Source organism: Thunnus maccoyii, chromosome 6 (genome assembly GCF_910596095.1).
Source record: "Thunnus maccoyii chromosome 6, fThuMac1.1, whole genome shotgun sequence".
Classification (NCBI taxonomy): domain Eukaryota; kingdom Metazoa; phylum Chordata; class Actinopteri; order Scombriformes; family Scombridae; genus Thunnus; species Thunnus maccoyii.
The window spans coordinates 32,826,624-32,898,712 of NC_056538.1; the positions used below are offsets into that span (position 1 = coordinate 32,826,624).

The following is a 72,089-nucleotide window of genomic DNA, read 5'->3' on the forward strand; positions in this document are numbered from 1 at the left end:
GCATGAAACTTTGTGTCAAACAGAGGCTTCTGACATCTAAACTATAAGTCTGACCACTTTCAAACCTATATATATAATATATAAATAATATATCAGTCAGAGGGACCAAACCACTACTTTTACTGCAATACTTTAACTACATTTTGCAGTAGTTTTACTAGAGTAAAGGTTCTGAGTACTTCTTCTACTTTGTATATTTACTTTGTATATGCTCCCACTTGGGTCCGTCATTCAACAATACAACATATCAGTCGTATGCTGACGACACACAGTTATACGTCTGTTTCTGCCAACCAGTTTAATCCAGTGAATGATCTCATCCAGTGCATTACCGAAGTTAAATATTGGATGGCCAAAAATTTCTTGCAGTTAAATGAAGACAAAACGGAGATTCTTTAAGCAGCTGCAAAAGGCTTTGAGGCACCAGATTAAGTCTTTGTTAACTCCCCTGTCAGTATGTCAAAAACTTGGATGCTGATCTTAACTTTCAGAAGCACATTTCCAGTATCTATGACTGCTTTTCATCATCTTAGAAATATATCCAAAGTCTGATCCTGAAAAATTGGTTCATTGGTTCCTTTCCAGTCGACTAGATTATTGTAATGGGCTCTTTGCTGGGAAAGGGAAGGATGCCATCAGGACTGTGAAGGACCGCGAGGGCTCGGCCCGGAACCCAGGGTTTCCTGCGAGATGAGAAAGCACAAAAAACTCCGGGGAAGAAGCAAAGTTAGCGACATGCATTGATGTTACATCAATGCATACAGATGGAGAGGAGGAGGAGGAGGAGGAGGAGGAGGAGGAGAGAGGAGCTCAGTGCATCATGGGAAGTCCCCCAGCAGTCTAGGCCTATAGCAGCATCACTAAGGGCTGATCCAAGCCGAGCTTAAACAATAAACAACTGAGAGGTTAACAGGTTAACTGTGGGCCAAAAGCCTGAGCAAACAGAGTTTGAGGGCTGATTTGAAAGAGTCCAGGGTAGTAGCGTTGCGCATTTCGGAAGGGTGAGAGTTCCAGAGGGTGGGGGGCTGTCACGCTGAAGGCTCTGTCTCCAAAAGTGCATCCGTAGGTGCAGGGGACGGAGAGCAGTCCTGAGTCTGAGGACCGAAGGCTTCGGGAAAGTGTGGGCCAGTGGAGAAGGTCAGAAAGGTACTGGGGGGTCCAGGGAGTGAAGGGATTTGTAGGTGAGGAGGAGGAGGAGGAGTTTGTAGGAGATGAGGTAACCCAAACCATGATCTTTCCCTAACCAAGTGGTCTTTGTGCCTAAACCTAACCAGACCTAAACCACAGCGTTGTCACACCATTTCACAGGGAGCCAGTGTAGGTGAATGAGAGTGGGGGTGATGTGCTGCCAGTGCCAATGTGCTATATAAATAAATTTAACTTGACTTCTACTTCTGGGATATTAAATTAATTATCATATATGACAAGAAAGACATCAAGTCTTCACATTTAAGAAGGTGTGACTAGAACTTTTTTTTTTTGGTATTTTTGCTTCAAAAATGAAAGTTGCTGATTGATTCTCGTTGCAGGCTACAGCTGCGGGTCGTAGCAGCAGTCACACTGTGAGAATCCTAAACTTCTGGTTCTGTCATTAAGCTGTGTACAGTCCCACAGCTGTTGTACAGTATTTTATAGCTTTCACTAATCCATATGAATGTTGTTGAAATATTTCCCTCTGGACTGATATCACGCTCCGCAAAGCCACGACAGCTATAAACACACACACACACACACGTAGATGAACGGGTTCACAGTTTATTGACATTTTACACTTTGTAGTTTTTTTTTTTTTAACCCTCCTGCACCCAGAAAACCAGAAAAGTACAGACAGAACATTCAGAAAGCACTAAAAACAGATTCAGACAACTAGTAAGAATACAGTAAACCTAATAAAACAAAAAGATAATAAAAAAAAAATAAAAAAATAAAACAACCGGAAGAGGGGACCAGCTGACACATGGAAATACTGATTTACAGAGAGAGGGAGAGAAAAGCAGCCTGGCAAGTTTTTCTGTCCAGTCACACTTCACCTCCGCTGCCGAAACCAGTAAATACAGATGAAATTCAGATGTCAAACCAAACATTTCCGCCGTGACATGTATTCAGCGGAAGACCTCTGGCGCTGCAGCTGGATCTAATTGGAGAGACTGTTTGGGGGGTTTGGGTGCCTCACAAAAGTAATAAAATCAAAAATGTTAACATCTCTGCCTATGTTCGGCCAACACTCTTCTTATTACAGTCCCCGGTGTGTATCCTGTGTTTCTTCCGCCTCACCGTGTGCGTTGCGTCTCTGTGTTTCTCTCTCTCTCTCTCTCTCTCCCTCCGCCTGTACGACTCAATGTTCGAGGCGTCCCAGGAACCTCAGGTTGAGGATCTTCAGCTGGTCGTCAAGCTCCATGCGCACGATGCCGTCGTCTCCGTCGATACTCAGCAGGATCCCCGTCGCCTCGCGGTCCTCTCCCAGAATCACCTTCACCTGCAGGGACGAGGACATTGAACGGTTAAAGCTTTAACAGGAAAATATCAGAAAATAGTGAAAAATACTGATTATTATATGTCCAAAAGTCAAAGGTCTTTAAATTTCTTGTTCTTTTGTTCAACTGAATCAACACATGAACCCTGAAACCAGCTCATTTGTTTCTGCATATTTAAAAGTTAAATTAATTTTCTGTCCATTGATGAATCGTTGCAGCTCCACTTTGTGATGATAGTTTACATTTTACTACAAAATAAAAAAAAAAAAACAGCCTCATCGGGTCAAACTAAGAGAGAAAGAGTCAGTTTTTAAATGTTTATTATCTAAATTTCTTCAAAGTTTTTATTTTTTAGAGTAGGGCTCATTATCGATTATTTTCTCGATTAATTGATTAGTCTTTTGGTCTGTAAAATGTTAAAAATTTATCACGTATCTGATGTCAATCCAACACAACAGTTCTGCTATAAATTCTACTTTTATGAAGCTTATACACATTCAGTTTTTGTTGACATTGTCAGAAAGGTGATAATTCTACTTGATGTTTATTATTGAGGTCGTAGTGTGAGGTGGGGTACTGGAGTGCATTATATTGAAAAGTGTTCCTAATATTTTGTCCACTCCATTGACATGAATGAGGGAAGAGAAATTATTAGGGACACTTAATAAGTGTCATAAAAGTAGAATTTATACTGTGATACATGTCATGTTAAAATATAATCTTTCTAACGTTGGGATGTTGATTTCAACGTTATTTTTCTTTGACTTCAATAACATCTCGACAGTAAGATTACAAACATCGTGGACGATGTAAAATATTGAAAACAGAATATAAAACGAAGGGTAATAAACATGTTTAATTATTGATGATAATGATGTCTGGTTGCAATTTGTCATTTCTGTTCATTTTAAAGCAGTTACCTTGTTGTTCTTGGTGGGAGTGACGGGCTCCAGATGATCACTGCTGATACTGACAACCTTCTCCGACTCCTGCATGAACACTGAACACATCCCTCCCTACACACACACACACACGCACGCACACACACGAGTGCACATACACACACGAGTGCACACACACACACACGCACACGCACACACACGCACGCATGCATGCACACACAGAATTCAGAGTCTTTAACTTATTGCAGTGATTCAAAAACATGAGAGACTGCACAGAAATCAAACATAGTATTAAATATTAGAGACTTAAACTATATATTAGCCAATAACAAATAAACAAACAAACGTTTTTCAAACAAAAGGTCACTTTAGTTTAGTTCTTAAAGAATTGTAGCAAAGATATTTTACAGTTGACAAATAAACTTGTCAAAAACATTAGAATAACAGCAAAAATAATATTAACTTTTAAACAGTCAAGTTCACTAGAAATGAAATAATAAACAGTTGAGGAAATGATATGCAACTGTAAATCTTTACATGTTAGAGACAGAAACTGATCAATTAGAGTAATGAACTCCAATTAAAAGCACAATATGTAATTTCAGCCGCTAGGGGTCTCAATCAAAACAATAACAAAAGACGGAGTGTGATGACGGTGTGAAGTAGCAAGGGATCATGGGAGTTGTTGTCTTCGTTGTTAAATAACCAGCTTCACCGGGATAGGATTACTCCAGTGTTCATCATTCAGGATGTTTTTACCGGCAGAGGTCTCCTCCTCTCCAGAACAAACAGACCCGAAGATTACAGGTAAAAACACTGAATAAAAAAAATCAGTGTTTCTCCGACGATGTACGGCGACCACCAGACGTCCGGTACGGGCTGTTAGCCGAGCTGCTGCTAACACTTGTTCGGTTTATTTCTCTTATAACTTTAGATCCAGATGTTCGGTCGGTTTCTCCCGGGAGCCGAATTACACGCAGAGGTCTCCTCCTCTCCAAAAACAAACGTACACACAGATTAAAATCGTTAAAATACTAATTAAAGCTGTTTCACCTAAAAAAATCAATGTTTCTCTGACGATGTTCGGTGACCACCGGACTTCCTGGAGGGGCTGTTAGCCGAGCTGCTGCTAACGTTTGTCCAGTTTATTTCTCTGATAACTTAAGATCCAGACGTCCAACGACTAAAATCCTTCTTCCGGCTAAAAGATCATCATGAAAATGTGGCTTAAAACTGAATAAAAGTCCATTTATAACAGTTTGTGTGGAACAACCACAACGCCGATGTATTATCTTGTATGTGTGTAAGTTACTCTTTGGTAGACGCCATTGTAGCGGACAAACACAGCGCCGCCGTATGCATCTTGTGCGTGTTTACTCTTTGGTAGAGGAGGTATGACGTCATCGACAGGCGACCAAATGAAACGATCCGTTACTTTGATTAAATTACAGATTTCTCTGAGTTTGAAAACTGTTGGAAACATTTGGGATAATGTAAGTACACAACTCAACAACATATATAACATAGGTCTAGTTGTTTTTAGACATTTTAATGTGGAATAATTACATATTATAGCTTTAACTATGTACTTATTGATCCAGACTGTGTCTTTTCATCGATACACAGCTGATCAGCTGAACGTGCAAACATGAATTTGTGTATTGAAGAATAAAGTCTCTAATAATAAAGAATCATTTCTTGGATTTAAATGGAGAAATTCATCAATCACAAGATCAACACAAACTACGCTTGAACAACATCTCAGAACTACACAGTTCTTCCCAGGAAGCTTTTACACTCGTTGACTAGTTCAGAAAAATGCAGCCTGAGAAATAACATAATATTAACTTTTAATGAAGTAGTGTTCAATTTGATTATTACAGCAGCCTGTAAACTAAAGACTTTGACTAATGCAAAGCTAAGTTATAACCTAACGTCCATCTGTCGACTCTGCCACAGAAAGAAAAGAAAGAAATACAAAAAGAAATCACTTCAGATTCAAAACATCTGGTTTTTTCACATTTTTCAGAAGCATTTTTCAGAGAAAAAGTCAGTTGTTCCATCATATAAAGTTCCTGAACTATTTTTAATCTATTCAAGGATTGTTTGTGACTGACTTCAGTCATTTTGTAAAGCCAAAAAGTATAAATATTAACTGGTTGTGGCTTCACAGATGTGACTATTTGTGACTGGTTTTCTTTGTCTTCTTTGATAGTAAACTAAATATCCGTTTTTCTACTAAACATACTTCACTGTGTTTGGTAACATGGTAACAGTGAAAGAAGTAATCATTCCTCCTGTTTATACTGGATATTAACAGTTTGTGTGGAACAACTACACAATCTTAACAGTTCCTTCAAATGTGCTTTCAATGTAAGTGATGGAGGCCAAAATCGTGTCCACACAGTCATTTATTCATTGTGTGAAGCTTATATGAGGCTGAGCGAGGCCTTCAGTTCAATCTGAACGTCTGGGACCAAAAACCACAAAAGGTGTTCCTTTTATTTCCATCTGAGTGGCTGCAGCTGCTGTTGACAATGTATTATTACTCTGAAGCAACCTTCTTGATGTCTGGTTTTCTTGGATTGAACCCTGATTATTGGTTCATCACACAGAACAGTTGACATCTGAATCTCAGATGAACTTTGAGTGGATGTAATACTTGTTTACAGTAGACACTCCCGTACAAAACCGCAGCAAAACCTGCATGTCAATCTATCTCAATGATTCTCAAGAGATCAATACGAGCCAAATATAATGTCTAACGCGGTGGAGCCAAATTCGGTTTCCTTGGAAAAACACTACTGGATTTTACTGAAAGAAGGATCAGTCCACCCACATATTGAGCCATTATCTTTTCTCCTCTAACGGTGTAATCCTTCTAGTTGGACAGCTTTGGTTTTATTTGACAATATTTCAAATGGAGATGATTTATATGTAATGAGATCTTAATAAAATAAAACCTCTACAGAGTCCAGGAGGGGTCACAAAGAAAGAAAAAAAAAAATCATTTGTGCTCTCGGTTGATCTGTTTTGTGGTAAATAAAGTGCTGTTAGATTACATTTAAGGGATTTCAGAGATAACTCTGTTGTGCTTACAAGCCAAAACCCAAAGACTATCCAGTAAATCCACATAACTTGTTCCCAGATCAAAATAACACCTTATTAAATCCAAGTGCTCCACGGTGAAGGTGAACGAAGGACGAGAGAGAATAGCTGAGGGTGAATTCTGTTCAAATTCAAGGTGCAAATTATCCAATTTGAAGCATCAATTATTATTATTATAAGATTACATTTTGGCTTTTTTGCCTTTATTAGATAGATTACGTTACCATTAAGATTCCTCTGTCTAAGTGACTTGGAGAGACTTCCAGTCGTGCAGTGAGAGAGGGAGGACTGCTGTAGACTGGAGCTCCACATGGCTAATAATTAATACTTATTCATTAATAATTCATTTGTTGTAAGTTTATATCTTATGTTACTCTTACCTTCTGTCCATAGCTCCTATTGCTCTCCATGCTCTCTTGTATATATATATATATATGCTGTTTGTTTATTTATTTGTCTGCTATGATTGTATAGTTTGTGTAAATATGCTTTAGCAATGTTGTATTGTATGCAGCCATGCCAATAAAGCCAACTGAACTGAATTGACAGAGAGAGAGAGCGAGAGACAGACAGAGAGAGAGAGAGAGAGGTACGGCATATAGCAAAGGTCCCAGCTGGACGTCCACCGCAGACGTTACCATTAAGCTACCGGGACGCTGCAAGAGCATGAATCAAGAAATTGAGAGCATGAATTATTTAATCTAAAGCACAAATTAGTTCTTTTACTCTCCATGGCCCCTCCTGGGCTCTGCTAGTATCAGTGTCCTGCTACTGTGGACAGAATAGAATAGAATAGAATAGAATAGAACTTTAATGTCCGCCAAGGTGGAAAATTGTCTTCGGCTCACCAAGACATGCAGACGCACTACACGTGATTCTTAGGAGAAAGAGATGTGAAGCAGTCATTCTAGCAAACACAGTGACACAGGACACATTACACGTTAAAAACTCGTGTCTGAGGCTTAAATCTCATCTGTCTCTTTGCAGAGTAAAGAACACTGACGGCACTCGGGATGAAGGACTTTTTAAATACATGTTTAGTTGCCAGAGGCACTCCATCGCACCTGGCTGACTAGAGGACGGGAGGATATCTGCATGGATACTCCTCGCTTTCTTCCTCATCCTCTCTGTAAAAGAGATGAATCAAGGATTTTTGGGGTTTGCTGACTATTCTGGGGGTAATTTTGCTGCCTCAACAAATACAGATACAAATACTGGGCTCTCTGCACATCCCTACTACAGAAGCTGCAAAACCCTTTATCCCACCAGCTGGTCTCAGACATGTAAAACCACCGTCAGCTGAATAATGTGTGTGTGTTTCTCACCGTGACGCTCCTGATGACGCCCGTCTGTCCCATCAGGTCCATGAAGGAGTCCTTGACCCGGACCAGGATGTCAGTGGTCACCCAGTCGCTGCTGCCCTGCTCTATGTTGGAGCCGGGGGTGTGGGGGTTGTAGCCTCCAGGAGAGGGCGCTCCGGGCGTCATGGGGCTGTAACCCACCGGACTGGGGCTAGGACTGGCCTGTGGCAACAACAAGAGTCACTCAGTTATATTTCTTTCCTTCATGCTTTTGTTTCTAGCAGACTGGATGACTGTAAAACTTGTCTCAGGCATCCCCGAGACATCTTTAAATAAACTACGGGTGACTGAAAATGCAGCAGTGTGTTTCCTCACCTACACATAACAACCTGGTTTTAAAGGCCCTTCGTTGGCTCTCCAGTCATATTAAGATTTTACTTTTAGTTTTTAAACCTCTTAATGGATCAGCACCAGACTTTATTGCTGAAACGCCCCTCCTGGACCCCTGAGATCCTCAAATTCCTGCATTCCCCAGACCAGAACTAGGACCTACCGTGATGCTGCATTCGTCTCTGGAACAGCCTCCCAGAGGAGGTCAGGGCATCAGTCACAGTAGACGGCTTAAAACTGAACCATAAAACCTATTTTTATAGCTTTCTTTTATGTAATTTAGTGGTCTAATACCATTTGTAACAACTTATGGGCTCTTTGTGTGTTACTACGTTTTATTTGACTGGGTTTGATTTCCTTTTTATTACCTTTGTTTTATCGTTTGGATTTCTCCGAAGCATCGTTTCCTGGGTAAGTCACTTCATCGTTAAGAACAAGAAGTCCTTCCAAGATGTCAGAGTTTGCCAAACGCTTTCAAAACTTTTCTTTGCTCGAGCCAGTCGCTATATTCGTGTGCTACCATTTTCGGGAAGATGCTGAGGTTGCAACACTGTTTCACCTGAACTCTTCTGGAGTGGAAGATGAGATTTTGACACTATAAACTGAGATTCAGCTGAAGTCCAGAGCTCATGGACAGTTCTGGAACTTGACTGCATTATTTGGCTCCACTTATTTATGTTTTTTAAGTCCAAGAACTAATTTTGGAAGTGTGCTTGAGGCCGTCTGTTCGCACCTACTGTCCAAAGTAGGTGCCAGAGGTTTCTTCCCGTTAAAGGGAGGTTTTTCCTTGCTGCTGTCACAAAGTGCTGCTCATGGAGTTTAATTACAGACAATAGTCAGACCTGTTCTATGTGAAAAGTGCCCTGAGATAACTTAGCTATATAAATAAAACTTGACTTGACTTTTTTATTTTTTTGTATTTCTTTGAGTTGCATTTGTCGTTTGAACTGTGCACTACAAATAAATATATTTATATTATTATATAGAGATGAATGACACACAGTCTGCTAAAGGAAAGTGTTAGGGGTGCTGTACGATTTATTCTAAAAAAGGTACAGTTGTGCTCATAAGTTTACATACCCTGGTAGAATTTGCGAAATATCGGCCATATTTTGGAAAAAACGACTTATCATGCTGTAAACTTTTGTTTTATTTAATGATAGTGGTCAGGTGAAATCACCAAAACGGCCCTGATCAACTGTTTACATACCTTTGAATGTTTGACCTGACAGTTTAAATGGATATGAAGGGTCAGTTTCCACATCTGTGACTTGTTTCATTGTAATTAGTGTCTTCGTATAAACAGTCAATAAGTTTCCCTGCACATTTCATCCGGGGCTGCTCTGACTTTACTGGATACTGAGCCACAAGGAAAGCAAAACAACTGTCAAAGGACCTACGAGAACCTACCAATTAGTAGTGTTCAAAGTCTGATGAAGAAGTGGAAAATGAAGGGTTTTGTTGATACCGAGCCACATGCAACTTCAGCTGAAAATTGGAAGTGGCTGTTTCAAGATGAGCAATAAGGAGGTACTTTGAACAAAAATGGGCTGCACGGTCAAGTTGCCAGAAATATTATTGCGCTAACGCCACAAATCTCAAAACTTCTGAAACAAAGTTATTTGGAGTGATCAAACCAAAACTGAATTTCATGGTTACGACTATATGAATGGTTCATATCTTATAGATTCTGCCAGGTTATGTAGAGCCACATCCGACTTTCAGCTGAAGTTGCAACTGTATTTGTCTGTGGTATCTGACGATTGTGGAAAATGTTGCATGTACATCAATAGATGAAGTAGCTTAATATGCCAGATATTTTATTTACTGGTTTAGTCCAAATCGAACATTCACATCTGGTTAATTTTAGGGCTCGGTATCAAACCTCAATATATATGTCCGGAGTGCTGAGTACTGAAAGTTGACATTCAATGTCTGCTCAGTAAGAAAACTGTACTGACATAACTGTATTTACTTTTTTCCCTTATTCTTTAATCACATACCTCATAAATTAACTGAATTAAGACATTTTTAGTCAGGCAGAGTTATTGTACAGCTGCTTTAGCTTCTTTTGTTAAATGAAAAAAAAAAAAAAGAGTATTGTATTGCATCTTTAGGTATGAAATGTGCTGTATAAATAAAGTTTTATTATTACTACTGAAACTGTTGTTCATTGCGTGCTGTTGACAGACACAATCACTGCCAAAACAAGACATTTAAGGTTGCGTCCTGAGCTTTGGGAAACAATGATCACCACTTTTGACTATTTTCTGATATTTTATAGACCAAACGACTAATCAAGAAAATAAATCAACAGATGAATCGAGGATGAAAATAATTTAGTTGCGTTAGTTGCAGCCTTATTAGCATTTATTTGTGATAAAGTAGCCTCTGTTGCATATGAGACAGCAGCCATCTAACTGATAACACACTCCTGAATGTATCACGGACAGTATAATGAACACTGTAACTTTGTAACTTTTGTTCAGCACAGTGTCATAAGTCATGTATTCAAGTTTGAAGCCGATACCATTAACGCCCTAGGAGGAGATAGCGTTTCTTGGGGTTCCAAAATTGGCGCAAAGTCGTACATTGATGGGCATTTTGCAGACTTCCTGTTGGATTTAGGTCAGAGGCGTCAGTGTATGATTTGTAGGTCTTGATGAGACGGATAATTGAGTTTTTAGTTCGATCTCTCTACGACATTCCTACGGGCTGTGGCGGCCATATTAGATACATAGGTGGCGCTATAGAGCACATTTTGGCACTTTGGGGGATAATTTTTACATTTTATCAAATTTTTTAACAAAGACCTGATGTGTGTGCCAAATTTGGTGAGTTTTTGAGCATGTTAAGGGGGTCAAATTTAGGTCTGAAGTGGCGTAATAATAAAGAAAGAAAGAAAGAAACAGAACAGATACAAGAGGGTCTTCGTCCCTTTGGGGCTCAGGCCCTAATAAATCTGCTGTGAACATTTTCTGTCAGATCATTCTCACAACCGTCATCTACCTGATAGGCCATCGGGGAGGGTGTCGGGTGGTAGCTGGCTGGAGAGTGTGTGTTCTGGTAGCCGACCGGCGAAGGCGCCACCTGGTGGTAGCTCTGAGGACTGGGACTTGGCTGGTAGGAGCCCTGAGGGGATGGGGCCGCGTAGGGAGAGTACTGCTCCGTGTTATACCTGGACACGGAAAGAAAGGTTAGTCTGAGCCTCAAAAACATTTGTTATGAAAAGGAAAATAAGTCATGCTAAGTGTGGACTGGAGACTTCAGAGCTTTTCCAATTATCCGTCCATCTATTTACAATCAGAGTTTAAACAGTACAGCTAAATGAAAGCTGAAATACAGCAAACGTTAATGAAATGTAAATATTTTTATGCCAAAAAAGGGCAAATATTCTGTTCTGCTTTCCTCATCCAAGAACAAAAGCCTCTGAACAATATTTAGGACAACACACTCAACAGCTCCTTCAACAACTCACTGCAATGTTTATAACACTAATTCACATAAATATATACACACACACAACATAAATACTGTTTTAAATACACATTTTAACATTTGTAGTCAACTATCTGTCTCTGTGTGTTGATACTCACATAGCAGGCGTGCCAGGAGTTTGAGGGTTGTACTGAGGGTTGACTTGTGGAGAGGGGACTTCAGGGTAACCCGGGGTCTGGGGGTTGGGGGTCCCGCCGTAGCCCTGAGGGGACGGGGAGGGCTCGTCGTCATAGCCGAAGTCGTACTCCTCATCGTTCCTGGAGAGAAGAGGCTTTTACTTAACACACACACACACATTTTAAACACACTGAAGTCTGTGTGTGTGTGTGTGTGTGTGTGTGTGTGTTACCTGGAGGGTGTGTTGGGGTTACTGGGGTCCCAGGCTCCACTCTGACCCGGCGTTCTGCTCCCATCATGCAGCGGGGTTTGAGAGCCGTAGTGAGGTGTACGACTTCCTGCTGAAGGGTTAAAAACACAGCAGCACCGACACGATTATCATCTTCATTGATTAGTTGATCGGTTGTGAGGATCTTTTTGTTTTTCTTTGGGTTTTGGACTGTTGGTCGAACAAAAAGACATTTGACAGACTGAACAACCTAATCTGTTAAAAGGTCCAGCGTGTAGGATTTAGTGAGGAAACATGACTTTAACCATAAATTGCAAATCATGAAAATATAACATTACAAAAAGAAATATGTAAGATACACACTATCCGTGTCTTACCATCATGCAGCGGTGTCTGAGACCCGTACATGGGCGTTCTGGAGCCGGTACCGTACATGGGAGTCTGGGAGCCGTACATGGGAGTTCGTCCGTGGGTGGACGTCATTCCGCTGTGTCTCTTAGCACCCCTGGAGGAAGAGAGGGAGGTTGGCAGAAGGTTAGAATTTCATAAAGGGAGTCTATGACTGGTTTTGGCAGAGAGACTAGCAGTAAACAGAAAATACAAGAGATGAAAGATCAACGCTGACAGTACGATTACGACATGATTCCACTGAAAAGAAAAGATCATTTAATTTTCTTTACATGCTTGCTTGTGTGTTTTGTGTATATAGTGTTTCTGCTTTGAGTTTTTTTCTGGTGAGTAACAATGTTATTACTTTTTTTTTTTTTTTTAACAAACGGAAGGACTGAATAAATCATTTAGGCTTCCTTCCTTTCCTGCACTGTGATAACTGTTGAATGCAGGAATGTATTTGTAGCCTCATGATTGTTTGACGGTAGTTGCAAATAAACACCCACGCCCCGCACCTCCACACAACCCTGCAGAGGTGTGCCTCCACACCTGATAATGGTGCCACAGCTGCTCTAACTGCATATCATACATGTATCATGGGAGTCTTTTTTTTTTTTTTTTTTTTTTAAACAAAGGGAAGGACTGAATAAATCATTTAGGCTTCCTTCCTTTCCTGCACTGTGATAACTGTTGAATGCAGGAATGTATTTGTATCCTCATGATTGTGCAAATACACCAAACTAAAGCAGGGAAATAACATGAAGGAGGGGATTATTGTATGTGTAGTACAAGTCAGAAACTCAAAAGATAATTTGATAATTATTTTACATCTTGTCACATGTATATGACAAATCACTTCTACTTTGTTTATTTTGTTGATATGATGTAGTTACAATTGAGTCTTGTCTTATTTATTTATTGTAAATGTTACCATTTGATGTACTGTACCAGAGTTAGCTTATAGCTAAGTTTCATCTGCAGTCTCTTCCACAGCAAATCAATAACAAACAGTGCAAAGCAAAAAAGAAAAAAAGTGCACCAGTATGTATAAATGTGTGTATATTTTCTCATTTAATCACTTAATATTCATTTTATACATTACACTTTTATTGTGTTTGTACTTAAATGTTTTAGTGTCAGTGCTGAAACTCAAACTGGTCCTGCTGTTGAATACTTTCAAACCATCCAAAGTCTTAAAATAAAAGACAGAAGCTTTGTGATTCCTCAAATAACTCCTGAAATAACTCACAGACGTGTTTCTGAGTACGTACATTGTAGTTAAGCGCTGTCTGTCTACAGAGATGGTCTGACAGGTGGAGTGCAGCTCCACTCTGGCTGTAGACTCTGTTGCGTCCTTCACCACACCGATGTACCCTGGGAAATGTAGGAAACTTCATCAGTACCATTAAAAAAAAAAAATCACTTTCTTAAAGCTGCATGACACAGATTAAATGTTACCGCCGCCGCTGGTTTACTCAGCCAGTCTTACCTTTGTAAGGACCCTGAGAGATGCGGACCGTCTGACCAATCAGCTCGTTGTCTCTTCTTCCTCTGCCCCGGCCCATTCCTCCTCCTCCACCTCCTCCTCCTCCTCTCTGCTGAGCACCTGCAGGACGACAACACCGCCTGCGTCAAACACTGTTTAAAAACTACACGATGATGTGTTTGATTAACCTCCTTTAGTGTGCCAGACGGGTGGGCTTTACATCCAAAGACAACACTACAAGTCCCAGAAACCTGAAATTATTTGAAAAATAATTTTTATTTATTGTTTTATTAAAATACAATTTAAGAAACTTATCAATATGGATCTGTGCAGGTTGATTAAGTTGTAGTTTTGGTGCTGAGGATTTGAACTATGCTATGTGTTGTTTATTGGTAGAATAGCAACTCTAAAAAGGTGATAATATCAGACAGTTAACAATTCAGTTGCTTAGAAAGGGAAATAAATGATTGTCATTTATAAATTCCTAAAAAGAAAACATTTAAAGTGACAAACTATGTTATATATTTCTGTTTCGATATTAATTATCCACCGAAACTAATATCTTATTCCTTCCACATAGAGACATCAAATAGAAAATAGTCAATTAATCAATCAGTTTGCAGAAATATTTGTTGGTTGCAACTTGACAAATTACAAGACAAGCTTGCTTTATTTATTTGGCATGAACAGAGTTTTTTGATTTTCGAACAAGCACTTTGTATGTCTTAAAACAAACCAAAATTTGACTGATGGTTGGCAGAACAGCAGCCCTGCTAGGGAGACTTGGCCATGTCCTCACTTATAATTTATGATTGCTATGTCTTCCTCCAGCTGCAGTCAGATGGCGCAGAAGGGGAGGCAGAGAAATGAGATACCAGAAAACATTTTTCCCACGGCAGAACTTTAAAGAAATAAGATACGGTGGAAACCGCTTATAGAGATCACGTTTGTCCGGGTCAAATTGATCAAAGTAATGAAACGGGCAGCTTCGCTATTTACTGAATTTTACTGACTGTTTCAAAATACAGAACAGTTGTTGAAACGCTTGTTGTTTCGCTGCTGCATCTCGCCGGCTCATTTGTCATTTTCTGTCATAATTTCAATGTGCATTCAGCATCAGCCTCAGGTCAACAGCCAGAAACAGACTGGTTGACAGACATTCAGGCTGCAGTGGTCTGCAGCTAGAAAGTTGAACCAGAATCAACTTTTGGAGAAACACAATCTGTAAAGCTGTGGTGGCCAATCACAACTGGCTACCAGACTGATTAGAGCTGTAACCCTGCCATGAGGGAGGACAGAAACATTCCAAGGAAGAGGGGAGGACATTTCTCTTCATTTGACAACGTAAAAAAAGTTAAGTTAGGCTTTGATGATGGCTTCCTGACTCATTTTAAAGAAGACGAAAGAGAGAAAAAGATAGAGAGAGAGAGAGAGAAAGAAGCAGCGGTAGCGAGAAAGCTGGTGAATGAGAGGAATAAAACTTTATTTTCTGATTGTTTGACGGTAGTTGCAGATAAACACCCACACCCCGCACCTCCACACAACCCTGCAGAGGTGTGCCTCTACACCTCATAATGGTGCTGCAGCCGTTAATTGCATATCATGTGTATCATGGGAGTAAAATGTTTTCATGAATGAAAAGACCCAAAATGAACACTGTAAGCTGACAGTGATCATTATAATTGGTTTCCACTGTAATGTGTTTCCTTTTGTTTTAGAAACCAAACCACAGAGCGGAAGATTTCTCAGCATCTGGCCGACATGTGGATACAACACATAGCTGCACGGTCAAATAAAGAGATGAAACAAGATTACAGACAAACTGAGTGTCAATGCCGCATCAAAGCAAAATGCAAAACTGTGTTGGACACTAAGTTCGGCCACCTCTGAGTAAATGTTGCTTAACCAACTAAACCACAATAATAATAAAACATCTTGATTTCCACACGGTCAGATAAATAAAAAGCTTTTGTTCAGTTATAAAATCCAAATGCAGCACGGAGCGAATGGCTGCTGACAGCGCTGTGAGCTGATGAGTCTATCATATAAACCGTAGAGATGCCGGGATGCGTCTGTTTAAACAGGAGTTTAGCCGACTTTGCTGCATTTAACACTGGCGCTGAGAGCAGGAAACAGTCGCTCTGCGTGACACTGTCCTCTGTTTCCATTTCTATTATCTTTCTCCGTTTCCATCACTGTTATGTATTAACTGCCCCCCTCCACGTCTCTGTGTTTTCCAGCACAATTAAACTGTGTCAGTTATAGTTTTGGCTCCATTGCAAGCATCACATTTGAAATTCCAACACCACAGAACCAACACAAATTTGTCATTTTGTCCTTGTATTAACCATTACATTAGTTGGATGTAATGAATGAATGAATGAATGAATAGGAGAATTGCAGAGGAGGAAAATGAAACTGAAACTAAGAGCGTCTGTGTCCACAGTAAATCATTTGTTGATTGCTTAATGGTTATTTATTCGTGCGTTAAAATGTGACTGCCGTGAAATAATCAGAATATGTTTTATTTCTCTCATTTAGAGGTTATGTTTTCACTACCGCTCGCTCTCCTTGCTCGACCACCGCCGCGCTGGCTCTCTCTCTCTCTCTCTGCCGGTGCTCAGCTGACTTGTGCTATCTCTCTCTTTTTTTTTTGGCTGCAGAGAAAACAGCTTTGGACGCTGGGTCCTCGCTTGACGCCCCAAAAAATCGAAACAAGGTCGGAGTAGGTGCGTCAAGGCAGTTTGACGCGCGTCAGACGCTTCCAGTGCGTTTAGGCCTTAAGCCATTTTTGGATGTTTACATTTTTAAAAAATAAAAAGGACCAAAATATTATTTTATACTATACTTTCTTTTTTTCCTGCTGCATTTTCCGAAAATGTACTGCGTGAGCCAAAACTGAGGTTCATACTGAACCTATTATGGGGCTGCTATTCTTGGATCTTTTGAACAAACAATCATATTGCTTCCTTCAGCTCACACATTTGTTATCATTCCCGATGTCAAACACCCTCCAACACAACAGCGATGAAAGACACAGTCATAAACAGATTGATCCAGCACTTACCTCTGCAGACAAGAATCTACAGCTGAATCAATTCAAAACTCACAAATCAACTTCTGGCTCAAACCAGACTCGATATCCATCAGTGTCTCATTAACGTTCCTAATCACTCACGATCATCAAAAAAAACAAAAAAAACTTCTTTCTATCTCAGCTGTGTGATTCTCGTCTGTGAGATATGGCTGTTGGAAAGGTGCTGTTTCACCAGTAGGTTTTAACTACGAAAGCCCGACACTGACCTCCTCCGCCGTGGTGCATGGGACTGCTGATGCGAGGGCTCATGGGTGCAAATCCTCCTACTGTGAAATTGGTCACGTCTCTGGGCTGAAAGACACAAACAGCACAAACATACAGAGCTGCGACGAGTAGTCCATCAACAGAATGCTGATCTGCAACAATTTTCATCATCGTTTAAACGTTTCAGTCATTTTTCATTTCAGTCTCTGGATGTTTTTTCACTGAATTCTGTTTTGTTTTTTTGTTTTTTTTTTAAATTGGCAAAAGGATTAATAGATAAAATAGTCGGCAGATTAACTGATAATGAAAATAATAGTTGTAGCCCTACAAACTAACTAAAATGGACATTTGTTATGGTTTAACAAGTTCCAAAAAGCTTCATTTTAAAATACAGGCTAATTACTGTACTTATGTGATTATTATGTACTTAAGTGTTTGGCTTCAGGCTCATGACTGTTTCCAGAAATAATAACTTTCCAAGCCAATAGGAGCCCAGAGAGAAGAGAAAGCAGACTATGAGATGCTGACCTTGGATCCACCGGCCAACACAAGGTGTCTGGTCTTGCAGACGAACATGCCTCCGTTTTCCACCAGCTTCTTGCAGTGGAGGAAGGCGAAGCCTCGGAAGAGGTGACGAATCTCACCTTCACGGCCCTGCAGGCCACACACACACACACACACACACACACACACACACAGAAGCGTCAGTCATGAATCACTTATGATAAATACTACAAAACATATTCTTCTGCGCAAACAAATTCAAGTGTCATTTAAGTGACTTTTAACTTTCATAGTAAACCATTGTCAAGTTCAGGAAGACAAAGTAAATATTTCATCGACCGCTGAACATCTTTCAGGTATGTCTTTGGTGTAAATATTTAGGTAAAAAAAACTGTGCAAATACAGTTGAAGTCAGAAGTTTATATACACTTAGGTTGAAGGCTTTAAACTCATTTTATGACCACTCCACAGCTTTCATGTTAAACTACTGTTCTGGCAAGTCAGTAAGGACGTCGGTCTACTTTGTGCAACTGTTTAGAGACACTATATGACAATTCCAGTGGGTCAGCAGTTCACATACACGAAGCCTGACTCTGCCTTTAAACAGCTTGAAAAATTCTAGACAATGATGTCATGGCTTTAGAAGGTTCTGATAGGCTAATTGACATCATGTGAGTCAATTGGAGGTGTACCTGTAGATGTATTTTAAGGCCTACCTTCAAACTCAGTGCCTATCTGCTTGACATCATGAGAAAATCTAAAGAAATCAGCCAAGACCTCAGAAAAAAAAAGATGTGGATCTCCATAAATCTGGTTCATCCTTGGGAACAATGTCCAAATAGTAGGACAATGCAGCTGTTATATAAACACTATAGGACCATGCAGCTGTTATATAAACACTATAGGACCATGCAGCTGTTATATAAACACTATAGGACCATGCAGCTGTTATATAAACACTATAGGACCATGCAGCTGTTATATAAACACTATAGGACCATGCAGCTGTTATATAAACACTATAGGACCATGCAGCTGTTATATAAACACTATAGGACCATGCAGCTGTTATATAAACACTATAGGACCATGCAGCTGTTAAACTGTTTGGGAAGGCGATGCGTTCTGTCTCCTAGGGATTAACATACTTTGGTGTGAAAAGTGCATCCATATCCACAGGAAGACGAGTCCTATAACGACATCACCTGAAAGGCTGCTCAGCAAGGGGAACCCCCTGCTCCAAAACCGCCATAAAAAAAAACAACAACAACAAAAAAAAACAGACTATAGTTTGCAACTGCACATGGGGAAAAAAGATTTTTTAGAGAAATGCCCTCTGGTCTGATGAAACAAAAACTGAAAACCATCGTTATATTTGGAGGTAAAAGAGGGAGGCTTGTAAGCTGAAGAACACCGTGAACCGCATGTTGTGGGGTCACTTTATTGCAGGACGGACTGGTGCACTTCACGAAATAGATGGCATCGTGAGGAAAGACATTTATGTGGAATCAGCCAGAAGTTAAAGCTTGGTTGAAAATGGGTCTTCCAAATGGACAATGACCCCAAACATACTTCCAAAGTTGTGGCAAAATGGCTTAAGGACAACAAAGTCAAGGTACTGGAGTGGCCAGCACAAAGCCCTGACCGCAACTTATTGTGAGAAGCTTGTGGAGGGCTACCCGAAACGTTAGGGTAATTTAAAAGGCGAAGCTACCAAATACTAACTAAGTTTATGTAAACTTGTGACCCACTGGGAATGTGATGAAAGAAATAAAAGCTGAAATAAATCATTCTCTCTACTATTATTCTGACATTTCCCCATTCTCATCATAAAGTAGTGATCCTAACTGAGCTAAGACAGGGAATGTTTACTAAGATTAAATGTCAGGAATTGTGAAAAACTGAGTTTCAATCTATTTGGCTAAAGTGTATGTAAACTTCCAAGTTCAACTGTATGATGTGTAACCCCTAAATTCCACCGGGTGGCGCCGCGGCACGTTTCAGAAGTGGCTCTCCGCTCCGCTGCACTTAAGATAGGTAGGTTAACGGAGGCCACGTCAAGCAGCACAGAGCAGATCGAGCTGGGCAGGGAGTCAGACACAGAAACAGCATTGAGCATCCGGTCAATTTTCAAAATGAATCACCCCATGCAGACTCCTGGTCGTATATCAACAATAAACGCAATTAAAACAGACGAATAAAGAAACCATTTAACTACGTAGCCTACTTAACTACAGCAGAAGCACAAAAATTAAGGAAAATGACCAAATCAATGAAAGCTGAGCAAGTTAAAATCGGGCAGTTTAGTTGCCCTGCTACTGCAGTAATTACAGTAACCTTAAGGGACTTTATCAGCTTTGACTAGGCTGCTGTAATTACTGTAGTAGGAGTGCAACTGACTTTAAACAGTGGAAGGCTTCCCCGCAGTGAAGACGCTCTGCTTCTGACACGCTCCCGGTGGAATAGGGCGCCGTGCAGAGGACGGAGCAAAACCGCGTCGGAGCCAGAACGCGGCACACACGCGCCTGGTGGAATCCCGGGGTCAGAATAGAAACTCTCATTCTTACGGAGTGCGGCCCGTCGATGACCTTCACAATGTCCTTGACGTGGATGTTGTTCTGCTCCGAGTCCAGCGCCACTGCGAACCGGTTGTCCTTCCTGCGGTTCACCGCCTGGTGGCGAACCGTCAGCACCTTTCCGTGCATGTTCAATACCTGGGAGAGGTGGGAGTTATTCACACATTATCACTTTGTAATGTGAAATGAACACTTCATGTTTCCTGTGTGATTCATCGTGTGAACGCCGCAGACAGGGCTCTCCAGTCCGGCCTGGGAGCAGACTATTACCTGGAACGTCTCTCTCTCCAGTCTGACGATGACTCCAACGGTCTGGGGGTCCAGCTGCACCAGCTCCCCCCACTCATGCTGCCCTCCTGCGTCAACGCCAGACGCCGTTTCTGAGCAGAGCTGCAGATCTCTGGGCAACACCTTCAGCTGTGCGCAGACACACACACACACACACACACACAAAGATAAACATAAAACTATTACATGAATCAGAGAGATTTTGTAGCATGTGTCAGGTTTATGAGAGTGTGCACTGGGGTCTATAAAACGACTATCAAGAAATGGCCTTGCTGCCTTGGAAAATGAAAAAACTGGAGCCCAGCAGCAGAAAGGTTTAATAATAGGGAGACTACCGTGAAATTCGCGGACGTTGGCGGGTATGACTGCAGTATATCTGGAAGACACCTCCATTTTAAAAGTCACTCAAATGATCTAAAAGCCACATTTTAATGTCAGGAGTAGAGGTAAAACAGAAGTGGGAGATCAGGCTAAAACTCTTTTGTGATACATGTAATTTTATATCATGATATATTAGGGCCAGGCGATTAATTGGATATTTTATTTTCAATTATGATTTTGGCTTCCAATGATTATGAAAACAAGATAATCAAGATAAAGAATGGTAGAATTTGTGAAATATCGGCCATACTTTGGAAAATATGCTGAAAATTTTAGTTTTACAGTGGTCAGATGAAGCCATTAATTTTCACATAATTATCTTAGATTGAGATAATTATGTGAAGATTGATATAATTATCAATCTTTTTAAAAGATTGGAAAATGCTGAACAATAAGGTTTGTGTAGTTGCTGTTCGGCGTGTTGTTGGAAGGCTGTTTTATGGCGTTGGAATAATAATTTTTCTGGCAACTTGACTATGCAGCCCATTTTTGTTCCTCCTTTCATCTTGAAAAACCCACATGCAACTTCAGCTGAAGTCAAGTTGCCAGAAAAATTATTATTCCAACGCCATAAAACAGCCTTCCAACAACATGCCGAACAGCAACTACACAAACCTTATTGTTCAGCATTTTCCAATCTTTTAAAAAGACTGATAATCATATCAATCTTCACATAATTATCTCAATCTAAGATAATTATGTGAAAATTAATGGCTTCACCTGACCACTGTAAAACTAAAATTTTCAGCATATTTTCCAAAGTATGGCCGATATTTCACAAATTCTACCATTCTTTATCTTGATTATCTTGTTTTCATAATCATTGGAAGCCAAAATCATAATTCTTTGCAACCTGAGCAATTTTTCTGGCAATTATGGCTGAAATCTTTGTTGTTCTACCTGACTGTGGCTCGGTATCAACAGAACCCTTCATTTTCTACTTTTTCATCAGAGCTTGAACACTACTGATTGGTAGGTTCTCGTAGGTCCTTTGACAGTTGTTTTGCTTTCCTTGTGGCTCAGTATCCAGTAAAGTCAGAGCAGCCCCGGATGAAATGTGCAGGGAAACTCATTGACTATTTATACAAAGACACTAATTACAATGAAACAAGTCACAGATGTGGAAATTTACCCTTCATAGCCAGTTAAACCTGTGCGTGTCAACTTATGTGTTTATTATCAGGTCAAACATTCAAGGGTATGTAAACTTTTGATCAGGGCCATTTTCGTGATTTCAGTTATAATTATGATGAAAAATGGGCAAATATAATTATGTAAATGGTAAATGGACTGTAATTGTATTCTAGTCTTCCGACCACTCAAAGCGCTTTTTACACTACGAATCACATTCACCCATTCACACACATTCATACGCTGAATGGGTACATGGGCTACCATGCAAGGTCCCAACCTGCAAGCTAACCATTAACACACATTCATACACTGATGGCACAGCCATCAGGAGCAATTTGGGGTTAAGTGTCTTGCCCAAGGACACATCGGCATGTGGACTGGAGGAGCCAGGAACCGAACCGCCAATCTTCCGATTAGTGGACGACCTGCTCTACCTCCTGAGCCACAGCCGCCGTTAGGGTTAGGGTTAGGGTTAGGTGGAAATAAATGGCTTCACCTGACCACTATCAATAAATAAAACAAAAGTTTTCAGCATGATCAGTCATTTTTTCCAAAATATGGCTGATATTTCACAAATTCTACCAGGGTATGTAAACTTATGAGCACAGCCGTATATAGTTATATAGTAATATATATAGTTTTCATGTCGGCTCCACGGAAGAAATCGACAGTGTTTGTATTGGTTGAATTTTCCCGCCCACAAGTCTGCCTGTAGTGAAACAGACAGCTCTCAGACAGACTGGGAGCCTTGATCAATCAACATAGACACCAAAAATACATAAAAATACAATGTCACCATAAATCAGTCCTGCTGGGCAGAAATTATACCACGGCCAGACAGCCAGTACCACTGATGTCCCAGAGTGTAGCACTAATGCCCCTTTTAAAATAAACTATCACACGGCCAGTTTGGCGTGCCCAGTTTTGATCTCCAGACTCAACATTTCCCAGTGTCTTCCATCATCACGCCAACATCCACCAACAGTAGCACGAGATTAATCCCACTCCCACAAATATATGTGTAACATTAACGTAAACATTAACAGCTAACCCGTTAGCTTACATTAGCATTAACAGTTAACATTATGTAATCAGCACAAGCAGCTTAAAAACTGTACAGTTTAAGTATTAATACAAGTTGTGTTTTTAAGTTTACCAGTCACACACTCTCCTACCAGGCTCTTGGAAGCAGTTGAAATGATTAATTATGATAAATGCTGTTAGCATTTATCAGACTGCCTGTTTATGTTTTAGAAACTCCTAATCATCTGTGACAGTGGCATTTGGCAGCTTGATATATTATGTTTCTGCAGCAGATGCTCTGGACATTTACACTCATCATAAATGTATTTCCTCCGTTGCAGAAAAACACATTACTAACTAAGGAAACATTTTTAGGGCTGACTGACTCTAACACACATCATAAACAGGCTTCTTGGCATTGGTGCTCTACATTTTGGCTAAATGCCCCATTTAACTTGTATTTATCAAAAGTGGCCTTGCCCTAAAAATGACATAATTCCAGGTGTGTCCTCACTGGTCTCTGGTAAGTGTCCCACATCGGAGATGCATCATTTAGAGTAATCTACACATTCCTCATCAGTCGGTGTTGCCAAGTTGTTCTTCACAGATGTAACCAACACTCACACATAACTGGCCACCTCAAACAAAAAATCCGAGCTGAGGGACTGTCTGGACACTATGAGAGGATGGATGTCCAAAAAACAACCCTGCAGCTGACTTGTCTGGATGTTCATATTAATAAACCTGTGCAATCAATAATAGATAATATGTCATCTTTGGAAAGTACTGAGAAATTCATCTCAGCCATTGTCTTTTCACTACTAGATTATCTGTAGTCGTTATACTTTACAGCCGAGGAGCTGCAGCTTGTCTGCAGATGGTTCCAAATGCTGCGGTCCGTCTTGTAACAAATGCAAATCACAGAACACTGCTCCTGTGTTGGCCTCTCTTCAGTGGAGTTTAGAATTCAATATACATGATTAACCCCGTGTACTGAAGTGATGTGCTCATATACAAATAGTTTGACTGAACAGTGTCTACCGGATGATTCCAGAGGTCGACTTAAACTAACACCAGACCAAACATTTGCTGTCTTTGCCCCTAACAGGAACCACCTTTGTTGAAAATAACAGTATGTGATGTTGATGGAACAAAACTCAACTGCGAGGGCAGTGCAGCACCTGAACAGTCAACAGCACGCACATGCTGGAGTCATCTTGTAATTCATCCTCAAGAAAGGAAACGGTTGCAGGCATGTTTTGACTTAATGACTAAATAATTACCTTTGCGAGGCGAACGTAAAGTATACTGTGAATACTACACTGTCACTCAGAGACTAACATCAGCAAACTCCAGCAGTAACAAATGAGACCTGCTGACCGACACACACGCACAGCAGCATTCAACATCTTAAATCAACTCAGTCTGTTTCACCTCAGAAACCCTGTGGCCGCTCAGTGTGTCTGACGGCGATGTCTTTCCCCAGAGAGGCTGCTCTCCACTGCTGGAGACATGACGTTAATAACAATCGGCACCCAAATACCGTGATAATATTGAATTAGGAGATAAGTGTATCGTCCCAGGCTTACAAAATAAAACACTGTCATTTATCGCAACCTTTATTTTTCATCTTTTTGTTCCATGTTGGTATAAAATTTAAATCCACATGACACTCTAAAGGTATATGCAAAAACTGTGTCACTTCACCACACACTTTATCCAACCTTATGCCACGTTTGTCTCAAAAAGATCCAGAGAAAATCCTGCCGAAACTTTGGAATAGTTTACCTCTCACTGTTAGATCATCACTTACTGTTCTTTCAATGTGTGAAAAGAAAGGTAAGTGTCAATTTCTCTAATCTGCACTGGTAGTAGAGTCCATTCTTTCAATATTACAGAAAGGGCTGAGTGACTGAAAGAGCTGTTTTTATTCAGTCTCCTCTTATGGGACCTCTTTTAACTTGAGTGCTTGTTCTTTGAGTAATAAATGTCTGAAGTAGAAGAAGAGTATTATTATGTAAATTGTTTAGAACAAGACAAAGATGAACATATTTTACACATGTTAACACAGCATAGGAGTTTATATTTATTTAAAATTTGACAGCTGTGAGAGCCGTTGGGTTTCTGATCCAGAATTTTATGGTTTATATAAAATTTCAAGTGGTTTCAGAGAGAGTTTGTCAGCATCGTCAGACAGTAAGGATGATCGTAGCATTCATACACGTCATAGCTGTTTCAGTGCTAATTGAGTTTCTACGAAATCTAAAAATAGTTAAATTAAGACTCTGTAATATTTTTAAATGAGGTCTAAAAAGGAAAGATTTGAATCAACTAAGACACCCAGATATTTAAACTCAGTCACAACTGGTAGCTTTTGCCATGATATCAGTTCAGACATGCTGAACATCGGTGTGTCATCGGCATATAGCTTGATCTCTACAGGACAAACAGATCAGATCAAATCATTAATATACTCTCTGCTCTTGCATTGATCTGATTTCTGTTTTGTTAATTCTTCTAATTCTGCCCGTTTTATATTTCATGCTTTTATAGTGGAGCACTGTGTAACTTTTGATTTGAAAAGTGGTAAATAAATAAATCTTTGCTTTCATACACACACACACACACACACAAACACGTAGAGCGTAGATACCTCGTGCATGGTGAGGTCAGAGAAGAGGATGACGAAGTTTTCCTCCACTCTGACGATGAGTCCCGTGTCACCTTCGTATCGCCCGGCGATCACCTTCACGTGGTCACCCATCCGGAAATATTTTTTCAACTCATGAGCCGGGAACTCTAGAGGGTCCTGAAGGAAAACACACACACACACACACACAATAATATGAGGGACGTTACTTGTGAATGGGATAGATTTTGTTTTCTGTGAGTTGTGTGTGTGTGTGTATATACCTTCAGGTCTTCGTGTTTGGGCATGATGGTGATCTTGTTGCCATCCACACTGAGGATTTTTCCCTGCAGGTTGATCAACTCTCCCTCACACACCTCCACGTTGTCACCGGCCTGCAGGTTGTGTTCACGCTCCTTCCCTGCACACACACACACACACTTGGTTTTAGCCAGCAGATACTTTCTGCAAACCTTTAGTTAACCCTTAACAGCACACGCACAAACACACACTCAGATAGAGACAGTGTACCTGACTCAGTGACCACCTCCAGGTCAATTCCTTCAGGTTGGTCTTCAAACTTCTCCAGCTCTGACAGGGTGGGCTTCACTCCATCTGTGATCTGTCAAACAGAAAACACATTTTGGAGAGTTGGGGAGCTCGATCTGACAATTTTTTGCAATTTTACAAAAAACTGACATTATTACAATCATACCCCACCATTTGTCAGAAGGTGTGTGGAGGTGAGAAATTATGCAGGGTTTGAAATTCTCTCTCGAGCTCTCTTTTTTCCCCATTCTTTATGAAACTACTTCAGTCCCTTTTATGTACCAACAAGCCCAGTTTGGTCTATCTAAATTGTGCAGATACCTGCGTTGTTGTGGTCGTGCTTGCTTCTGGAGAGAAAAATAGGTTTTTAAAAGTGTAACTGCGTTCAGTTCTTTTCTAGCTTGTAACTTACTTGTTGTTCAGCGTTCAGTTGCACTATTTTATTCCTGTTCATACAGTGCTGCTTGAAAGTCTGTGAATCCTTTAGAATTTGCTGCATTTCTGCATAAATATGACCTAAAATGTGATCAGATTTCCATGCAAGTCCTAAAACTAGATAAAGAGATTAATTAAACAAGTGAGAGAGAAACCTTACACTTGTTTATTTATTTATTGAGGAAAATTATTCGATCAAGTGTGAGTCTGGGAGGCCCTGCCTTATTTAAAGAAGAGAAATCTGGGTCCCTGGATGTTGAGGACCTTAGAAGCAGAGTTGCTGATGCTAATCAGGCTGGAAAAGGTTACAAAACCATTTCTAAAGAGTCGATTGTCAAGCAGATCATGTTCAAATTGAGGGTGCCCAACAGCATTGTTAACCTGCCAAGGAGTGGTAAAACAGATTACACCAAGATCAGGAATGTAATTGTCTTGGAATCTACAAGGGATCCTAGGGTAATGTCAAGGAAACAAAAGGCCTCTCTTGCAGTAGCTGCAGGCGAGTTGGATGAGTCCACCATCAGGAGAACATTAAACATCAATGGTGTGCTTGGCCGAGTTGCAAGGAAAAAAGCCACTTCTCTCCAAAAAGAACAATTCTGCTGTTAACACAGAATTCAGTTGGAAAAATATCAGAACCTTAACACATCTGCGCTTTGCTACCTCTGAACCAGGCCGGCTTGTAATCACTGTTGGTGCTATAAGTTCTGAGTTGTACCAGCAAATTTTACAGGAAAATGTCAAGGTATCCGTCTGTGAACTGAACCATAATCCTATAGAAATGCTGTGAAAGGACCTGAAGCAGGTAGTTCATGCAAAGAAGCCCACAAACATCCTCAGGCTGAGACTGTCCTGTAAGGAGGAACGGGCTAAAATTCCTCCAAGTCAATGTGTACAGCTGATAAACAGTTAACGGAAACATTTGGTTGAAGTTATTGCTGCAAAAGGGGATCACACCAGTTACTGACAGCAAGGGTTCACATACTTTTGCCCCCCCCACAAATATGTAAGATTGGATAATCTTCCTCAATAAATAAATTAATAAGTTTAATGTTTTTGTCTCATTTGTTGATCATGTTTTAGGTCATATTTATGAAGAAATGGGGTTCACAAACTTTCAAGCGGCACCGTATGTTCAGGTATCAGTCTGATTGCCGTATCAGAGCTGTGTTAAGTTACCGCTGATCCAAACCAAACATTTCCTGCTGCTGCTGCCTCACATTTGAACCAGCAGGAGGCTTTTTATTGTCAAGCAGCCTCAGGAAATGCAATGTGCTTGTCACTGTGTTAGTAAAACTTTGTTAGCTGTGCTTCTCTTTAAGAAAAATTGGTCTACAGAACAACATATGGAGATATTCTGCTCCATTAAGTCAGCAGATTACTTTTATACATTGGGGAAAAATAATACAAGCAGTAGACGACCACAGTGAGCTGTATGATGAAGAGCTGCAAGCGACAGGCTCGACTATCATATCATCCACGCCTTTTGGCAATTCATAGCGTCTCCCCCCCCTTTGTATGACAGCATACTTTTCGCTCAGCCTTTGAGAAGGGCCTGAAGCCTACCCTGCCAGTTTTCTTATCAGTCACCACGGATCAGTTCCAGAAAGCCGGTTCAACAATCTCTGAGTCCATGAACCCTGAGATGGTATACTCCAGAACATTACAGTCAGTTCAATCAACTCTGAGTATGTTCACTCTGAGTTAAGCGCGTGCACGATGAATGAAAAAAGCCATCATCAATGTAGCTCCGATACTACAATTCACCATGGCAACAGGTAAATAAAAAGCAGAGCCTCCATTTTAATCCTGTGGACATAGAGATATTAACACATTTATCTTAAAAGAAAGAGCCTGAGTCAGAGCAAAGTTTTTTTTTCCAGTGTTGCTCGTTAATTCATCATTTACCAGACTTGTTAAAGTGGAAACTGACTGTGAATCAGGTTGCAGCTACATTACATTTTAAATATATTTGTTCAGCTTTTATCTGACAGACAAAACACTTGAGGCAGCAACTGAAGATGAAAAATATAGTTATAAAGATTTTAAACATATATAGATCAAAGACAGAGAGACATGACTGTCAAAAACTTTCCTTTTTGATAAAGCTTATAGTTAGGGCCGACCAGGCTCGCCTTGGATCAGCCCTTAGTTATGCTGCTATAGGCCTAGACTGCTGGGGGACTTCCCATGATGCACTGAGCTCCTCTCCTCCTCCTCCTCCTCCTCTCCATCTGTATGCATTCAAATAACGTCAACGCATGTCACTAACTTTGCTTCTTCCCTAGTTTTTTGTGCTTTCTCATCTCGCAGGAAACTCTGGGTTGCAGGGCGAGTCTTCGTGGTCCTTCACAGTCCTGTTGGCATCCTTCTCTGGCTGTTGCTGCTGTTATTCTGTCCCACCCCCTCCTCCCCCTTTCCTTCTTTCTTTCTCTCTCTCAACCCAACTGGTCAAAGCAGATGGCCGACCACCAAGTGCCGGGTTCTGCTTGAGGTTTCTTCCTGTTAAAAGGGGAATTTTTCCCTTATCTTAAATGAAAGAGATTTAGTTTCACTAAATCTGCTTTATGGAATACAGCCCAGTATTTACATAATAAAAGGGGTTCCTCAGGGTACATTCTGTTGGGATCTGAAAAAGTTCATCTGAACCGCTTCAGTCTCTGGATTAACTCGGGGGCGGCTAACAGGGATCCAAGTGAGGAAAGACAGTGTGTCCAGTATAAACTCACCACAGCAGACATTGCAAAGCTCTTGAACAGGAATCCTTTGCGGCTGTAACGGTTCCCTTCAAATATCATGAAGTCTCCATCATGGCTGACCTCCCCTCCCAGAGACCTGTCAATCAAATATTTATTTGTCAGTCAGACGCACAGCTAAAACCTCCAATTATTGTGTTCTTCTGATTTTGATGTCTTTAAAACAAAGAGCAGAAAACCTCAGGAACGTGTTTCAGCTTTTTAAAAAATATATTCTACATCAGAACCGAGTTTGGAAAGAGATGGGCCACATGTCCTCCAAGATATTTAATATCCAATCTTTCCCAGATATACATCGACCAGTAGTACAACCAATATTCATAATGATCCAGACTGTGTAAATTATTATATAATAGACTTCACTGATACAAGTCCCGGAACCACAACAGTCCGTACTATCTTCTTCTTTTGTAGTAGTCTTTTGTGTGTGTGTGTGTGTTTCTGTTTACCTGATCTTCTCAGCATCAAACAACCTCTGAGCAGGTCTCTTGAACTTCTTCCTCTTAGCGAACCAGTCTTTCTACAGGACAGAGAGACAGACAGGAAGAGGTGTAAATCAACAATCAATACAATGTTTGAGAGATACTGTGTGTGTGTGTGTGTGTGTGTGTGTGTGAGATCATCCTACCAGGCTCATCTTGGCCTTGATGCGGTCCAGGTCTATCCGAGGGATCATCTTTAGGGAGATGGTGTTCTGACTCGGCTCCACGTAGTCAACCTGCAGAGCGAAGAAAACAACACAACTGGCATCAAAACCAACAATTATTTTCATTTTTGATTAATGTGCTGATTATTTTTCTTTCTTATTAACTGATAAAACATTTAGTCTAGAAAATAGTGAAGAATGACAGACTCCAAGCTGATGTTTTCATATGTCTTGTTTTGGCATATAAATATAGTATGTTATGTTATTGTGTTGGGTTATATTGATATTTTTGGGGAAACAAACAGTATGAATTAACTGACCATCAAGCTCTTAAAATATTCCCCAAGTTCCACATATTTTTGCTGCGCTGGAGATCATTAATATGTCACATGTGAATGAGAAGGTTTAGACATTTGTTAGCTGTGTTTTCAGTCAGTACCTGTGCGATGTCGTCCTTGTACAGGCCTCTCTTCAGTCGGACCCAGGACTTGGGCTTCAGGTTGGTGACCTCTTTGACGACCTTGAGGACGTCCGTCATCTCCTTGATGGGAACCATCTGCTGGTTCCAGAAGCCCATCCTCAGGTTGCCGATGCCCTCGATGGCCGCCTTGACGTGTGTCTGCTTGTATGACTCCACGTAGATGTAGCCTTTGACGTGATCCGGGGCGACCACGGACTTGATCTGGAGAGGCTGCGAGGCGAGGATGGAGGGGAGGAGGAGGAGCGGATGTGACAGTTACAACTGTGTTTATAAAAAGCAGGGAGGGTCAAACTTCCTGGAACCACTTCTAAACCAAACACCGGTGTTTGTTTCAGTGGCTCGTCATCATCATAGTGACTTAAAATTTTATATTCACAATCTTCCACCATAAAAACAAACTAAGCAGTAGGGCTGTAGTCAACCAAAGAAAATTTTGGTCAACTAATATCGTACATAATCTTCAACTAATCGATTAGTCGCGGGGTGATGTAACGGGACAGAGTGCACAGTAAACTCGGCAGTCACACATTTCTCTGTTCTGTATTTCTCTGTTTAGCATCTTCAGGCTAGGCTAACCTATTGTTGCTAACTTTGGAGCTAACCTCCTTCACTTTTCCAGCATTTGGGGAAACAACCGACGTGACTTTTTAGCATTTATTAACTGACACACTGTAGTCTGTACTGTACATTTACTGCCAGACTGAATTACTACTAACCTTTTCCTCTGCTCCGCTCGCATCCACCATCACTTCTCTGTCCCTCGCTCTTTCCCACTCGCTACGCAAACATACTCCTTAACGAAGCCACGCTACCAGTGGTTTCCCAGGCAACGACAGAGGTTGACAACACCAGAACAGCGCTGCTCAGAGACTCTCAAACACTACTAATTTCTGAATGAATGGATATCAATTCGGAAATCAAATATTAAAAAATATTTTTTTGGCCTGGCGGGGGTTCTCGTTGTGTCATTATGGAGAAACACTGATTCAGTAAACGTTCAGTAAACGTTGAGTACAGTTGGACCCAGCAGTCTCCATTAAATTGGGCGAGTTCAAAGTTGTGAAAACAACGGGGGTGTTTTGAATACACCCCCGTTGTTTTCACAGGTAATTTGTTAGTCTGTCCCTCCCACCGCAGGAAATAATGGATTAATCCTGGAAAGCTGTTGATGTAGCACTTTTCTCCTTATGAAAATAACACGGAGATTATTCGACCAATGAGAATTTAGTCGGACGAGAGCATATCGACCAACTAATCGACCAACTAATCGACCAGTTGACCAGCAGGCTACAGCCCTACCAAGCAGAACTGTCTCACTAAAGACACAACTCTGGATGTCCTCAATTTAAGACATTCTTGGTCCAATTATAGTCAAAGGTGCTTCTCATTTGTCTTAAATGTCTCTTTGTTTCCCCTCATTTGCGTCCTAATTCATCCCACTTAATCCGAGCGGAGAGATGTAAAGACAAGACGCAACAACTCTTCGTGTCAGCCTCTTAGTTGTAATTAAACAATAATTCTGTTGATTTTCTATATTTTTCTTATTGTCAACAAATCCAACAATGAACTGATCTACTAATAAGTATTGTGTGTGTATCCAAAGCCTGATATATCTTATTCCTGCGTTCACTAGTTTCAGTCTGAGCTGTTTCTAAAGAAGCCACAGTAAAAATGTATAAATATGAAACCCAGTGCAGTGTTGTGACTCACTGCGGTTTTTAACAGTTTCTGGGCAACAATGGAGGTCTACAGCACAGAGGAGCTTTGATACACACACACACACAATACTTGTTAGTAGGTCTGTTCATTATTGGATTTGGATCTAAACATGAGATTAGTTGACAAGAAGAAAAACATACAACATTGTCTTCTTCTTCAAGAGTAGGAGAAACAGGAAATTTTTAACAGCTGCTAAAATACTGACCTGGCAAGTGAATACTAACACTAAAACATAATACAGCCATTCCCATAGAAGCTGTAACCTGTGCAGTTTGTTTAACTTCTTCCTGCACGTCTACCACTGACTCTTTGTTATGACAGCAGGTCAACAGTATGTGTCAAGTTGTTCTAGTTACGAATCTGTAATAAACACTTTGTTTTGGTTTGGTTCCTATTCAAATTTTGCAAGTTTAGAGTGCATAAGGGCTTAAAACATTATGATAGAAGAAGTTGTTGCAGCAGTTTTTTTGGGTTGATACTATTTGTTACACAGATTTGGTGCAAAATTTAACCATTTTGTTCACTCCAGAATTGATAAAAATGATCCAAAATCCTTCCAAAATACAAAATTAAGACCTCATGATGTTTCTTTCATGCTGTGATTTAGTATCAAAAACTTTTGACATTTGGAGATTTCTGTAAGAACTGCATTTTTCAGTGATTGGATGGTGAACATTCCTGTTCTGGGAATTATTCAGAGACCCCCTTATTGTCAGTGTACAAAGGAAAGCCAAACATCCTTTGAATGACCACAGTCTCTAGAGTAGGTGGTTGTTTCATGAAGGTCTGATTATCCTTGAAGTCACAATAACTATGAGGACTAACATCTTCACACAAGGATATAATCAGGCTAATTGGATCCACAAGAGTCTCAGCTTTCCAGTCAGGGACCCCAGTATGCAGAAATATTCAAAAATGTATTTATACTGCATGCAAAAAAACCTGCATGGGATTAGTATAAAGTAGGCATGTCTGTAATTCGATAATTTTTATCAATTCTTGAGTGGTCAAAATGGTTAAATTTTAGCACCAAATGTGTGTAACAGAGAGGATACACACCTTACAGCTGGGATCCCGATGAGGGAAAATATGGTTTAACTTCTAGAGATAAATAACGAGGCAATCAACTCAAAATTAAGCAGCAACAAAGACATCCAGTGTGACGAAATTCAATGTTTTTGGGCCTTGTTAGTGTTTTGTGTGTGGGCCACATCTTTAACTGATCAGAATCAAAGTGAATAGTCAGAGGAACGTACTTCTTGACTCTGAAATAACAAACAACACTGACTGATTCATTCAAACAAGTGGTTTCTTACTGTGTCTGTGAACTGGTAGGCGATGAACTTCCTCATCAGCGCGATGGCCGTCGCCCTCTCCTCTCCGATCTGAAAAGACAGGACACCTTGAAGAACGGTGTGTGTGTGTGTGTGTGTGTGTGTGTGTGTGTGTGCGATGCTTGTGTATGTGAGTGAGCTGAGAGGACACGCACCTTACACTTGACCGTCCACAGATTGGGATCCCTGATGACGACAAAACACGTTTTAAAAACTTTTAATCTATATAAACTTTATCATTATCTTGCGTCTGATTGGTGGATGAGTGTTTACATACTTGACCCCAGGAAGTAGTTGCTGCTGGGTGATGTCGTCGGAGAGCTCCTCAGACCCTCCGGAGTAACTGCACACCACAGAAGAAGAAGAAGACGAAACAGGTTTTGATCTCTGACAACCTCGGCGCGTTCACAAATATCTTTAGATTAACAGCAAGATGAAGCCTCCTGATCCTTCTTTTAGCTTTTTCTTTACTTGTTTCTCATGTTAAGCTTAAAAAGTAATGGAAACTCTTTGTCGTTGTTGTTAAAGCTCATTCGCACGTTTTTGTTTTTTTTTTTTACACGTGAATGTTTTTATACACATCTGTCTACAATTCAGCTAAAAACTTAAAAATGTCCACAGAGATTTTGATGAATTTCAAGAGAAATTTCTAAGACCATCACTAATACTGGCTCTTTTTAAAACACAGATGGACAACAGAACAGGCGTTAAAGGTATCGGTTTCACACTTTAATAGGTGACTTATGTGCTGAAAAAAAGTTGTTGAAAACTTTGTAATAACTCAAACGGTGTGGATTTAATAAGCCCTGTGAATGTTTTTATACACATGTGTATAATGTTGACACACTGCAGAGTGTCAACATTGGTGTTCTGCAACTGTTGTTATCTATTAGAGTTCATAGAGGAACCTGCGGGGCGGGGGCGGGGAAGTTCCAAGAGGATGAATGAAGATACTCACTGCTCTCCTGCTGAGGATTTTGCATATTTTCTCATGTAGTATTCACCCAGTGCCTCCTCTCTGGAGTCCCTGTAAATACACAACACACACACACACACACAGTCAGCCAAGGATACACAAGATGTTCAGGAGGATCATTGTGGAAATATGTTATTTTGACTTTGATGGATATGTCCTGTTTCATGCTTCAAGTTTTTCTGTTTCTGTTTTGAACGTGTGTTTCTTGGTTTCTTAAGTTTTTTTTTCCTGGTGAATATGTGGAAAAGTGTGTTATCTAACCGACTGTGACGTTAACAGATAAGATGTTGAAGCGCTGTTACCTCCAGAGGTTCTGCAGCCTTCTGGACCCAGAATGATCCTCATCCAGAACCACATGGTCGATGTTGGACACTGAAAGGAAGAGACGGGGGACAAGCGGAGAAACGAGAATATTACACTTGTTTTTTTTTTGTTTTTTTGTTTTTTTAATATAAAACAATTTAAAAAATGGAATAATTAATGATTGTGACTGCTGAAGGAAAAGAACAGACTCACCTTCAGCCTCTTCTGCTCAGGACCAACCAGAGAGAGAGAGAGAGAATGAAAAGAGGAAGAGGAGAATAAAAGAGCAGGAGGAGGAAGATTACAGACAAGCAGAGAGACGCAGTAAAAGGAGTTAAAAGGAATAACGGAAGAAAATGCCAAGAAATCAGAAACAAAAAAAAAAGGAAGAAAATGAACAGTGGAGCAGATACAGAGGAAAATGAAGAACAGGAACAAGAAGATTGTGGACAAGAAAGAGGCGTCGAGAGGAGGGAAGAAGAAACAACAACAACAACAACAAACAAACAAAAAAAAGGGATTAAAGAGGGGGAGGGGAAAAAGGAGGATGAGGAGGGTGAGAGGTAAAGACAGAAGCCAAAAGACACAGTCATCAGGGCAGTCAGGCAGCAGCAACACAAAGCATGATGGGAGAAAAAAAAACAACAACAGAAAAAACAAACAGATTAATGGTGACGGTACAGCACAGAGAAAGCATGGAGGCCAGTGAGGGTTTCAATGTGGTTTCAGGCGACAAGACAGTAGAAACAAAACCAAACTGGCGCTAAATGCTGTCCGACAACACGATAGAACGCTCACAGAAACTCCAGATCTGTAAGACTGTAATGTTTGTACATACGGCATGTGTGCTGCTGTTTTCTGGTACCTACTTCCTTTGTTGGAGGTGTATTTTGAAAGAAGGCTGAACAGTCCACATTTAGCAAAGTACAGTCCATGTTTATGTAATTTTACCTGCGGTCAGGAGCCCAAAATGAACATTAAAGCTGTTTTTTCTTGCTGTAATCATTCCTCTTGTTCATACTGACCATTAGAAGATCCCTTCATAATACACTTACAATGGAAGTGATGGAGGACAAAATGTATTTGAAAGTTTATCTTCAGCGTCCAAATGAGTCAAATCAAGTAAACAGAGCACAAAAAGTAAGGAAATCTGTGTTTGGTAGATTATTTCTTTGTTGTAACAATGCCTTAATAACTCTTATATCGTTGGAAAGCCTGTTTATTTCCCTTTTTAAATGGTGCCACGTTTGTAAGGAACGTGCATTTGTGGGATGAGCAGCAGAGCTGAGTATGCGGGTTACGCCCATGAAAAATTTGCCAAATCTTCTCTGATTTGGGAAATAAACAAGCTTTCCAACAGTTTAAGATTTGTTGCAGAGAAGCATCGTTACAACAAAGAAATAATCTACCAAACACATATTTCCTTACTTTTTGTGCTATGTTTCGATATCTTTCAACGTCACAATCTTTTTAGTGCCATAGTCCCTTTTTTTTTTGTTACTATACTTCCACCTGCAGCTCAACAGTCCGAGGAAACACAAAGAGGGAATTTGATGCTAAAAAAAAAGACTGTAAATGTGTCAGATATCCACTTGATATGACTAACTCAGACTGCTGAAGCTGAATATAAGCTTCACATCAACTTTTAAATGCATTGAAAGCACATTTGAAGGATCTTTTAATATCCAGTATGAACAGGAGGAATGATTACAGCGAGGAAAAACCTCTGGTTTTGGTGTGTTAATGTTTCGTCATGACCGGGCGTATGAATCAGAGTAAATAAACCGATAAAGTGGAAACTATTAGTGCTGCCTCAAAGATACTAACTAATGATGTGCTACTGTTGACCAATGTTAACAACGGTGCATGTGTGAGGTGTCAGCAGCTGGTTAGACCAACAAGCCTTTACTCACCATTACAGCAATAATAGAACAGATTTCCATCAACATCCGGACACACAACACGCACCAGCTTTGATTTTGTTTCTACTACGTTTCTGCCTGTAGTGATGCTATGCATTACCATGTGCCACAGAAAAAGCTTCAATCACATTCGTTAGTTCAGAGAAATAAAAAAAAAAACAAAAAACAAACATGACAGTCTTCTACCAGGCAGCAGGGTCGGGCAAATGGTCACACTTGGTTCTCTGAAGGTGGAATTACTTACCACATATCCAGATTAACGAACACTTACAGTTCTTCTATTTAATATCAAACCTCTGACACTCCACTTCCTGTATTTTTATTCTTGTGGCTACATTCAGACTACACTTCACAAAACAATCAATCATCTTATCTGGTTTAATCCAACGACAAAGAAAAAAAAAAAGAGATAAATCTCACTTTAAAGTGTCTGAACATTTGTTATAAAGATGTGTGTAGCATTTTAACTTTAATAAGAACAATGATTTGTAGATACTGGGATTAAAAAAAAAACGGAATGAACTTCCATGGCCAATTAAATGTCATAATAAAAGATAAATACTGTTGCTGTTCAAGGAGCCAATAATGGATTTGCCCTCTGTGCTTCCTCCTGTTAGGCTACACACTCACAAATACAGCTGTGCTGAGATGAGGTGGGGGTTAATACATTCTGACATATAAAAAAAAAGTATAAACAGCGATATGGATTTCATTCAATGGATGAAACTGATATCCCATTCAGTTTATAGGAGTACACATGGATATAAAAAAAAATGAAGATCAGAGCAGAAGAGTATCTGAAGTAGAATTACCGTTAACTGAAGAGGACATGCATGACAGAGAGGAACACCAATAAGACAGAGAGAGTTCAGTCAGACAACACTGATGTACAGAATACAGCTCAACCTCAAGCTATACAGGCTTTCTACCTACAGCAGCTCTACACTGCACTGAAGTCTGCACAACCTCAAATCACCTTCCAGACTTTTAGGTACAAAAACACAGTTTGATAACAGGATAATGCTCTACAGCAGTATATTACCCAACATGCCACACCAAGAGAATGAGTGATTGTTCTTCCTTGATTAGGTCATATGTATTTATCTGAAACTCGAGGGCTTTGCTGCTGCCCAACATCTGTCTTTGTAACATCATCTTAGTCGAGGGATTTTCAAACAACCCTGCCTGCAGATGACCAGATCCGCTGAGTGTGGTCCACAGGTCTAAGTTACTGTGTTCATTTGTCTTTAGAGCTCAGCGACAGAAACAAATTTGAAATATATTCTGTAAACCGGCAGAAATTTTCTAAACGACCTTTCTCAGATCAAATGTGATGATTTATTTCCTTCCTGACACTCCAAACATTTTTAAACCATTTATAGAGGAACTTATTCATAATACTGTAAGTGGTCTGACAAACGTTTGGTCATTTATTTATTTTTGAGTCACTCGCCCACATAGATCTGCTCAAACACGCAGAAGAATATCGGTGATGATGGATAAATGACACTTTCATTTTTCATTTCATTAGTCTCATGACTGTACCATGCTTCAAGAACATCAAAAAGGCTTCTCACACAACTTCCTCTGCTTTTTTTTTTTGTTTTTGTTTCCTGCTTTAGCTTCGCTGCCGTTTAAATTTCATATCGCAGATTAATGGACCTTATCAAGCCGTGAGACGCAGTCTGACCTGAAGTGACCCGCACTGTATAAATTAACAAACAGGCGGTTCACATCAGGACTTTTTGACTGCTGCTGCTAAAAAAAAAAAAAGAATCTTTATCTGTGTGCTGATGTGTGATGAATGATCCTTTCAGACTGTTCACAGTCTACAAGTCATGTACACTTGACTTCATTGTTTGCCAAAGAACACTTCAGATGTTTAGATGCTGACTGGTTTCTAATCTCTGTAATTACATTTTACGATACTGAATTGAACTGAAACTTCTGGGAAACAGCTTGAGACTATTATTCCAAGCTGCTCGGAAGACTTAAATGCACGTTTAAAAAAGATAAAACAAACAAACAGAATGGTTTGGTGAGGTACAGGCCTCAGTAAACAAGACAAAACATGCAAAGAAAAAACAGAATAGTTTTTTTTTTTAATTGGAGGATCAGGATCCAACCGATGATAGCTTGTGACTGAGATTAAGTGGTTTTAATAGCTCTTCTAAATATTTATTAAGTTCCACCATAAAACACACACACACACGAGTTCAGATCGTTTCAGCCAAACCACTGATGAGTTTTATTCTAGTCTCTGAGATCTTTCAAAACATCGGAGATTAACGGAATTTAATTTTTTTGGTGAATGTAGGTCTGTAAAAACATATCATCTCCCACACAGATATCGACTGTCCTATCGACTCCCATACAGAGAGGAGAGAAAATATGACCTTTATTTATTTAATTAACTATTTCATAAATCATTTGAAATATATCCAACATTAAATGCCCACATGATACCGGACTTATTTGATACTTTACTTTGAGAATTATTAAACATGTTTTATTACAAAACCTTTTTTTTTTTTTTTAAACTGAATAAAAAGACGCCAAAGTTCTCAAATGTTGAAAGTGTCTGAAACACGAGCAACCGTACAAGAACTCTACTGGAATAAAAGAGTCTAAAATCTGCTAATTTAAAGCAGGAACTTCCTGATATAAGAAGAAGAAAACAAGATTCTCAACATCAGCTTTCAGTACTTGAGTGGTTGATACTCTTTGTTACAGACGAGGTTCAACACTGAACTCAAGAAACCAAATGACGTTTTACTTAATCAGCTCCTAAACAATTAATCAAACATCAACACTGATCAGTATGCTGTGCCGCCGCCGCCGCCACAGTACACTATCAAACAAGACTATTATCATTATTACATTATATTGCTGTATTGTTATTATTATCATTATTATCATTATTATAATAATTATTGACGCTCTCACTTTCTCTTTCCTCCCCTCCTCTCTCTCTCTCTCTCCTTTTCTCACTTTCATTCACTCACCCCCCCCCCCCCTTCCCCTTTCCCACAATCAATCCATATTGCTTAGTTGCTTTCTACATTTACTACCTTTTTCATTGTAATATGATGTTGTCATTGCTGTTGTTTGTCATTATTTTTGTTTGTCTATCTGCTTGATTTGTCTTTTTTGTTTGTTTGTTTTGTTTCCACTATGTCTTGTCAACAGTATCACCAATTAAAAAAAAAAACTGATCAATCTTTTATGGATTAACTCATCGGGTGACTGATTGACTGTCGGATCCTTTCAGCTTTACACTGAGTTCTCTGCTACTGTTAATATTTATTTATGGATATAAACTTTACTAATCTCAATCACTTATATCATCTTTGGGATTTTTTTTCCAATTACTTTTCAATTCAATTCATATTTTTATTTAAGATGACATTAAAAGATAAAGAGACTGTAGAGAAACGCTCACTGAAAACGTGACTGTTGTCTTGTTTGTGGGTTTAGCTTCTGATAACTGGTTCCATTTTGGATCCAGTTGCGGGTGAAATACCTGAATTCCTGTTTAGCTTTTGAGTTTCAAAGTTTCACATCGTCCTCGCTCTTTGTCATTGGTAAAGAAAAATATGCAGGCAGCAGCTGCTAAATTCTAAACAGCTGGTTATATCAGAGATGTGTCGCTATCAGATTTTAATGCTACAATTATCTTATGTTGTATGTAAAAATGTCACGGTAAACGGTATCATAAAGATAATCGACAACGTTTCAGGAAATCCTACTATTAGTGCTAAATTACCGTTAAATGACTTCAGACCACGATCACATCTGATATCATTCACTGAACAGCATCTGCACGGTTTAAAGCACTTTTATTAGACTCAACATAAAAAAACAACATCAAAAACAGTTAAATACTGTTGACAGTTGACTGGAAGCTACTTTAAAGAGGCCATATTATACCCTTTTTACACAGGTTATCACATTTCCCCGAGGTCTTAATAAAATCTGCCTGATGTGCTTTGATCAAAACATCACAAGGATGCAGAACCACATCCTGTCTGAACAGCCCGGCTCAGAGCGGCCGGTTTGAGAGCCACTTCACCCCCTTCTCTCTTCTGCAGGCTGTGCCGGTCGTTATGGCGACTACTGAGCGAGAACACGGATGGCGGAGAAAACACAGCGGTGCAGCAAACACACCGAATGCCTCTTGTTACTTGTGTGATTTTTAACACGCGATCATTTGTGTTTATTCGCCACCAAACAGCCAGCGAGCAACAGCCAGCGAGCAACAGCAGGCACCAACCAGCACAGTGATGTTACTGAAGCTCAGCCTCAACGAACCCAAAATAAACTTAGATTTTGCTGTGATTTAATTACAATAAACAGAACAAACGGATATCGAAATAACTACATCATGATGCTGATTTGTAAAAAGTCTTGCTTTGTCAGATCTGTCCGCAAGACGACTAGCAAACAACTTTTACAATACTTGTTTTTTTGTTTTTTTAATGGAGTTCAGATCGATCAGGGCTATGCTAACATCGTAGCCGCTCCACCCAAACTCAAAATCATATAAACTCACCAGCATTTAAGATGTTTATTACTGATGACAGCAGCTGAGGTTGTGTGTGACTCCAGCGTTAGCTTAGCTCCAGTTAAGCTGAGAAGTGAAATTCAAGATAAATCCACTTAATCCCAAAAAGTATAAAAAAAATAATAAACCCCTCCTGCTGATAAACAGCTCTGGATCAGAGAAGAATCAAGTATTTATTCCTCCAGAAGATGAGACAGCGAAAAAAACATGGTGGACCTCCGGAAATTTAGTGGGTGTGGAGACTCAGATAGAGACATGGAGCCCCAAGTGACATAAGAAGGGGCATCAAATCTGAATGTCTTGTTGGATAACAAGAGTATAGAGCAAGTCGGTCCACACCACACCGACTGGGTGCTCTTATTTCACAGTTTGTGTGTTAGTGGGCACATCAGAGACCCAAATATACAGGTATGAACAAGTACTGAAAAGGTGAGTTTTTTTTTTTTTATAATATGGCCCCTTTAAATGCAGCTCAGTTTCTCATAGATTCATATTTTGGAAATTAATGAATTTTTCCTAATATAATTGGTTGATTTCTGGTGTGCAAGAACTTAATCTGCTGGGTGTTAACAGTTATACGTTTTTAAAAAAAGGCAGAGAAATTTGAATATGAAACCAGATATATTGGGCTCTTACAGGCTACTTGTGGCTAAACAAAATAAACCTGCTGGTGTAGACGGGACAGCTGCTGCTCTGTGTTCACGGTTTCCTCTGAAAACGGTCGGCGGTATTGAGCATGTCTCAGAAAATGAAAAATGAAACTGTTTGGCTGTTGGTTAATGTTTCTTCTGTGTCTGAACTCGAGCAGAGACTGTTAGTGGGAGAGGCACCACTCTGTCACGATCCAGCTGCTGTAAGATTCCAGCTGTTAAATCAACATTTCACATCTGCTGTTCACGTTGAAGCTACTGTTCCTGTCACAAAAGAAAATCTCATCTTTTAATTTTAGTCATATTTAACTTAATTCAGTGCGTCATCTGAAAGGATTCAGGCCTTATACTGCGGTGTTATAAAGCCGTTTTTCATCCAGTCAAGCATCACCGCCATGCTGTGTAACATAGTAACTGCTCATACACGTCTGTCAGCACAGTTTTAAGAATTTCCAAAAACCCAAAAAGCCGTCATCTCACGACAGTTTGGATTGTATTTAACTTGACTTTTGACCCACATAATACAGCTCTCTTCATTCCCTCTGAAAAGTTTAAAGATCCTCACCTTTCTCCAGAATATCCTCAGCTCCATCCTCCCACTGATCTTCCTCATCCTCGTACTCATCGTCCACATCTACAGACAGAGAGGAGAGAGACAGATGAATCAGAGACAAGTTTTCAACCTGCGTCAAAGCTCCTTTCATCTGCCGGAAAAGCAACAGAAGTCTGACGGAAAAGAAAATATAACGAGTTCAAAGAAGGATCAACAAGATGAAGCAGAAACAGAAGAAGAGCGGTCTGTTCGTACCGGCTTCGTCGAGGATGAACCCTCCGTGTCGCGGCTTCTTCCTGGGACGGTCGTCATCGTCCTCTTCCTCCTCTTCATCGTACTCCTCCTCATCCTCCAGGTCCTCGCCCTCCTCTTCTGCTACCTTGTCACTTCCCACTGGGCTGTTTCCCTCCTCCTGGTCAGGGAGAGAGACGGTGTTGTGCTTTTAACACATTTCTCCTGCTTTCTTCTTTTTACCCTCAATTTCTGTTATACTTCGCTCTCACCTTAGAGCATTAAACACATCCCTCTAACAAACAGTATATAGACCACAGAGGCTGTAACTATCACTGACAGCAGAAGAACAAAGCTAAGATTGACTGTCCTAATACATTTTTTTTGCATACAATAAACACTGAATTATTTTATGTCTCTTTTTAGCATTTTACAAAATTATGTGGTGGATGGAGTTAAGCTCAGACCTGGGGGTGAAGTTATACTTTAAGTAAAAGTAGCTTACATAAATATTATGAGCTTGATGTAGTTAAAGTATTGCAGTAAAAGTACATAAGTATTATGAGCTTGATGTAGTTAAAGTATTGCAGTAAAAGTAGTGGTTTGGTCCCTCTGACTGATATATTATTATATATGACATCATTAGATTATTAATAGTGAAGCATCAGTGTTAGAGCAGCATGTTACTGTTGTAGCTGCTGGAGGTGGAGCTAGTTTACACTACTTTATATACAGTTAGCTAGTTTAGTCCAGTGGTTCCCAACCTAGGGGTCGGGCCCCTCCAAAGGGTCAGCAGATAAATCTGAGGGGTCGTGAGATGATTAATGGGAGAGGAAAGAAGAAAAAACAAAGTTCTGATACACAAATCGGATCATTTGAACATTTATTGAAATGAAAGCATGTGAGAAGTTTAGAGGGAAAAATCACTATTTGGTGGAGCTGTTAACAACTCATAGACATGTGAAATGTGGCCCCGACTACACACTGCTTTTTGTAAGACGTCAAGAGCCAAAAAGGTTGGAAACCACTGGTTTCATCTTTAACAATGTGTTGTATTTTAAAAGCTTGTTATATTATCCATTGTGTCAAATCTTCATGTGAAAAGTAACTAAAGCTGTTAAATAAATGTAGTGGAGTAGAAAGTACAATATTTCCCTCTGAAATGTAGAAAGTAGCATCACATGGAAATACTCAAGTGAGATACAAGTACATCTATATTGTGCTTAACTACAGTACTTCAATGAATGTATTTAGTTACTTTCCACGGCTGAAAAACACCTGGTTAACGGTCATCCTGACAGTGTTTACCTGCTTTCATCGCGTTGTTGAGCACGGTGGCGGTTAACACGGCTAGTTGGCGATTAGCTTACCTCATTCTCCTCCACTTCCTCTGCCTCTCCATCGCTGCTACGCTCACTCTGGTTGTCAGAAAAGTCGCTGTCGTCGCTGTCAGACATCCTGTAGCTCCGAAGTGACTGCAGCAGCGCCGAGAGAGAAAAAGCACATCACTAAAGTTTGAATCAAACGCAGTTTCACAAGCTAAAGCTAACGCTAACAGTCAGTGAGGCCTAGCACAGCGAGCTAATGTTAGCATGGATGTTACGCTCCAAATATCCACAACAGCTACAATTGAATGCTGCCTGATGGGTTCCGTCGGTGTCACTTACCTATTTTTAACTCCTGCCTCGGTTTATATCTTTCTAGCTGTGAAATAGGAGTAAATATCAGCTTGTTTCGATTACTCCAATATCTCTGACGTCTTCTTTGAGAACCGCGAGATTTCCGAAATCTCGCGCGGGTTCGGATAGCGAGTAGGTCAACAGTGCAGAGGTCTTACTCCACCTCTACCTTTTGTAAATTGCAGATTTCTCATTTTGTGACTACATTTTAAGATCTAAGAGACTTTATTGCCATTTGCACAGGCACAAGGAACATGTAAATTTGATTTCTCGTGCAGTTCACCCAGTCATTAAAAATAAATAAATAAATAAATAAATTTAAAAAATTAAGTTAACTAAAATGAAGAAAGAGTGGCAAGGTCTGAGACATGTTACATTATCTACATTTGTTTACATTAAATTACATTATATTTATATTCATTATTTTCCTCCAAAAGCTCCACATAATGATGCTACTAATAATAACTAATCAATGCTGTTTATGATAATAAAAGCAATTAGTAATTATTATGTATTTCTTGTTGATGTTATCACATAGGTACTTCTTTTATTTTAACTTATATCAATATTTACAAGCAACATTTCAACAAAAACAGTCAGGTGCTGAATCTGTATAAAAATAATCAATCAACTAATCCATTTATAAAATGTATTTATTTATTCATTAAAATTTAAAATTAAAAAACTCAAAACACATTTTGACCAAACTGTACTTTGGGGAGTTTCGTCTTTTTGATTATTTTGTTTTGTATGTTTTATCTATCTATCTATCTATCTATCTATCTATCTATCTAGCAGAATAAATATAATGTTTAACAATAATATTAATTAGAAAACACAGCTTTGGAGCCCATGCTGTCTTTGCTGTTATTTTTCCATCTCGAGTTTTTTTCAGCATCAAACATAAACCACTAAGTTCAGAAAAAAACAAAATCGAGTTTGAGATTCATCTGCGATCACTGAGTGATTCCTCTTCTTAAGACACTATCTTTGATGCGTCGTGACGCCCGTACGTAAACGGCGCACTGAAACCAGCCAATCACATCGCGCGGTTCAAGGAGAGTCACGGAGTGTGCGTCTGTCTGTGAAAACAGTGAATATCGTCCATAAATCGTTTCTCCGCGGAGTATAGGAGTTGTCTGTCGGACATGAACAGCGTCGGAGAGGCTTGCACCGACCTGAAGCGGGAGTACGACCAGTGCTTCAACCGCTGGTTCGCGGAGAAGTTCCTGAAGGGGGACCGGAGCGGAGACCCGTGCACCGAGAGCTTCCGGAGGTACCAGCGCTGCGTGCAGAAGGCCATCAGGGAGAAGGACATCCCGGTAGACGGCGTGGAGTTCATGGGCCCCAACAAGGACAAGCCCGAGAGCTGAGGCACAGACGCGCAGACTGGTTATCAATAAACACGACAAACACCCCGGGAGTGTCTACGAGACCAGTGAGCATGCGCAGAGGCAGAGATGCTGCAACACGCAGTGACGATGAGGAGTGAGGAACACTTTTAACTTTAATAACGGTGGATTTATGGTTTAAAGATCCCCTCCGGACATAAATACTCTGCTTGGAACAACAATATCTCGTATGTTTTTCCACAAAAAAGTATAATTACCACTTTAAAAGCAGCATCTTCTCTCTGATAAAATTTAAGAATCTCTGAATGTGCAAATATTGTTCATTTCTGAAGTTTTCCTGCCTGTAAAGTCCATTCTCAGTGTTTGTGCACTGGAGCAAGTTTCCACATCACACATGTAAGCTGAATATTGGACCAGGATTGGCTCCAAACCATATGTGATGTCACAAATCCTGCTGGTGAGCCCGCCCCTAAAATCCACATTTTCAATGAACCCCGGAGAAACTTTCCACTTCCAGCAGATGAATGTGAAAACAAACAGTTACATATTCTGCACAGAGAAGCTCAAACATGCTGCTGTTGAGACAAGAAGAAAAACATGTTTTTGAGTGGACGGGGGACTTTAACCAGCAACTCCTGGAGCAGCTTTGCTTTTTCAGATCTGATGCTCATATATTTAATTTGTGATCATGATAAATGTAGGCTGCTTGTAGAGCTGAAACAGCTGCTCAATGTGCAGAAAACTGATCAGCAACATCTTTCATAATGGTGCATTTGTTAAAGTCACTTCTGCCTCTCTGGACGTTGGACGTCACCGTAGGGCTCTGGGAAGTTGTGATAACAAGCTCCACATGATGCTACTAATTATAACTTATCAATATTATTTATACTAATAAAAATAAGTAGAAATGATTGTGTATTTCTTTTTGATGTTGAAGGTCAGTTGGAAAGCAGCACTGCTCTGCCACTGTACTGATTTAACTGATTGGTTGGCATTTTTTCTTTAATCTTGTCATTTTCTTTGTAAATTTTTATTTTAAAACATATTTACATGTCTGTTCTCAGTTTCTAATTCAGCGTTTCCCCTATAAATGTGTGATATAAAACGAGCAAGTGCGAGTTGCAGAAAAGTGACGGTGAATGTGAGCGAAGCAGAGGAAAATATGAGCAGTAATTTGTCAATCTGGGAGTAAATGTACAGTACAGATGACAGTGTGTCATTTAATAAATGCTGCAGGCTCTCAAGATCAAGAAAAGTGTCATCTGTTGTTTCCCTAAGTGCTGGAAAAGTGAAGGGGGTTAGCCCCAAAGTTAGCCATAATGAGTTAGCCTAACCAGACCAGGTTCACTTAAGGTGGACTGACCTTTTAAGGAGCACCAGCTATTCAGTTTCACAGTTCAGTGTCGATTGCAGTCGCTCCTAAACAGAGAATGGAGAGATGTCTAGCTGCTGAGTCTCTCCCGAGTTTTGCTCAGTACTAGCATCCCACTGCTACCACAAAGCAGTCAACCTAGGGGAAACACTGTAATTTATTTTCTAGTTCATTTGTTCATTTCAACTGTTTGTGCACATGTGTAAACAAACATGTCAAACTTTCACTGGAGTCTTTTTGTGTTGGTGATTATAAAAAATAAGTTGTTGCTGGCGAGACTGCACTCTGTGTCCTCTGATTAGGTAAGATTGCTTCAGAATATTATCCTGTTGACATCAGAACGTCCCCCTCCTCAGTGTCTCCATGGCTATAAAACATTTAGAGATCATATCTGCTTTGAGGAACACCCTGCACTGTGAAACTCAGAGGACAGGGTGTTGTTTTAGTAAATTTACTAATATGGACTATGCTAATATGACGGTGTCATGAAATACTATAATTCAGCTGTGTATTAAATTAAGTATGGATCACGGGTCAACTATGATCCATTGCAACCCTACAACTGACATCAGCATGCTAACCAGCTACGCCCAGCCTGTCCTGTCTTGTAATACCACTTTGTACTTCAATGGTGACTGTAGCGCTCAGTCTAACATCAGAGCAAGAAAAGGGGCACTGCCCCGAGCATGAATGCATTATGAGAGCTGGATATGGTGCCACCCCTCAGCCTTGCTTCCAATTGGAAAAATACCCCTGCAGCCCAAAAAGCATTTCAAAGTTCAAGTTTTATTTGTGCCAAGTGGGCAATTGGTAGTGCAGCAAGCATAAAAACACATGGCAGAACATAAATATGCCACAGAAACATACAACAGTTTACGTGGACAAGTAGGTATCCACCATAACCCTCTAAGACATCGGCATTCCATGCAAATCATCCATACAAATATAATGTACTGCCCCTCAATATTAATAATTGTCACAGTCTCTGTATCATCATCATCATCATCATCATCATTGTCATCAACACTGAAGTAGTGGGCTAAACAACAACAGCAGCAGTTCCTCTTCCTGCCAACAGCACTAAAGGCTTGAATGGAGATGGATGAAGGAAGTTTTGCAACTGGTTTTTTTTGGCTATAGAGGCACTCAAATGTAAGCCAGATGGTAACAGCTTGTACTCTGAGCTAAAAGGATTCCTTCTGAAGGAATGGTCATGGCTTTATTCATGGCAGATATTCAGTGGGCGTTTCATCCCTAGAAGAAAACCTGGAAGCTAGAAACTTTTCTGGCGTATGCATAAGGGGGGAGTGAGTCTGTGCTTTCTGGTGATATGCTGCCCAATATTTGTTTGGTGCATGTTTCAAGTCTGTCTAAAACAACAGTCAGGAGCCCAAATGAACATTGAAACATGCTTTTATTGCTGTAATAATTTCTCCTGTTAATCATAACCATTAGAAGATATTAATAATAATAATAATAATGCATTTAATGTACTGCACTTTTCATTCGCAGTGAATGAAGTGCTACAGCATTAAAAACACATAACATATGACCATAGACTGTAAAAAATAATTGATGTAGCCACGGTGACATCACCCATTGGTTTGTGGACTCCCACTTTGAAGCCTTGAGTTTGAATTTTGATCATCACCATCTTGGATTTTTGGAGATAGAAGTGACCATATTTGGATGAGGGGGTGGAGCTGACCCTAATGCTAGCTGCTAGCTTGGTTTAGCATGGTGCATTTACAGTCTATGGTTAACTATGATAATGCTAATGCTAATTTTCGCAAGTGCAAAACAGGTTTCAAACCATTAAAACAAAATGTAATTATTGCGAAAAACTGAACATAATAATAATTAGAATCAGGTGTGTTAGAGTAGGGAGATACATCAAACATGCAGGGCAATGGCCCTCCAGGAGCAGGTTTGGTGACCACTGTTATAAGTGGTATGTTTTTTTGTTTTTTTCAAGGCATGTGATTGGGGAATCCTCCATGAGCAGATGGCAAAGCAGCAATACATTAAGCGCCTCTCTGTCTATCTGATGACTGCATCATTGAGGTGAAATGTCCATGGTCAGCCAGAGCCAAGACCATCCTACAGGCAGCAGAGAGTAGGGACTTTTTTCTGGAGTTGGATGAAAAGACTGGTTCCCTGAGACTAAAACAACCTCATGATTACTTGCATCAGATCCAATACAACCTACACTTGACCGGAGTTAATTGTATGAACTCTTGACCTTGTCATCCTGCCAGTGCTCAAAGATCCAACGTGGGCTGTTGACACTGACACTCTGAAAACATTTTATAAGGAGTGTTTCCTTCCAAACAGTGTGTCGCAGTTGTAAGTTAGCCCTCACATACCGTTGAGAGTCCAATACAGTGCTGGAAAGTAACTAAGTACATTTACTCATGAACTGTGCTTAAGTTCAATTTTGAGGTACTTGTACTTTACTTGAGTATTTCCATTTCATGCTACTTTATATTTCCACTCCACTACATTTTAGAGGGAAATATTGTAGGCACAAAAATACAAGAAAACTCCAAGGCACTCTCTTTTAGAACAATTAAAATGCCTTTATTGTCATGGCATGGTCACATAGACTTTTAAAACAAAGCTCTGACGTGTTTCGGCATTGAGCCTTCGTCAGGGAGTCAAACGGAACACCTGCCCTTTTTCTCGTGGTGTTCCACCAATAGAAATCTCCCACTTGAATATGGTGTTGTGGCATTGAGAAGGTGTAGACATATACAAAAAACTCCAGCAGATGACTTCGTTCTGGTCCACAATGTTCATCAAAGCTGAATTAAAGAGCAACAACACAATACAAACATTGGCAATAGTTGTATAAAACTAGACAAAAAGATGTTTACAAAAAAGCAGTCAAATCTAGGTCCTCATTAAGGCCTGGATGTTCAGTAGCCTGTAGTTTGTCAATCCAAAAGGCTTCCCGTTGGTTAAGTTTCCTTTGTCTGTCACCTTTTTGTATGGAAGAAGGGATGTGGTCAATGCCAAAGGCATGTAATGTGGATAAATAGTGTCTAGCCATAGGATAGTTTACATTCCCTGTGTGAATGGCATAGTTAAGCTAGTCTGTCCTGTAAATGTCTTTTAGTTCTTACAATGTAAAAAACTTTGCAACTGGGACATTCTGTCTTCTTATATAACAAATGAAGTTTTACAATGAATGAAATGATTAATGGTGAACTCCTTCTGAGATGTAAAATCCATAAATGTCTAGGACTGTATTACATTTGTGCAGCGGTTACAATGGATCCGTTTGTAAGACCCCTTGGGTTTTGGACCCAACCATGTTTGTTGGGTGTTTGGTTGAAGAATGTGTACCAGTTTATCTGGTAGAGCAGGAAATCTCCTGAATGGAGGGAAATATTGTACTTTCTACTCCACTACATTTATTTAACAGCTTTACTTTTCAGATGAAGATTTGACACAATGGATAATATAACAAAGTTATGTTACATTGTTATGTTCTCCTGTTTTATGTAACAGGACTGTTGTGGGAAATCTTCAGATGGGCCAATAAATCTTCAGGTCACCCACAACTTAGCATTAAACTCAAAACTTACAAAAGAGAGACTCAAAGAAATACACTGGAAGCTGGTAGAGTTCAATGTGAATAGGTTTACTCTGCATAAAGAGCAATACAAAGCAAACCAAGGCCTTGATCGTGGGATAAAGAACACACACATACTTTCAATATCTTGTTGATGTTTTTTCTGAACTGGTGTGGGATGTGGTGCAATATGCTAAATAATTTCAGCCTCTGAATGGAAAACTCCATCTGTATCCTTGCACTGGAGATTAGTCTGTAATTGTTCACGTCCTCCTAGGGGAACTGTGCGTTTACAAGGAAAGACGAGATGTCCAGCAGAACTCTCTGGCAAAATGTCCTGTATTGTGTAGCCTTTGTCTGCCATAACCATATCACCTGGTTTTAGATGTTGGCGAAGTCCACAGTCAGCTGTTATTGCCTTGTCTGAGGAACTCCCACCGCACAGGTCACTGGTGAAGGCAATTACTCCATTGGAAGCAACACCAGTTAGAGCCTTCAGTGTGGTCTGTCCTTTGTACAGGCTGCACAAATAACTCTGTGTGTAAAGCCTCTCTTTTTTGTTAGAGACAACAACCTCGGTGCAGTCAAGCACTATCCTACAGTTTGGAAAGGACTGGAAGCAGTCTGGCAGTGATGTTTGATTCTTGGCTGTTTAAGTTTCATTAAGTTCAGGAAAAATTGATCAATTAGGGGCATAATTTTGACAGTTCAATCAGAATGATATTGTAGCTCAAATTTAGAAAGAAGCACTTCCAAAAACAGAACAGTGGCAGCGTCGGGCAATCCAGTGAAATACTGGACTCTGGCAGGATTGGAGGAAATTTGTCTGAAGGAGAAAGTTGCAAATCATGTTTCTGATTTTTAAAACATCTTGTTACTGTAAAAGAAAACTGAATAACAGGTTATCATTTGATGTATTTCTTCAATATATCATACACGTTTCAGACAGTGTTTAAGTTCAGTTTAGTGTTAGTTTGTGTTTCACACATGTTCTAAATTCTTCTGTGCTATGTCTATTCTAAACTTAGTTCTTTGCTGTGTAAGATGAGGCAGTTGTGTGTCTAACAGTTAAGTTTATTCTGTTATACCCTTACTTGAGCCAGTGATAAGATAACAGTAGTTATGTAGATGTTTATGTGTAAAACTGAAAAGCTTTAGAGGATAGTGTGGTTTGTCCTTAATTTAATATGGTAGTAATGTTATTTTGTGATGCTACTTGGTGCATGCTTATGTATTGTCATATATGGTCGTGAAGAAAGTCTGTTCCTAGGTTAGCTGAACTTTTGACTTATGTTTCTATCTGAGGGTTGGTTGCTGACCTGTAAGGTTAGTAAACATGTCTTCAATTCTGTACGAGCAGTATTTAAGGGACTGGTTAAGTGCCAACCTTTCAGACAAAGAAAAGATAGCTAGGTGGTATCAATCAATCAATTTTTATTTATATAGCGCCATATCACAACAGAAGTCATCTCAAGGCACTTTTCACATAGAGCAGGTCAAGACCGTACTCTTTAATATACAGAGACCCAACAATTCCCCCATGAGCAAGCACTTGGCGACAGCGGTAAGGAAAAACTCCCTTTTAACGGGTAGAAACCTCAAGCAGACCCCGGCTCTTGGTATGTATCTTTGTCTCCAGAACTATGATGCATTATACTTCTGATTGTATTATTTGACTACACTATTTCATAACCTGACAATGCTCTCTTTGTGTGTTTATTGAGTGATCAGCAATTTCCCATTACATTACAGAGATCACATCTGCTTTGAGGAACACCCTGTATTGTGAAACTCAGAGCACAGGGTGTCAGTTTACTGTTTTAGTGAAAACTAAAAACATTCACAGATCTAAAAGTGTAGGTTCACATCAGAAAGTGTTAATGCATGTAACAAATACATGACTTACACACTCTTATCTATGTGCACGACATACAAAATATATATGTCTACAAAGCTGACATGTTAACACTAGGGGTGAAACTGATCACAAAACTCATGGTTCGGATTGTATCATGGATTTGAGTCATGGATCTGATCATTTTTAGGATCAGCAAAAAAAAGGGGGTAGACAAATAAAACTTTGTTTTCTATTATTCTGTAACACACTTACAGCACGAAACAGCAATGAACTTTTGCCCATGGTCTTAAATGAAAACATTCAAGACAAACAACATTTAAGATGTCCAATGTTTAAATAAAATAAAAAAAATAAAAAAATATATGAAATATTCAATGCTCAATTATTGCAGTATGAGGCACGGTAGTGAATGAAACAGCCTCTGTCCACATCATCGAAGCCTGATGATAACTTAGAAACATGAACACACGTCTTGTCCTGCAGCTTGTCGAACGAGCCACCAAACAAACATTCACCGCTAACGTCAGTTAGCAGCTAGATGCTAATTAGCTGCTCAACTGCAGCACATTAAACAGCAGCTAAACATACCTGCAGATGTCACTTCGGACCCGTTAGATGCTGGTTTGATCGTTACCCTTCAAAATCCCTGTTAGCGACATGCTGTCTGCCCATGACTTGTACTTACAGCAGTTTGTTTACTTTGTCTTAAATGAGACTTTAATTTTGCAATTAATCCTCAGTTCATATGCCTGCCGAACTGTGGGGGGTGATCCGTACGGATCACAGATCAACTACGATCAGTTACACCACTAGTTAACACTTGTTATTCTAGTTACTCTAAGCTTATTACTCAATATAAGGCTCAGCTTAAAACAAACTAAAGAAACTGTCAGAAGCAAGCAGCCAGACCTCCTGCACACTCATTCACTAATCATATCAACATCAACAGGTGACTGAACAACCACTCAATTAAAAACAGGATCAATTCCACACGAATGAGTGAGTCCAGACAGCTCACTGTAACTTCAACAAGCAAACTACCTACAGCACATTATATATATATCTCTGCTGCATTCTTTTTAAGGAGATAAATTCACATAACAGCCATATAGAGAGACATTTAACCATCAGAGATTAAATTAGTGACCAAAGAGACAGAGAGAGAGAGAAGCTGTGTCTGGCTCACGTTATCTGATGTCTTCTTCTTTCTATCATGGAGATGAAGTATTCATGTCATAACATTTGGGGCTATTGGTCATCTTGTTTGTTAGTTAACAGAACTTTATGGCTGCTGCTTAACTGGTCTGATATCATTAGCAACAATGACAAACAAGATAAATCTCCTGGTTGTTTCTCTGGTTGCGTCTCTCTCCAGCCGCTCCCTGGCGGTGTCCTGCTGCTGCTGCGCTGCACAGTCCAGATAATTTCTCCCATTAGCTTAACAACAGTCCTTAACAGTCCTTCCATGGATGTATTAAGAGTCCTTCAGGCTGCTACAACACTAACTGTTGAATTGGCTAACGCAAGGAGCTATCTACTGCTGCTACTCTGCCTTACAGTGGAGAGAATTGAAGATGAATTCTGGAAACTATCATTGGACCAACTCAATGTCAATATTGCATTCTGGTTGTTGATTGGTTAGGGAGGCCGTCCTCCCTTGGAGCATCATTTTACGTGTCTCTTCCAAAGAAGAGAGAAAAAATGTTGTAAATAATACTGAGATTTGGTAATGGTTTATTTCAACCAAATATTCTTTTTTATATTTTGATCTCCCTCTTGCTTCTCAAAAAATAGAGGAGGATAACCTCCTCTGCCTCTATGGACCAGCCGTCACTGTGTGTGGCATACACCCCTCCCCCCTCTCTCTCCCTCTCAGTTGGAGAGGAGAATTTCAGAGTACTCTTCTTGTGAAATCTCCTCATAAATCCCATTACTTTGGCCAAATCTTATATTATGTCATATTTTGTAGGAAATTTTGTTGCGAATCCATTGATACAGTTTTCAAAGTGGTCAGACTTATAGTTTAGACGTCAGAGGCCGGTGTTTGACACAAAGTTCATGCCTCCCTATTGCTTTACATTGTAAGGGTGATGTGGCACTGCAACTTTTGGGGCTTATAAAATCCAAACTGTTCGAGTTAGTACAAAGTTTTTAACAACTTTTTTCAGCACAGTGTCATAAGTCATGTATCAAAGTTTGAAATCGATACCATTACATCCCTCGGAGGAGATAGTGTTTGTTCGGGGGCCAAAATTGAGGCAAAGTCTTATATTGACAGGCTAATTGCGGACTTCCTGTTGGATTTAGGTCTGGGGTGTCAGCGATGATTTGTAGGTCTTGATAAGATGAATAATTGAGTTTTGGTTCAATCTCTCTATGACATTCCTACGGGCCGTGGCGGCCATTTTAGTTACATAGGTGGCGTAGAGAGCACATTTTGGCACTTTGGGGGTTAATTGTTACATTTTATCAAAGTTTTTACCAGACCTGATGTGCGTGCCAAATTTGGTGAGTTTTTGAGCATGTTTAGGGGGTCAAATTTAGGTCGGAAGTAGCAGAATAATAAGAAAGAAACAAACAAACTACCACATACCCAAATGCCTGTCTGAACAGATGGGTTTTTAGCTGCTTTTGAAAAGAGTCCACAGTGTCCAAGGACCTCAAGCTTATTGGGAGACGGTACTCACTCACTGTACAGGAAGCCAGTACAGTGAGGTTAAAATAGGTGTAATATGTGACCATTTCTTTGATCGTGTTAAGAACCAAGAGCAGAATTTTGGATGGTTTGTAAGCAGTGTAAGGAAGATTTATTGAGGCAGGTAAAAATAGAATTACAGTAGTCCAAATGTGATGAGGTAACTAATCAGTTAATTTTTAAGAAAAGGTATGATGTAGCTTTCGTTTGTGAGAGCTGTCCAGCAGTTAGTGGTCAGAGCTAGCTTGACTTTTAGCTCATCCTTCTTCTCAAAGTGTTTTTTAATCCGTTTAGTCACAGTAGCTCTCGATGGCATAACGTACTCGGGCTTGAGGTACGAATATAAATAAAAATATGAATATAAGGCGACCTTGATTATAAGACAACCCCTAACCCCTTTTTCTACAGCTGTTTATGGAAAAATAACATTACTTTTTGAATATAACTTCATAGTATAATTACATACTCACACTCTCCTAACAGGCTTTTGGAAGTGGTCAAAAATTATTTCTCCAGCAGTTAGCATTTATAAGACTGCCTGTTTGTCTTTTTTAGCTCCTTATCATCTGTGACAGTGGTATTTGCCAGCTTCACATATTCCGTTTATGCAGCAGAGATGTCGGAAGATGCTTTGGACTCATTTTCACTCATCATGAATTTTTTCCTCCATTGCAAAAAAACACATTACATGAACCTTCAGAAACTCCTCCAGGTGAAACTGGACTAACAAAACACTTTTAGGGCTGACTGACTCTAACACACTCACTATAAACAGACTTTAAGACACTTGCTAGCCTAGCAACATTAAGGCTACAAACAACCCATAATGCAACACTCCGTGTAGGAGTCAGATTATCACCGGTACTTTCTCCATTCAAAAAGAATATCTGATGTTATGAACACGTAATTGTCCAGCTGTTAGTGGCATGTGTATGCAAATTAACCTATAGACCGACATGTGTGACCAGTCAAAAATGTTCTCAGCAGTTAGCCGATTAATGGTTAACTGTTGACATCCCTAATCAGGACCAAAAATCAAGACTTTAATTTTATCTGCACTTAACTGCAGAAAATTATTTGTCATCCAGTTCCCAATTGCATAGTTGTTCAATATAGAGAGTTTATGAAGCTCATCAGGTTTAAATGAAAAATACAACTGGATGTCATCAGCATACAAATGTTAGTTGATGTTGCTGAAACTACTGATAATCTGTCCTTATGACAGCATGTATATGGAGAATAAAATGGGTCCCAAGACTGATCCCTGTGGGACACCACATGGCAAAGCTGCAGTGTCTGACACAAATTCACCTATAGAGACTGACAAGGACCTACCTGTGAGATAGGAGGAGAACCATTCCAATGCAGTCGCAGAAATGGCCACCAGGTGATTTATCCTGTGGATTAGAATTTGGTGGTCTACAGTATGGAACGCAATCAATCACCTCAGTCATGTATGTGTCTATATACAGTAGATGCTTGACAAATACCAAGCGGTGAGCTCTAGTGTCCCCGTGCTTCCACTTGTCCAAACACAGTGTGCTGCAATGTGCTTCTCGGCATCTACCTCCATGTCTGACCACTTTGTTTAACTTCATGAATTGTTTTTTTTTCATGCATGCCATTTTCAGCTTTTGTGTGCATGTACACATTTGGTTATGGATCTTACACACTGTTTTATAAATGAGGCCCCTGTTTGCTAAAACACTGTTCGCTGTCTGGGAGAAGCTACAACATTGCATACATTAATACAATAATATTCCTTGAGAGATTATCTAGAGTAAGATTTAGACTGTTTAGATTCTACATTAATCCTGCACTCTAGGGCTGCAATGATTATTTTCATTATTGATTAATTTTAGGATTATTTTCTCAATTAATCAATTAGTTGTTTGGTCTATAAAATGTTAGAAAATGGTGAAAAATGTTGATCACTGTTTCCCAAAGCCCAAGATGACGTCTATGAATGTATTGTTTTGTCCTGACCAACAGTCCACAACCCTGTCATAGAGGACTAAAGAAACCAGAAAATATTCACATTTATAATCAAAGAATTTGGACATTTTTCAAGAGTATAATGGATTATTAAAATATTAACTAATCGATTGTTGCAGTTCTACTGCACTCACTCCTACCAACAGCCTTCAAACATGACAGACAGAAGACTGAACATGAAATTAACTTTTACATCCACAGCCCTTCATAGTGTCATGTTAGCATTAGCTTCTCTTTTTATAAATGTAGTTAGACTGCCTGTCTGTTTTTGCAGCTTCTCTCAGCTGTTTTGTCGCTGCTTCTTGCCTCATTTTCAGTGAAATTGTAGATGAATTCAGTGACTATTTTCCCTCCAAGAACTGGCAATATTCCCTAACAAATGTTGCTGCTCAGCTCAGAGGATCAGATGAGCTCAAAGACAAAGTGGAATCAGATGTTCAGCTAACAGATACATGTCACTCCCTGGAAATAGTGGAAACAGTCTCAGTAAGTCTTCAGTAGAGAACTCCCTTAAACTATTACTTTTACATCACAGCTCTTTCCTCTCTTGAAGAAAGATGTTTTTAAAGGGGTACAAAGAGAATTAATAAATGGTGACTTATGGTTAAGTAATGCTTATTCAGCATTTGTTTGCATTTATAAAGTGTTGCTTAAGGGATAGGCTATAAGTTAAGGAATATCTACATGACGACAAAGGAACAAGCATACCTCTACATGAAGACCATGGAGCGTGTCCACTGATCTCAACCTTTACCAAAGATAAGTCAGAAGTTGGAGGATGGACCAGTAAGTGGACAATTATTACCCTTAGATAAACATTTATATTTCTCTTGATGAAATGGCTTAGCTGTGAACTTCATGACATACATCTTAACATCTTTATCAACCATTTACTAATATTGGTTAGTACCTTAATTAACATGTAAATCCTTAATAAATGTTAACAAGACATTTGTTAACAGTTACTTAATGCTTATTATTGTATTAAGTGTTAGTTAATGCTTATTACAGTATTAACTAATTTTAATAGCATCTTTATAGACTATTAACTAATGAATAAATTAATACTTAATTAACATTCACGTTAGTGAATGATTACTAGACACATTAGTTAACTGTTAATTAACTGTTAGTTAATGCATATAACTGCATTAACTAATATTAATTAATGTACTCTTATTGTAAAGTGTTACCAAAATTTCTTATATATACTGTAGGGGGTTTCACAATATATGTAATTTGATAAAATGTTATCTCTATATATTGTTATATAAGGACATTTCAAACATCAATCATCATCAAAATCAGAGTACTTTCTCACATCGATGCAAAAATCCTAAAAATAAATCCAATATTGCTCATTGATTTCCAACCACGATGGTCCAATACAACTAAAGATGATAAAGGTGTAGTTACCATGTTACAAACAGTAGACCAATCAGAGACTGTCCGCCCAAGAAAATTAACACAACAGGTCATAATGTCAGTCCCCCAAAACCACCTATAGTTAGTTTGAGTGCCAGCTGCCATCTAGCAGTCGTAGTAATTGTGAGGCAGAGCAGTGGTGCAGTTCAGATGACGTTTACATATGTGGACAGATTTCCTCATTCAGAGGAGGAGGCTAGACGGAGGCTTTAACCCAACAGTGGACTTTCACAGGAGACCGCTGTTTGTTTCCTGTTTCCAACCGCAAGTCGGGGGAAAAAAGTAACTACGATCGTCCCCTAACCTTAACCCCATGGTTATTATTGTTGCCATGACGACGGAGGTGGCCTAACTTTAAGGAAGTAGTAACTTTAACCCACAGCACGTTTCTTTAACCTTAACAAAGTGATCATTTTAACCCAAACCATGATCTTTCCCTAAACCTAACCAGACCTTAACCACAGCGCTGTCACATCATAAAACATAATTATTGTTGAACAGTGATGTCTAACAGTTTTAGAAAGTACAGACACATGATGTCATGCAAGATTACTGTTGAAAGTTTCACTGTATGTGGCCAAGACAAACTCTCTTCAAGCCTACTTTAAACTATTTTATTTAATTAAAGTTGGGAACAAATTAACATAACTTAATGTGCTGCACCAGTTTCTGAGGAATTTGCACACCTTGTGTAACGTGTACTAAACTAGAACTGAGCCTTCAAGAATGACTATACAAATACAAACAAACATCACAAAACTGAAATTCTGAGGCAATACAGGAGCTGTGTTTATGCATCTTGCAGAAATCCTTCGATAACAATCTCAAAAAAAGTGAATAAGAAGAAGTTCAAAAGTTCCATGTACTCTGATGCAAGTGACAGATAAAGAAAAGCTCACTATTTTATGTAAAGTCATGTAACATCAGCATGAAATTGTTGGATGTTTTGTAGATAGATGCTATGTGGAAATATTAAAATGAGGATGTTGTAGAGATAGAAAAAGTAAAGCCTAGAGACATGCAGGAGGAGAGGGGATCCTCTAGTCCCCAACAAATACAACATTTCCTCCTCTTTGTTTTGTTTGCTTAAAAGTGTCCGGCTGTTTTAGGGAAATTACTGACGCTTTTTTAAACATGAAACAATATATTTGTGAGCTGGTTTTAAAGATTTCAGCAGGAGCCAGCAGTAGCTACACATGACACATGATTTGATCTTTTCATATGACTTGTTGACACGAAAAAAAGAGAAAAATTATTATATTAAATTATACTTTAATTGTAAACTTGCCTTACCTTAAAGGTCCAGTGTGTAGTATTTAGTAACATCTAAAAGAACAGACTTGGTAAAAATTGAATAGATTATTTATAAGTATATCTTAATTAGTGTCTAATCAGCTGAAAATAATAATTGTTGTGTTTTCGTTACCTTAGAAATAAGCCCTTTATATCTACATGGGAGCAGGTCCCCCTCCACGGTGGCCGCCATGTTGCATCGCCATGTTTCTACAGTAGCGCAGAACGGACAAACCTATCACTGGCTCCAGTGAGGGCCTTACGCATTTTAGATTCAGTGGGCGACTACACCGGAAATGCACCAGTTTTAAAACGAAGAAGGACGGACCAAACATTTTGTATTGTGAGAAGTTTTTGAAACCAAAATCTGATAAATGGAGGATCATACTTATTTAGAAAATCACAGGAGCGTGAATTGTCGTCGTCAAAGAAATGAAAACACGAAGAAGCTTAACGAAATCGGGACAAGCAACGGCATAAAACGAGGATAAACTCAGATGGAAATCCCTGATGAGTGAAATGTTTGCAGACTGACGCTGAACTTTCCTGTTTACTGCTCGACAGGTAAGAGTGTAATGTATATTTATTTTGCCCGCTGGTAATGGTTCAAAACCTAGATGATGTACAATGTTTATTAGCAGTACATTAGTTTCCCTGAAAAGAAACGCCGCCACGTAACGTTAAATATTAGCACACTTTAGTTTCAGTTTGTGCCTCTCACGGAGCTGGTGGTCTGATAAGAGACAACAGGGAGGCGACGTTGTGCTAATAACCCAACAATTTATTCATTTTCTGTGGCAGCAAGACAACACATTGACTGATAACTAAGATATTTAGCGCTGGTGATGTGCTAAAGATAGTGAGTCAGAGTAATGAGTTATTGTGAAAGATAAACTGAGGAGAAGTCTGCTCATCACCAAGTTAATACATCCTGTGAATTTATATTTATATTTTTCACAGTGCTCCATGATTTCATTGTTTGCTCCTAATTTGTCATTTAGGAGCACATGTACACATTCAGGGGCAAAGTTAGCTTATAGTCCAATACAAGTAACGTTTTCCCCATTTCAATGTTGAAAAACATGTAATTGCTACCAGAGTTTTAATTTTACATTTATCAGTCATAAGTAGAATTTTTCTGTTATTTATTTTGGTGTGTTTATCCAGGCCAGCCAAGGCTCCCAGCTTCTTAGGACGTAACATAATGTATTACAAGGGTTTGTGACTGTGTCATGTAGCACTTATTTTCTTGATGTTGCTGTTGTTTCTCCAGCTATGAGAGGTCCTGTAGCATCGATGCATGGTATTGCCTTTATCTTCATCCTAAAGCAACTGTGTAATAGGTCAGGGTTATTTCACCATGTGCCATTGATGGCTGGGAGTTTTCATTACAACCAAAGACAACAAAAGTTGATTTCACTGAATAGCTACTTGTCTCTGACTGAAAGTGTGTTAATCAATTAAATAATCTGATCTAGTCTCTTGTTGGGATGAAAATCTGCATGGAATAAGGTTGAACAGTTTCTGGTGAGCACATTAAATAAATAGATAGATAGATAGATGATTTATAATAGTAAGTTCATTCATTTGTGCTGTTTTATTTTTCTCAGGCACTATGGGTTGGCATTATTCACCATGTCTGTGACATTCACACCCGCCATATCAGAAGTATTGCAGACCAAGTCGGGAGAGGTCTAGGTAAGTGATACACATTTGTTTGCCTATGTAGCATCTTAATTTACCCTGTAAGTCGTACTCTTGGTTAAATAGTACTATTTTCACATGTACAACTGTATAAAATGTATGAAATAGTAAATTAACTCTATGTGTAATGGTACTGTCTTCCACAGAAGCAGTTTTCCATGCAGCTGCTGCTCTACACACAGCTCCTGGAGCAGACGAGGAACAGCAGTGCCAGTGAATCATGGGTGTTGATAAGGCTTTATAGGTTATAAGTTTCATGATATGTTGAAAATATGGTAATGGTAGTGCAGAATATGGATTGTAGGTTGTCCAGTGTTCCCAAACATGTCTACAACAATAACATGATTTTTTTTAAAAAGTCAAAATATTGCTGCTCGATACTGTTCCTATATAGTATTTATATAATCATTCAGTAGTGTTGCTGATGTTTTCAGTAGCCTCTTTAATACAGAGAACCCGCATTATAGCCATAAAGAGGATCCAAGGGGAGGACATTTCTCTTCGTTTGATAACATTAAAAGTAAATTTAGACTTTTCTGTCGGCTTCGCGACTCATTTTAAAAAGATGAGAGAAAGAGAGAGAGAGAGATCAGCTGTGGTCGAGTGAGCTAGAGGGTGAATGAAGAGAGGGAGCGCTAGTAACGTTAGTGGGGAAGCTGGTGAATCAGATCAATAGACGATTATTTTCTGATTTTTTCACAGCGGTTAGCTTCTAAAGCACAAACACACCCACACACTTCTTCAACCCTGCAGCTGTGCGCTGCGCCGCCTGATTTGGTCTGAATAAGGGCTAAACAGAACAGCGAGGCAGATTACAGGCACAGTATTCCCACATTGAACGGGCTGTGTAAAAGGGGCTACTGACTCATGTTACAATGATAACACATAACTATACAGACTACAGTAATGTAAAGCACAGAGCTGCTATGTATATACCACTTTGTATTGTATTGGCATTTTTAATATTGTGCAGAATGGGTAGGAATATGATAAAATAATTGTATAAATAATGTCACAAACCTCAGTTGCTTCGGTCCCTTCGGAGGGTTTCCAGCCTCTTCCCCTGCTTCCGCGGTGCTGGTGTTTGCTCTCCTCCCTTGCCTGGCCCTGCCTGCAGCAGAACCGCTAACTCGCCCTCTTTCTCGTCCTCTTCCTCCTCCTCTAACCTCCAGTACTTGACTCTGCAAATGGATAATAAAATATGTAACGTTATCCTGCCAACGCTATCTTGCTATCAATAATGCCTAACGTTAGAATAAAATAACGTAAGTTTTGTTTAGCATGGCGTTGCTAATGTTAGCTTGTTTTACCAAAACAATAAAACACTCATAATTGCTATCTTACTTATGAGCTATAACCTATAGTACTATAGACTAAATAATTAAATACATCTTCACCTCATCGCTTGACTCGTTAGAAATGCTCGAAGTTGTCGTGGACGATGACATCTTCAGCAAATAGCTTCTTGTCGTTGAAGGCCTGCAGAAAAGCAGATTCGGCTGATTGAGTACATATCGTCCATAATTAACTGTAAAATGCTCAGTAGAAAACACTGAGCAGCTGACTGCAGCTGCCTCAAAAAGTTTCCTTATAATGTGTACATGAAAGCTTTCTTCCACTTTTTGTTTACTGCATGCAAATATACAGAAGAGTTTGAATGGATTGCTTAGATCTTCGTTTAGATAACTGCATAACAAAATACTAAAAGCAGCAAAGAAGGAGGGATGCTGCACAGCTGCTGTGAGAGTAGATGTTAATGACAACGTTTGGTGAGAAGCTGTGGACCTCTGTTGTAAAGTTTATATTTCCAACCCTACCTGCGCTACTTCCTTTCATCGTTATTTAGTGAGATAAAACAGCTGCAACATCTGTTCTTTTGAGTGAAAACCTTTAACGTTTAATGTAACAATACTTTTTTTTTTCTAAAATTTTCATTACTGTGTGTGTAGTTTGAGGTTTTTTTTTTCTGATTGTACTGATAAAACAGAAGACTGGAAGACCACTATACTTCTACTAGAGCTGTAATGATCAGTCAATTAATTGATTAGGGGACTGACAGAAAAGTAATCGCCAACTATTTTGTTAATCGACTCATTGTTTTGAATCATTTTATAAGAAGAAAATGTCCAAATTCTCAGATTCCAGCCTCTCAAATATGAATATTTTCTGGTTTCTTTAGTCCTCTGTGACAGTAAACTAAATATCTTTAAGTTGTGGACAAAACAAGACATTTTAGGACGTCATGTTGGGCTTTGGGAAACACTGATCGACATTTTTCACCATTTTCTGACATTTTATGTACCAAACAACTAATGATTATCGAGAAAATAAGCGACTGATTAGTCAATAATGAAAATAACTTCTACTACAACTTTTATGATAATTAGGCGGGTTCTAGGCTTTGATTGGTCTACTTTTTGTCCGTTGTTGACTTACTGAACGAACTACAGAACAAACATCCACTGTGGAAAAACATGCTGATGACGTCAGTGCGCAGGCTAGATAACTGATTAGCTTGTCAGTGTAGCACAGAAAACAGCTTTCACAAACCTTTTTTTTCAAATCTGTCTTAAAACAACAGTCAGGAGCCCAAAGGAACAGTGAAACTTTTTTTTTCTTGCTGTAATCATTCCTCCTGTTCATACTGACCATTACTATACTTCCACCGCAGCTCAACAGGGAAACACTGTCTGGGGAAACACAAAGAGGGAATTTGATGCTAAAAAGACTGTAAATGTGTCAGATATCCACTTGATATGATTAACTCAGACTGCTGAAGCCTCGTATAAGCTTCTCATCAACTTTTAAATGACTGTGTGGACACACTGTGGATTTTTGTCAGCATATAGTGTCTCAAATATTCCTGTCTGTGTAGCCATGTCATGACAACAGCAGCTGATAACAGCAGATGCTATGATGACTAAACAGGCAACAATCCAAACATTCGCTGTACACATCTGTGCACATCTCTCACAAGAAAGTTTACATAATTTCGAAAACAAGAAACGAGGGCAGAAACACACATGAAATGAATGTGATGACACATCAAACTGTACACTAAACAGAGCTTTTAGTCAGTTTTCTTATTCACTTCCTCCTTTTAAGAGCATCTGAGTGTCGGTCTGTGGCTTCCTGGGTCGCAGCTGAAATTCCATTAGGACACATCATGAATGAACCATGGCCAGAGAGGGGCCATTCTTGAATCTACTTGGACTACAACATCCATCTGATCCTGCCCATGTCCCACAACTCAATATAAAGTACGATGAACAGCAGCAACAACGACAGCAACAGCAACAACCTCCCCAGCAACCCCCTCAACAGCAACTGTACAATGTACCTCATCAGGTAAAACACAGGCCCCTTTTGCGTTGCATTCAGCACAATGGTGATACTCAACATACTATGAAGCCATTATAATGTGGTAGAAATGCATCACTACAGATATATTGTTTTTATTGCCATGGCGGATCTACATAACAGCTGCAGGTCATTTTGCTGTAAGAAGTGGTAGATGTAAATAAAAAAGAAGAGATAAATAAAAAGACCAACAGAAAGCTCTGCTTACTCTGTTTTGTTTTGAAATTGTGTAAACTTTTTTTTTTATATGAGATGCGTACAGATGAGTGAATGTTTGGATTGCTGCTTGTTTAGTCATCTAGCATCTGAGGCCTGGGGTGATGAACCCTAGTAAGAAATGAACCAGCGCCGTAGGACTGAAAACCCAGAGTTAAACCATAGACTGTATAAAAATATGGATGTAGTTACCGTGACGTCACTCGCTGGTTTCTGAAGAGCGGTTCTGAAGCCCAAAGCGAGCCGCTCTGGCCGTCGCCATCTTCGCAGTACGTGACTCTGCCTCACTCCCAGCCAATCAAAAATGGGCAAAGAGGTGGGCCGAATGGCTGAAACAAGCCACTGCTGGTGAACCTGTCACTCAAAGAAACCATGTCCTTCATTATGCATAACTTTACGGCTTAATAAAATTTAAACGGGTGAGTTATAAAAAAATTCACCCCCTGTACAGTTGTCATGAAAGGAGAAATTAGCTACAGAGACCAAAACCATTTTTTGTACCAGGCTGTAAACATGTTTATTTCTGCTGTAAAGTTGGGCATTTTAACATGGGGGTCTATGGGGATTGACTCGGTTTTAGAGCGTCAAGTGGCCATTCAAGGAACTGCAGTTTTTGGCACTTCCGCATTGGCTTCATTTTTCAGCCCTGGAGGTTGCTGCTTGAGTTAAACCTGAAGTTACCTCGCTAACACCAAAAGCCTGCTTCGTAGTACAGACCTCTGCTGTTATAATGACATATAATTGCAAATGTCGTTTTTATGATGGGGCTACACAGACAGGAATATTTGAGATGCTATATGCTGACAGTAGAGATGAGAGCAAATCACAGCCCCCTAGTAATCATATAATATGATGCGGTTTGTTGTAAGATTCCATGTTATATTCTGTTTGAAAACTGGTTGCTATAATTCAACAGGTTATGCTGTAAATAATGTTGGTGTATGGTGTTTTAAAATCTTGTGCCACCTGCCCCTCTAAAGGTCTCTGCGTGGCCCTGACCAGGTGTAACACACTTTTGTTTATAGTCATTATGTCAGCTATTTACAAATATGTAATACTGCTGTAAACATATGATGAAATGTGAGCAGAAAATGCTGCAATGTTTGTGAAGCCACTTTGTACGCAATTCAGAATAAGTTGGATAACCACTTTGTTGTATAGTTTTGATATAGTCAGATCTAGTTTGGGCTGGATCAATGCTAGCATTTCTCATGTTGATGGATTCCCATTTCATTGCTGTGAATTGTGATAGCAGAAGACTACCTTGTACTACTGGAGAACCCACAGCCGTTGCTACTGCAGAATGGCACTGGATTTGGCAGAAGTAGTAGAAGTATTGCCTAATTGTGTATTACTGGTAGTGAACTAGGCACAGGTGAATTAGAAATGTCAGCATAAGATAAAAGTAAGATAGAACTTTATCAATCCTGCAGGAAATACTTGTGCCAGAGATTGTTCATAGTATACTTTACATCACAGCTAAATACAAGCCACATTTCAAGAGCTGCAAAAGGGGAAAATTGAAGATGTTGAGGTTACGATTTGATCCTGGAATGCTTGAATGTGAAGCCTACCTCTCAGACCATTAGGATATCAACAGTTTCCTGCGATAAGAGTAATTTGGTTCTTGGTGCGTATCTTCAGTGATGATCAATACAGGTCATTTTAAAAGAAGGTAAGGTAAAAAGGTTATATTCTCAGGCAAATCAATATTTAATTCAATGAATCCTGAAAATTACAGTTCATAATCATCTTGCAGTAAATAAAGACAATTAGCTAAATTAGCTAGCTATCGTCTAAGTTCCCATCTCTTGAAGTGACAGATAACCCAATACAGTTATATTTTACACTACAGGTTATTTTAAAAGACAATGAGGGCAAGCAATGTGATTATATTTTCATGCAAATCAATAATCTGATTCTGAGTACTGTACAATTCATAAAGACAACACAGATCTACAGCCTAACAATGGCAGGCACCTTTCATCGTTGAATTGCTTTGGTCTGGCTTTACTGTTCACTGATTGGTTACAGAAACTTTGAACTTACTGGCTATGAAAAACGAATGGAAGGGCTCATTACCCTACGGAAAAAACGCCGCAAAAAACAGTGTTTTTAAAAAAAAAAAAAAAAAATCTTTTTGTGATGCAAAAAACGGTGTTTTACTGTACCTCACTAGAGTACTCAAAATAGTGGCGTTTTTGATGAATAAAATTGTAAAAAAACTGCATTTTAATGTGAATCACATAAAAATAGAGGCGAATTATGGCACTTTCGGCTTTCCATACACTGGAGGCTGGTATGGAAAAACTTGTCTCTCGGGAGAAAAATGTTTCAGTCTGGACAGAGGGCCAAAACAGAGAGAGGAACATGTGTTTATGAATTTAGCTGGCTTAGTGTGGACATGGTCTGACTGTCAACCTATTTAATTGTTCTCCTAGCAACAAAAAAAAGCATGATTAACATTCTTATGTTATATTTTTATAGCAATTATACGTTACTGTGTTTTAATGAAATATTCATGTCCCCCATTCTTTGACTTTTGCTAAAATAATGTTGTGAAGCACCCCCATTGTTAAAAATAACACTTTATATACCTTTACACCATTCATACCTATAACCGCCACCATATGAAATGCATTTATTTTTACGTGGTTCATGTTTAAACATTCTAAGTTGACAGGCAACGCCATTCGTTGTGTGTGTGATTTGACAACTACGTCAAGTCATGATTAAATTATAAAAGGAGCAGAGGAGGAATGACCTGCAAAAAAAACAACCTTTCGCCAAGTGCCAGAAGTGCAGGAAAGCTGTCTGTGGAAAATGCACAGACAAGAACGTCTGAACGTCTACTCGGAGTGTAGATTTGTAGATTTGATTTATTGATTGGGACAGTGTGCAGTTTTAAATATTAAAGATGCACTGCACCGGAGTTAGCTTGAAGCTAATTTGCATCCGTAGTCCCCCACAATCAAAACATACAACAGAGCAACAACAAACAGTATAAAGCAAAAAAAAAACCCACATACAAAGGACACACCATACAAAATACAAAGCTACACACGACAGCACATCACATACACCCACAATGTCAATTAGAAATTAATAATGTAAACTTGTCAAATTAAAAGCAAGATTACCTGTGCTAATGAGAAGACCACAGATGGAGTTTACACTCAGTGGTCACACAACTGATTGGTCTTTAGTAGATTTTTTAATGTAGATTTTTCGTTGCGACATTAAATCACCCATAAGTGCGGTGGTTTTTTATTGTTATTATTATCGCTCATTATTGTCCGTTACTGGTATTTAGGCTAGTTTGGTAATTTAAATAATTTGGGTTATCTCATTATGTGATGAATGTTGTTTTATAATAATATCACATCACACAAATATACAAATATTTCCTTCTAATACCCATTTTCATTGTCATTTTTCGACTGATTTATACTGACAGTCGTGCAAAGAGATTAGTGTAGTGTAGTATTAAAGATACTTAGATACTAGTGTAAAGACACTTAGATTATAAAACAAGAGGACGAAAAACACAGTTGATAATTAAACAGACTCATGACTTTAGACATTCCTTTGTGAAGACAATGCTTTAATACAATGACAGGGTACATTTTTTAGTATTAGAAAGGCACACAAGTAGGCAGCTTAGGTATAGAGTGACCCCTGTTATGCAACTCTGAAGCATTTGAGGTCAACAGGGAAAGAACATTGCCTCAGTTAAATATTGAAAAAGTAAATACCAACATGAGACGGGACTTGTTTACTTGTTCAGCGTTTAACTAATTCACGATGTGTCCTTCACTGAAGTGCTTTTGTTGCCTAATCGTGAACACACAGTCTCCTGCATTTTTACTTTACAACTTCTGTGGTACAAATGCACATACTCTTGGCAGCAATTAGTATTTAGAGTTGAATAAACTCAGTATTATTTTCAAGCTGTTAAAGTTTACATAAAAAAAGATCCTCTTCTCTTCTGTATTTACTAAGCTCTGAGAGTTTGCATGTGCAGAATGCGTAAGCTTGATTGTCTCCTTTGCACATAGAAACATCCCTCCAGCTGTAAATAAAATACCACTAAGATGCTCAGAAACCATGCATGCATGCTGCACTTTATTTGTGCGCAGGTGACATGAGAAGTTCATGAAGAGGAAAACAGCTCTTGAAGTCTCTTTCCAAAAGTCCTTTGAGGGAGCATCGAGGAGCAGTTAACCAGTTTAGCAGTGCTCAGAGTTATTCTGCTTAAGAATTTCAAGAAGATCTGAGAGGAATTTTTCCACTTTTTCTTCCTTGTGGCTCTCACACTGAAGACACTCTGACTCTGACTGTGGGGGTGAGAGAGAGAGAGATACATTTATTATTGGCCACAGAAACAAACCTAAAGAGCAGTTGTCCTAAATTGCTTGTAGTTGATCAGGTGGAGGTCGGATGACGTTTCCCACCACAAACCAACCGCTCCAGAGTTAGTTTGTGACCGGACTGAGACCACTTCCTCTAAAGGGTCTCTATGCAGTTGTTTTGGTTGATTGCTGTGTTAAGACCTGCCCAAACGAATCACACGGAGGAGGAGAACCAACCCGTCTCGTTCAACCAGACTGAACCACGCAGGAATAAAACAAACAAGACTCAACTTTCACCAACATACCAACTTTGTTTTGCCACATTTGAACAAAACTCCCACCTCTTTGCACCTGTCCTCCCACCTTTTTTTTTTTAAAAGTTTGGCTCTGCCTTTTATTAAAGCCCCCCCCCCCCCTCTACTTCTTGATCCTGCAGTTGCATGTTTGAGCTTCGCTGTAAAATCACAAATTTAAAACAAGTCTTGAAGGGATCTTTAAGTTTAAGGACACATATTCTGCACATTATCTTATACTGGCCCTTTATGCAGCCCCTCAGTTCAGCCTGTGTCTGAAACAGGCCTTTTCAGCTCCTGTCCCTTTACCCCACTTTGTGTGTGCCTTTTTTTATATTCTCTTGTTTTTCCTAACTTATCTTAATGATTTTAATGCAGTTGAATTGGTGGTACGCTATGCATGCTGCTCCAGGCAAGAAAATACCAAGACTTTTTGAGGTTTAACTAATTGTTTACTTGTTTTAACCAACAAACTAATTCTTTAGTGAAAGCTGTTTACTTCCAGCAAACATTAATTACCCGTGGCTATTGTTGGCTGGTTTGCAGCCTCATTTTTTTCCTCATGAACTGTATTTTTGTGTATTTTTCTTCTGTCGTAGAGCATGACCCAAGGCTGCTCTTACAGACTCAAGAGAGTGTATCTGCTTGTTGTTAAGCTCGTTTTATATCTAGCAAACAGATTTCCGCTGTAGTCCCCAATCAAAGAAGCCAAGGATGACATATTATTTCTGGTAACAACCCAATCTCCAACATCTAAATACTGGACTAATCACACAAGAGATTTTTGAAGAATTTCTTGTTTTGTGTAGCAAACAGAATATGATATCAATCTGTAAAGTTCAGTAACAATGAGCCAGTCACTGATTGATCTGCTGCTGAGATATCTGGCTCTCAAAGCTCGCCTCACTTTCCAATCCCCACCCTGCTCCAGTGTCCAGCTACCAGGATGTGATATTGCAAAACATTTAATCAACAATCCATAAAAGTCATTAATAAACCGGTGTTATCTTCCATACTTTTTGACTGGCTTGTGGCTGTGGTGAAGAAGTTGTTCTAATATACAGAGAGATTGAAGCAGACTTTGACAAATTTTAATTCTATCTTCTCTATACTTTTGACAGTTTGACGTTTAAAGCAGTATTAATTGACTTTACTTGACAAGCTGTAAACACTACACATGTTGCTCTCCCTACTCTGTATTCCCATTTCATATTTTTCTTCAAACAGTCTCCTCAATACAATATTACTGAACAAAGTAACTCAGGACTCAAGAAGCTTATAGGTTTATATTATGACCACCAGTTTTAATTATTTCAGCTTTATTCTAAGAAATCACAGTTTGTCTGTGATTTTGGTGGACGGCTAAGAAAAACTACAATACGCATGAGCTTCGGCCGCTGTTGCTATGGAAATGAGGCCAATCACCTAAATATACTGATACTGTATCATAAACTACAGCTAAATAAAATCATCTTCAGCCTCTACCTTACTAATTAAACTGCGGTTCATTTTCATGTATAAGTCAAAATATACATATGTATACACACGAAAATACCTGTAATGTAAAAAGTTAAAACACACATAAGAGTAAATGCAATAAATGCGTCTTATACAACTTCAAATGACCTCTTTTACAGTATTTTCTTCCTAAAGTGGCTTTTTAAATGACTTTTACAAACCAATCACAATCAATTTATCAGTCACATTCTGCAGACTTGTAATTGTTTCTCTCTTCCTCACCTGGTCGATGTGCCCTGCTAATGTTTTTAGCATTCCACGTAACCTTGCTACTTTGTTATTATTGGACTCCTCGAAGAGGACATTAACTTCATCAGCAAAGCAATCCAGGGTGGAGCGGGGGCAGTTCTGCTGGAGAGAGAGAGAGACAAAGAGGGGGAGAGAAAGATGACACTGTGAAGTCAACAACCTCAGTATAAAAGACTTATTATCTTAATGAACCACAGGAGTTTTTATGTTGATGTGTATTTTTATATAATTTCTTTCATAGAGTCAGTTTTAAAGTTTCATTTCACCCAAATCACTGAAAGAAAGAATATATTTTCTCACT

The 72,089-nt window shown here is 39.4% G+C and overlaps 3 protein-coding genes across 6 annotated transcripts in view; 1 reads left to right on the forward strand and 2 right to left on the reverse strand.

The window, feature by feature from the left end:
* Positions 1 to 1,723: 1,723 nt before the first annotated feature.
* On the reverse strand, positions 1,724 to 44,652 carry supt5h (SPT5 homolog, DSIF elongation factor subunit). Its single transcript, XM_042413381.1, has 30 exons — positions 44,518 to 44,652; positions 44,221 to 44,325; positions 42,875 to 43,031; positions 42,632 to 42,700; positions 35,144 to 35,155; positions 34,930 to 34,999; positions 34,610 to 34,678; positions 33,929 to 33,994; positions 33,807 to 33,837; positions 33,634 to 33,702; positions 30,557 to 30,808; positions 30,100 to 30,189; positions 29,921 to 29,991; positions 29,445 to 29,550; positions 26,263 to 26,353; positions 26,016 to 26,152; positions 25,756 to 25,911; positions 20,547 to 20,693; positions 20,268 to 20,414; positions 17,725 to 17,850; positions 17,199 to 17,283; positions 13,899 to 14,015; positions 13,681 to 13,783; positions 12,397 to 12,524; positions 12,023 to 12,131; positions 11,772 to 11,930; positions 11,185 to 11,353; positions 7,810 to 8,007; positions 3,395 to 3,490; positions 1,724 to 2,476 (listed from the first exon to the last, which is right to left on the reverse strand). Exons 2-30 carry the CDS (start codon positions 44,305 to 44,307, stop codon positions 2,336 to 2,338), a joined length of 3,258 nt encoding a protein of 1,085 aa, XP_042269315.1. The 5' UTR covers positions 44,308 to 44,325; positions 44,518 to 44,652; the 3' UTR covers positions 1,724 to 2,335.
* Positions 44,653 to 45,550: 898 nt separating this feature from the next.
* triap1 (TP53 regulated inhibitor of apoptosis 1) lies at positions 45,551 to 46,262 on the forward strand. Its single transcript, XM_042414284.1, has one exon. The coding sequence runs from the start codon at positions 45,678 to 45,680 to the stop codon at positions 45,900 to 45,902; it is 225 nt and encodes a 74-aa protein (XP_042270218.1). The 5' UTR covers positions 45,551 to 45,677; the 3' UTR covers positions 45,903 to 46,262.
* A 22,697-nt stretch (positions 46,263 to 68,959) lies between these two features.
* Positions 68,960 to 72,089, reverse strand: part of il15l (interleukin 15, like) — an 8,631-nt gene continuing 5,501 nt past the window's right edge. For 2 of the 4 annotated variants that reach the window (XM_042413190.1, XM_042413188.1), the window contains exons 3-4: positions 71,762 to 71,890; positions 68,960 to 69,713 (exon numbers count right to left, since the gene is read on the reverse strand). In XM_042413190.1, the coding sequence (XP_042269124.1) occupies positions 69,606 to 69,713; positions 71,762 to 71,890 (237 nt within the window). In that variant the 3' untranslated portion in view covers positions 68,960 to 69,605. The remainder of the gene's footprint in view (positions 69,714 to 71,761; positions 71,891 to 72,089) is intronic. The other 2 variants (XM_042413191.1, XM_042413189.1) reach the window with 1 other exon arrangement.

Bases quoted from the DNA above. Each gene is read 5' to 3' on its own strand.
- supt5h (XM_042413381.1), bottom strand. From the start codon at position 44,307: ATGTCTGACAGCGACGACAGCGACTTTTCTGACAACCAGAGTGAGCGT. The intron at 30,809-33,633 runs GTAAGAAACCAC...CTCGCCTCGCAG, and splicing joins CCTACCAGTTCACAGACACA to CCTCTCCAGATCAAGTCCGT. The intron at 11,354-11,771 runs GTGAGTATCAAC...TTCCGTGTCCAG, and splicing joins ACTCCTGGCACGCCTGCTAT to GTATAACACGGAGCAGTACT.
- triap1 (XM_042414284.1), top strand. From the start codon at position 45,678: ATGAACAGCGTCGGAGAGGCTTGCACCGACCTGAAGCGGGAGTACGAC.